This window comes from Thermobia domestica, unplaced genomic scaffold (assembly GCF_964235325.1).
Source record: "Thermobia domestica unplaced genomic scaffold, izTheDome1.hap1.1 HAP1_SCAFFOLD_158, whole genome shotgun sequence".
Taxonomy (NCBI): Eukaryota; Metazoa; Arthropoda; class Insecta; order Zygentoma; family Lepismatidae; genus Thermobia; species Thermobia domestica.
In genome coordinates this window covers 1996-74084 of record NW_027655901.1, presented here as the reverse complement: position 1 = coordinate 74084, position 72089 = coordinate 1996, and the positions used below count along the sequence as shown (strand labels likewise).

The 72089-nt window shown below is 37.8% G+C and overlaps 1 protein-coding gene across 1 annotated transcript; it reads right to left on the bottom strand.

Moving 5' to 3' along the window:
- Nucleotides 1-22252: 22252 nt before the first annotated feature.
- On the bottom strand, nt 22253-61136 carry LOC145676473 (uncharacterized). Its single transcript, XM_081747277.1, has 6 exons — nt 60975-61136; nt 58254-59750; nt 48157-48522; nt 43855-44451; nt 26694-26736; nt 22253-22314 (listed from the first exon to the last, which is right to left on the bottom strand). Exons 1-6 carry the CDS (start codon nt 61134-61136, stop codon nt 22253-22255), a joined length of 2727 nt encoding a protein of 908 aa, XP_081603403.1.
- Nucleotides 61137-72089: the final 10953 nt, after the last annotated feature.

The window sequence follows — 72089 nt, the reverse complement described above, 5'->3', positions numbered from 1 at the left end:
CTTTCACTTGTGGTTAGAATATTTGACCAATACCTCGGAAGTGTACTCTAGTTATATCTTCATCCATCTTGACTCTGGAACTATCACTTAAATACGACTATTTTTCTGACCAGAGTATACACCTATTTATTAAAATTAAAATAAGTATATACTCTGCTCAGAAAAGTATTAATTATTTATGTAGTTACATACTGTAATTTATATATAAATAATGTGTTTTAACTTACGAAACTCACCATCATCCTTTTATAAATATCTACACAGTATAGGCGTAGCAGGAGGAGGACAAGGTTTCTCCACCACCAATGTTGGGTCCCTAGAACAGTAGTTTTCAACCTTTTTTGACTTACGACATATTTTACTGGACCTCGAGGACATCGTGACATACTTGTTTGATATTTTAATTTTAACAATACCACTACTACTACTACTTATACTACTACTACTACTACTACTACTACTACTACTACTACTAATAATAATAATAATAATAATAATAATAATAATAATAATAATAATAATAATATATCACAATAGTGAATTCTATTAGTTTTTACAATGACTCTAAATAGCACTGAGCATTATTGATAATGCTGGAGGTGTTGACTGGTGCAATCTCTCCATTTTAACTAATTACTATTAAATTCTTCATGATTTTTAAGTTCTAAAATTTCGCAGAAACACCTTAGGAGACTGCGTGACACACCAGTGTGTTGCGCGCGACAGATCGGTTGAGAACCACTGCCCTAGAACACAATTGAACCATAGATAAGGGTCTTCCAGTTCTCAGAAGTAAGGGCTGTGCTTTCCCTCCCAACAGAATATTTTAGTTGCGTTAATGTTGCAGAGAGATTAATCTGATTATTTATTGGGGTAGATTGTAACGATATTTTCAACTATCTTAAGAGTCTTCACCCTGGCGAAATTAAAATACCGCTAATTTTACAGTAATTATGTGATATCTTCAAATAGATAAAAGATAATCGAAATGTGGAGCAAGAGCGCCCTAGACAATATTATTTTACATGAGTAACCGTTATCACGACTCACTTATCTGCTTTCGATTTCTAGCCATTTTGAAAATCGGCATTTCTTTTCACGTTTCTAAATAGCTGAAAACGGAAAGCCACTAGGTGACTTGTGATAACGGTACCTCACGCAAAATAATATTGTCTAGAGCGCTCTTGTTCCATATTTCAATTATCTTTTATCTATTTGAAGATATCTCATAATTACAGTAAAATTAGCGGTATTTCAATTTCGCCGGGATGAAGACTCTTAAAAAGTTTGTTACTGAATTCTCTACGTCTCTCTCTCTCTCTTTCTCTCTCTCTCTTTGTATGTGTGTCTGTTATTTGGGAATTTTTCAATTTTGAGTCCTTCATTCGATACAGCATCAAATATTATCTCAAAGAAGTGATGGAATTTATCGCGTCACTTTTACCATTCCCCGGATATTGACCAAAAATGACCGGATTTCGGGAGATTTAAGAAAGTCATAGCTTGGGAACCGTAAGTCATAGAGAGATAATATTTTGCGAATTTTTCAATTTTGAGTCCTCCATTTTGGGCATGTCTCTTTGTAAAACAACATATCGTAGAGCATTTTAACAGAACTCGTAAACAAAACATATTGTAAGGGTCATTGCGATATGAAAAATATTTAGCACTGAAGGAAATTATAAGGATTTAGGATTTAGATTTCTGGGCTTTCGGCATCTAAGATCATTTAGCCCTTCACGTCTTTTAGGGATGACGTCCCTCGGCGAGCACACAATCCGGGGAAAGGGAAGGAAGAAAGGATTGGGGAAGGAAGGAAAGGTCCTGGGACCTATAAGTTAGGTACCACCTAGCATTTGCCTGGTATGAATGAGGAAAACCCAGGAAAACCTCATTCAGCGTGGCTGGTCTGAAAAAGCGTGTTACACTTTTTCGACCGAGTGCCTCCACCGGAAATCGAACTCGGGACCGCTCTCACAGAAGGTGAGAAAGGAAATTATAAATGTATAGATATATTACAAGAATTGTTTAATGAGTATAATAATAAAGTACATAGAACAATTGGTATAAAGCCTTTAGAAGTTAATAAGAAAAATTAATTCTTTTTAAGTTCGTTCTGGCAATGCTCTTGGAGCATTCTCAACTGGCTTTTATACTATAAATGGATAGATATATTACAAGAATTGTTTAATGAGTATAATAATAAAGTACATTGAACAATTGGTATAAAACCTGTAGAAGTTAATAAGAAAAATTAATTCTTTTTAAGTTCGTTCTGGTAATGCTCCTGGAGCATTCTCAACTGGCTTTTATACTATAAATGGATAGATATATTACAAGAATTGTTTAATGAGTATAATAATAAAGTACATAGAACAATTGGTATAAAGCCTGTAGAAGTTAATAAGAAAAATTAATTCTTTAGAAGTTCGTTCTAGCAATGCTCTTGGAGTATTCTCAACTGGCTTTTATACTATAAATGGATAGATATATTACAAGAATTGTTTAATGAGTATAATAATAAAGTACATAGAACAATTGGTATAAAGCCTGTAGAAGTTAATAAGAAAAATTAATTCTTTTTAAGTTTGTTCTGGCAATGCTCTTGGAGCATTCTCAACTGGCTTTTATACTATAAATGGATAGATATATTACAAGAATTGTTTAATGAGTATAATAATAAAGTACATAGAACAATTGGTATAAAGCCTGTAGAAGTTAATAAGAAAAAATAATTCTTTTTACGTTCGTTCTGGCAATGCTCTTGGAGCATTCTCAACTGGCTTTTATACTATAAATGGATAGATATATTACAAGAATTGTTGAGTGAGTATAATAATAAAGTACATTGAACAATTGGTATAAAACCTGTAGAAGTTAATAAGAAAAATTAATTCTTTTTAAGTTCGTTCTGGTAATGCTCCTGGAGCATTCTCAACTGGCTTTTATACTATAAATGGATAGATATATTACAAGAATTGTTTAATGAGTATAATAATAAAGTACATAGAACAATTGGTATAAAGCCTGTAGAAGTTAATAAGAAAAATTAATTCTTTAGAAGTTCGTTCTAGCAATGCTCTTGGAGTATTCTCAACTGGCTTTTATACTATAAATGGATAGATATATTACAAGAATTGTTTAATGAGTATAATAATAAAGTACATAGAACAATTGGTATAAAGCATGTAGAAGTTAATAAGAAAAATTAATTCTTTTTAAGTTTGTTCTGGCAATGCTCTTGGAGCATTCTCAACTGGCTTTTATACTATAAATGGATAGATATATTACAAGAATTGTTTAATGAGTATAATAATAAAGTACATAGAACAATTGGTATTAAGCCTGTAGAAGTTAATGAGAAAAATTAATTCTTTTTAAGTTCGCTCTGGCAATGCTATTGGAGCATTCTCAACTGGCTTTTATATTATAAATGGATAGATATATTACAAGAATTGTTTAATGAGTATAATAATAAAGTACATAGAACAATTGGTATAAAGCCTGTAGAAGTTAATAAGAAAAAATAATTCTTTTTACGTTCGTTCTGGCAATGCTCTTGGAGCATTCTCAACTGGCTTTTATACTATAAATGGATAGATATATTACAAGAATTGTTGAGTGAGTATAATAATAAAGTACATTGAACAATTGGTATAAAACCTGTAGAAGTTAATAAGAAAAATTAATTCTTTTTAAGTTCGTTCTGGTAATGCTCCTGGAGCATTCTCAACTGGCTTTTATACTATAAATGGATAGATATATTACAAGAATTGTTTAATGAGTATAATAATAAAGTACATAGAACAATTGGTATAAAGCCTGTAGAAGTTAATAAGAAAAATTAATTCTTTTTAAGTTTGTTCTGGCAATGCTCTTGGAGCATTCTCAACTGGCTTTTATACTATAAATGGATAGATATATTACAAGAATTGTTTAATGAGTATAATAATAAAGTACATAGAACAATTGGTATAAAGCCTGTAGAAGTTAATAAGAAAAAATAATTCTTTTTACGTTCGTTCTGGCAATGCTCTTGGAGCATTCTCAACTGGCTTTTATACTATAAATGGATAGATATATTACAAGAATTGTTGAGTGAGTATAATAATAAAGTACATTGAACAATTGGTATAAAACCTGTAGAAGTTAATAAGAAAAATTAATTCTTTTTAAGTTCGTTCTGGTAATGCTCCTGGAGCATTCTCAACTGGCTTTTATACTATAAATGGATAGATATATTACAAGAATTGTTTAATGAGTATAATAATAAAGTACATAGAACAATTGGTATAAAGCCTGTAGAAGTTAATAAGAAAAATTAATTCTTTAGAAGTTCGTTCTAGCAATGCTCTTGGAGTATTCTCAACTGGCTTTTATACTATAAATGGATAGATATATTACAAGAATTGTTTAATGAGTATAATAATAAAGTACATAGAACAATTGGTATAAAGCATGTAGAAGTTAATAAGAAAAATTAATTCTTTTTAAGTTTGTTCTGGCAATGCTCTTGGAGCATTCTCAACTGGCTTTTATACTATAAATGGATAGATATATTACAAGAATTGTTTAATGAGTATAATAATAAAGTACATAGAACAATTGGTATAAAGCCTGTAGAAGTTAATAAGAAAAAATAATTCTTTTTACGTTCGTTCTGGCAATGCTCTTGGAGCATTCTCAACTGGCTTTTATACTATAAATGGATAGATATATTACAAGAATTGTTGAGTGAGTATAATAATAAAGTACATTGAACAATTGGTATAAAACCTGTAGAAGTTAATAAGAAAAATTAATTCTTTTTAAGTTCGTTCTGGTAATGCTCCTGGAGCATTCTCAACTGGCTTTTATACTATAAATGGATAGATATATTACAAGAATTGTTTAATGAGTATAATAATAAAGTACATAGAACAATTGGTATAAAGCCTGTAGAAGTTAATAAGAAAAATTAATTCTTTTTAAGTTTGTTCTGGCAATGCTCTTGGAGCATTCTCAACTGGCTTTTATACTATAAATGGATAGATATATTACAAGAATTGTTTAATGAGTATAATAATAAAGTACATAGAACAATTGGTATAAAGCCTGTAGAAGTTAATAAGAAAAAATAATTCTTTTTAAGTTCGTTCTAGCAATGCTCTTGGAGCATTCTCAACTGGCTTTTATACTATAAATGGATAGATATATTACAAGAATTGTTTAATGAGTATAATAATAAAGTACATAGAACAATTGGTATAAAGCCTGTAGAAGTTAATAAGAAAAATTAATTCTTTTTAAGTTTGTTCTGGCAATGCTCTTGGAGCATTCTCAACTGGCTTTTATACTATAAATGGATAGATATATTACAAGAATTGTTTAATGAGTATAATAATAAAGTACATAGAACAATTGGTATAAAGCCTGTAGAAGTTAATAAGAAAAAATAATTCTTTTTAAGTTCGTTCTAGCAATGCTCTTGGAGTATTCTCAACTGGCTTTTATACTATAAATGGATAGATATATTACAAGAATTGTTTAATGAGTATAATAATAAAGTACATAGAACAATTGGTATAAAGCCTGTAGAAGTTAATAAGAAAAATTAATTCTTTTTAAGTTCGTTCTGGCAATGCTCTTGGAGCATTCTCAACTGGCTTTTATACTATAAATGGATAGATATATTACAAGAATTGTTTAATGAGTATAATAATAAAGTACATAGAACAATTGGTATAAAGCCTGTAGAAGTTAATAAGAAAAAATAATTCTTTTTACGTTCGTTCTGGCAATGCTCTTGGAGCATTCTCAACTGGCTTTTATACTATAAATGGATAGATATATTACAAGAATTGTTGAGTGAGTATAATAATAAAGTACATTGAACAATTGGTATAAAACCTGTAGAAGTTAATAAGAAAAATTAATTCTTTTTAAGTTCGTTCTGGTAATGCTCCTGGAGCATTCTCAACTGGCTTTTATACTATAAATGGATAGATATATTACAAGAATTGTTTAATGAGTATAATAATAAAGTACATAGAACAATTGGTATAAAGCCTGTAGAAGTTAATAAGAAAAATTAATTCTTTTTAAGTTTGTTCTGGCAATGCTCTTGGAGCATTCTCAACTGGCTTTTATACTATAAATGGATAGATATATTACAAGAATTGTTTAATGAGTATAATAATAAAGTACATAGAACAATTGGTATAAAGCCTGTAGAAGTTAATAAGAAAAATTAATTCTTTTTAAGTTCGTTCTGGCAATGCTCTTGGAGCATTCTCAACTGGCTTTTATACTATAAATGGATAGATATATTACAAGAATTGTTGAGTGAGTATAATAATAAAGTACATTGAACAATTGGTATAAAACCTGTAGAAGTTAATAAGAAAAATTAATTCTTTTTAAGTTCGTTCTGGTAATGCTCCTGGAGCATTCTCAACTGGCTTTTATACTATAAATGGATAGATATATTACAAGAATTGTTTAATGAGTATAATAATAAAGTACATAGAACAATTGGTATAAAGCCTGTAGAAGTTAATAAGAAAAATTAATTATTTTTAAGTTCGTTCTGGCAATGCTCTTGGAGCATTCTCAACTGGCTTTTATACTATAAATGGATAGATATATGACAAGAATTGTTGAGTGAGTATAATAATAAAGTACATTGAACAATTGGTATAAAACCTGTAGAAGTTAATAAGAAAAATTAATTCTTTTTAAGTTCGTTCTGGTAATGCTCTTGGAGCATTCTCAACTGGCTTTTATACTATAAATGGATAGATATATTACAAGAATTGTTTAATGAGTATAATAATAAAGTACATTGAACAATTGGTATAAAGCCTGTAGAAGTTAATAAGAAAAATTAATTCTTTTTAAGTTTGTTCTGGCAATGCTCTTGGAGCATTCTCAACTGGCTTTTATACTATAAATGGATAGATATATTACAAGAATTGTTTAATGAGTATAATAATAAAGTACATAGAACAATTGGTATAAAGCCTTTAGAAGTTAATAAGAAAAAATAATTCTTTTTAAGTTCGTTCTGGCAATGCTTTTGGAGCATTCTCAACTGGCTTTTATACTATAAATGGATAGATGTATTACAAGAATTGTTTAATGAGTATAATAATAAAGTACATAGAACAATTGGTATAAAGCCTGTAGAAGTTAATAAGAAAAATTAATTCTTTTTAAGTTCGTTCTGGCAATGCTCTTGGAGCATTCTCAACTGGCTTTTATACTATAAATGGATAGATGTATTACAAGAATTGTTTAATGAGTATAATAATAAAGTACATAGAACAATTGGTATAAAGCCTGTAGAAGTTAATAAGAAAAATTAATTCTTTTTAAGTTCGTTCTGGCAATGCTCTTGGAGCATTCTCAACTGGCTTTTATACTATAAATGGATAGATGTATTACAAGAATTGTTTAATGAGTATAATAATAAAGTACATAGAACAATTGGTATAAAGCCTGTAGAAGTTAATAAGAAAAATTAATTCTTTTTAAGCTCGCTCTGGCAATGTTCTTGGAGCATTCTCAACTGGTTTTCTTCTGCGATGAAACGCTCAACTATTACATGCAAAACATACTTCAAGTAAATATATTTTAACGAAATAAGGAAGAAATTGATAATTTATTAGCTTAGTAGTTTTTTTAAGAAAGGGGTTGGCAACAATGTTAAATGGAGTAAATCATGAACCGAAGTGTAGAATTGCAAAGCGAAGAATGGAAAGGAACGAATAAATCTTTACGTGTCTATAAAGAATTAACTTTAAAAAAAAAGAAAAGAAAAACCAAAAAGGAAAATACTGATACACTCAACAAACAGATCGATCGCTTTTTGGATTTGAGGAATAGTAAATTGATAAACAACGTATATAATCTGATAATTTATCCAATTACAATACAATCTCAATCATGGCTGGATTGAAATCAATATGAAAAAAAAAAGCTAATTTTATTTTGTAGACTATATTGATGTTTCATGGCGTACCAACTCCTCAATCTCTAGTCATTGCTGCATATTTTATACAGTAAAAACTGTGTTGACCGTAACTCATTTCCGTTAAGAGCCTAACATACTAAAAATAACACAAAATATACCATATTTCCTTTGCTTGTTTTTCATAAGTGAAAGGAGATAACGAAGTGCAACTTACCACAATCATAGATAATGTCATTCTACAACAGAAAATATGAACCTCAAGGATTTTCAGTGTTTCCATTTATAGAAATTACAGTGTTATCAGAATAACATTTCACCCAAAATCTAAGTTAAGACAGCGACTAGAGGAACGAACTCAATTGCATTTGGTTACATATCATGTTGTTTTGGTATCCTGTGAACTACTTTTTAAGTAATAGTTGTATTTGGATTGTAAAACTTAGTTATTAAAATTAAATAATAATGTTATGTAAAAAGTAGTTCACAGGATAGCAAAACAACATGATATGTAACAAAATGCAGTTGAGTTCGTTCCTCTAGTCTCTGCCTTCACTTAGATTTTGGGGAAAATGTTATTCTGGCAACACTGTAATATCTATAGATGGCAACACTGAAAATTCTTGAGGTTCATATTTTCTGTTGTAGAATGACATTATCTATGATTGTGATAAGTTGTATTTCATTATCTCCTTTCACTTATGAAAAACAAGCAAAAGAAAAATGGTAAATTTTGTATTACTTTTACTTCACTACAGCGAAATTAAACAACCGCTAATTTTAGAGTTTTTCTGTAATATCTTCAAAGCAAATAAAAATATTCGAAAAGCAGAAACGTAGTGAACTAGACAATACGATTTTTCATGTGATACCGTTATCACAACTCATCTATCTGCTTTCGATTTGCAACTGTAGATAGATTTAGTATTTTTTTTGCGGGTTCTGTAAATAGTGGCATACCAAAAGCAGATAGGTGAATTGTGGTTAAGGTATCACACAAAATGCAAAATCCAATTGTCTAGTTCACTACGTTTCTGCTTTTCGAATATTTTTATTTGCTTTGAAGATATTACAGAAAAACTCTCAAATTAGCGGCTGTTTAGTTTCGCTGTAGTGAAGACCCTTAAGAACAGTTTCTTTGTAATATGGACTTATTGAATTTAAACGACATTGTCCCTACTACGCTTAAGCTTGCAACCAGAAGACTAAGACAAGGGGAGAGAAGATAATTTCTGGGAGGGATGAATTGAGTTCACTCTACGTTCGTACGTATATACAATGAAACATCTAAGTACTTCTGGAAGGCTGAGCCCTCCTGACAACCGCATAGCTACGAAGCGGTATTTAAAACTGCAAAATTTTCAGCAATATTTTGAACAACTACAAACATTGCCAATTAAAGTGGCAGAAAGTCAATATTAAATTAATATTAATAAACTTCCTTGTACAGAATTCCCAAAGACTTAAGCAGATCAATTAGCAGAAAATTGGTCATACCTCCCAATTCGTGTTCAAGACTGGTAAATTTTTCCATCCGATTTGATTTTCAGGTTAGTATCCCTTTCAGCAGCGAGGCTGTATAAAATGTGAACCTAGATTTTAACGTAGAATGAGCTCCCGCCAGGAATTGAACCCGGGTCGTCCACGCCAAAACCCCGTTTGCTAACCGCTTAGTCACGAGAGAGTTTTAGTTTTCCACCCGATCAGGGTTCAAAATAGACTCTAATCTCACTAGACAAATATTAAAAATTACCACAGAAACAACGAATAAACTGTGATTTACAGCAGCCCTGGATGACTCTTGAATCATTAACAATTAGCTGAAATGTAATAACAACAATGGAAAAGAACGTGGAAGCGCTAACTAGGGACGATATTTAAAGGCATTATAACGGTAATCGTCTAGTTGAACTGAGGAAATCCACGTGTAAACACCGCAAGATGTCAATCATCTGGTCTGGTAATCCAAAAAATACCTAGGTAGTGCGAGAGTTAATACTGAACTTTTAGTGTATAGAAAAATGTAAAAATAATAATAATAATAAATAAATAAATAAAAATAAAATAAAATAAAATAAAAAATCTCGCAATATTAAACAAAAACACCCTTAACACATCTGAATGTTTCATATGAGTATTTTCTCAATTCTCTGCATATGATGTTATGGAGATTAGTGTGTCAGTAAATTAAACATATCGTTGTATGTGGGAAATGGAATATAAACTTGTTTTTTGTTTCCTCGTAATATGAACATTATTATTTTTGCAGAATTGTTTTAATGTGTTTGCAATTCCCTACCTTATATTCAGAATGAGTTCCTTCGGAGTTACTATTTTCTTTTTCTTTTCTTTTTTCCAAGAATTTCATTCACGAAAGTGCTTTCAGCTACATCATTTTTAAGATGTTTCTCCACTTGAAAAAAAAAAAAAAAAAAAAAAAGCAGCAAAAATCTCGTATTTTCCGTTTTTCGGTACAATATTATTATTTTTTTGATTTAACAGTAGGAAGCATATTTCTTTCAGAGGGAAACTCTTATTTATTCATTTATTTATTTATTTAAAATAATAACATTACAGTGTCCAATTTTATGATAACGTTTCGTTGTTGAAATTTGCTCTTCAAACAACAGCCTATTCGACAAATAAACAAACAAAGAGACTAATGGACCGAGTATCAATTCAACTACTAATTACAGTAAAATGCAATATAAGCTAGGTACACATTCTAACCTAGCCAACGTGTTTAACTTTAGTCACACACCAACAGAATAATGTAAATAAAACTATGCCAAGTTGTCAATCTGTAAATAAAGGACGGCACATTCAAGAGCGGATTAAGAGCGGAGCTAATGGAACCCAGGCTTCGGGGCCCCAAGACTTAGAAGGCCCCTCAAAATCTCTCTCTTTAATACTAAAATATAGCAATTAACTTATTATACAGGGTTATTTTTTAAAAACTCACGGATTTCATTTGGGTCTAGAATTTCTAGCAGAAGTCCGATTTCCATGCGGTTCTTACTTGATCATTTGCCACAAACCACATGAAAATCGGACCTCAGTTAGAAATTCTAAACCCAAATGAAAACCGTGAGTTTTAAAAGAATCACTCTGTATTATAGGCTACAGACCAATGCTAATTTTTTTCTCCGCTCGCTACGCTAGCGGTATCGCTAGAGTTAAATCTTCTTCCACCAGCGTCTTCACGATATTTATTTTGTGAGGGAGTAAGCTATTTTGGGCCTCTATTACAAACCAAATTATTAGCTTTCGGTGACAATTCCTTTGAAATACCAATGCCATTTCAATGTCGTTTAATGGCATAATAGAATCCTTTGCAGAACAAAAATGAAGGAAGAAAACTTTAATAACAATGTAGCCTTGTACAGCTTTACCTATTTGTATATGATTTTTCTTCTTTTACACTATTAGTGTTTTTACAGGGATTGTTGACCATTTGACTTGTATTTGACATTTGTATGTTACACTGCAGTATATGAGCATTTAACTGTTAAAAATGAATGTAATTAAACTAATTATTGTAAACTTGGAGCACATTAAAATATTACAGCATACTTCTCTGTGTTTCGATAAGTCTATGAGGCTGTGGAAGGCAGCAAAGAAAATTTATGTGCTGGAATCATTCGTAACATCGGGCCCCCTTGAAATAGTATGTTCCAGGGCCCGAACAGCCTTAATCCGCCCCTGGGCACATTAGTTCCCTGTATATGACGACGAGCCTCATGCACATTCATATCTGATCGTGTTTAGACATGCCCGAACAGGCTCCGAACTCAATGGATTAATTCTTCAGGAAGTGTCAGAAAACAATGCACATTTGCGTGTGCGCCAAGGCTGGATTAACCCATCTGGAGGCCCGGGGTTAGAAAAAATATGTGGTCCTTGCTCACTTCACCCAATGATTCAGGACATTGTATAATCCAGCACATTTTATAACCCAACACATTCGATAATCCGGCATTCTATGATTCGACACAATCTATAATCCAGCACATTCTATAATCTAGAATTCTATGATTTAGGACAATCTACAATCCGTCATTCTATGATTCGGGACATTCTACAATCCGTCATTCTAAGATTCGGGACATTCTATAATCCGGTACATTCTATAACCCGACACATTCGATAATCCGGTATTCTATGATTCGGCACAATCTATAATCCAGCACATTCTAAAATCTAGAATTCTATGATTTAGGACAATCTACAATCCGTCATTCTATGATTCGGGACATTCTACAATCCGTCATTCTATGATTCGGGACATTCTATAATCCGGCACATTCTATAGCCCGACACATTCGATAATCCGGCATTCTATGATTCGGCACAATCTATAATCCAGCACATTCTATAATCTAGAATTCTATGATTCAGGACAATCTACAATCCGTCATTCTATGATTCGGGACATTCTATAATCCGGTACATTCTACAATCCGGCATTCTATGATTCGTCATATTCTATAATCCGGTATCAATCGAACAGCAAGAAGCAATATTTAATTAAATAAATATTCAACGTTGGAATTTAATTTTGTATTCCACTGAACTGCAAATAAGAATATTTCAAACCCGTAGATGTTAGCATGACGAAATACTTTGCAGAGTAAGATGTTCATATTATTTGCACAAGTTCAGAATGTGCGTAAACACATAAAATACATGTTTTAATCATTCACATTTTTATTAACACTGATCTATTATTCCATTCCCGTTGAAACTATATTGATGTTCGATATAATTCAGCACAATTACTAATCCGGTACGACCATGGTCCCAAGCGTGTCAGATTAAAGAGCGTTTATTTTACTATAAATTCTGTTGCGTAATAATTAATTTTATTTTTCACTTCCGGATTTCGGTTTAGTGACGAGATATATATATTGTTATTTTGCATAGCGTTGTCCATGAGACAAGAGTTGAAGCTGTCTCGTATCGAAAAGACGTGAACATGATGTCTACTCCCGAAAAGTGTATCTGTTTCATTGTTATATTCTACACGTAGACTGGTTTTGAAAATATCAACAAATGTTTTTATTTATAAACAACTCCACGTACTCTTCTACTGCAAGTTACTACAAGAATCATCGCAATCACTTGGTCATGTGATGGAAGAGGAACACTAGCGCCACCGCGGCTCAGAAGAAGGCTCCATGCATCAGTTTCGGCCTATCACATCCCCTCTCCTAACTTGTCTATAGCTCTGAGAGATTTTAACCTAAGCTAAGCCTCCTAGCTTCAATGGAGATTTGAAGCCTCCTCATTGAGCTTGCCTAAAATTTTGTGGAAACTTAATCTCTTTCTTGGTTTCCATAGAGCTCTGAGAGATTCCTACTCGCAACCATCTAGCTTGTATGCAGCTTTATGGTTTTGCTTCCCGCCTAGCTTGCCTGGAGCGCTGAGAACACTTACCTTCTTCCACTAAGCTTGCCTGGAGCTTTGTGGAAACTCAACCCTTCTCTTAGCTTACGTAGAGGTCTAAGAGATTCCTAATTGCATCTACCTAGCATGCGGGAGCTCTATAGTTTTCCTTCCCGCCTAGCTTGTCCCGGGACTCCAACCTCCCTTTGCTTGCATGGAGCATTAAGAATCAGAGCCCACCTCCAGTCACCTTGCCTGGAGCTTTCTTGGAAATGTTTCCTTATCTGCCTGGGCTTTGGGACACCTTTTTACCTCAGCTACTTAGTGGAGTAGTACCACACTTATAATAATTTTGTAATAAAATAGGTTGTGTGAGAAAATCGAATCCCGAGTGTAATTTGCTCTACCTTTTCCATTTAACAAGGTAATTACACACTACTGAAAGATTTCTGTCTCGTCTCATTTCGCGTTACGAAAATTCTGTTTCGTAGCTAACTATAATTTTGGCCATTTGCGCTTTACCAACAACATAAGTCATATACATGTTCTGCGACCTAAAAGTTTTTTTTCTTCTATCCTCAAGACATAAAAGTATTATTTAAAAAAAAAGTCGCATTACGCTAGAAAGAAGAGCTACCATAATTTAGGAAAATAATAGAATGAATTTATTTTGAACCAGTTCCACAATCTTCCCTCCCATTCAACAGAAAAAAAAAAAACAGCCTAGAATGTTGTTACAGAAAATATCTTACAAGAGACCAAACAATTTATTTAGTGTCAGCAGCAAATTGAAAGAAAACACACGCTAGTATCATGGGCGTCCGAAGGGGGGTCAGGGGAGCCCTGATCCCCTGGCTCACGAAAATGTACACGTAATATAGCAAACCACGTATATTCAATACCAGACATAGGGCCGCGGTGGCTCATTGGTAGAGCGTTCACCTCTGGTGCTAGGAGTCTCGGGTTCAAACCCTGCTCCCACCAAGTGAACTTTGTGGTGGACAAACACCGTGTGCGTGGGTTTTCTCGGGGTTCTCCCGTTTCCTCCCACTTTCTTCATTCCACCATTTCATTCATCTCTCATCATCACCGTCTCCTTTAGCCTAACCGGCTTAACCGTGGGACCTAAAACTTACAGATTTCATTTTTCAATACCAGACATAATATAGCAATCATGGAGATGACTTCCCTAAAAAAAAAATCTTCGGGCGCCACTGGCTAGTATGTTTGCTTCATGCAAGATACAAAATAGCCCATATTTCAAGAAAAAGAAAACTACCGAAATTATACATTATTATATGCTGCGTCAATGATTCCACGAAATTTTAATGTTTTCTTAGAGATTCTGTGCGGTACTGATAAGCTCACTTAAAAAAAAAAAAAAGGTACAAGTGAAAAATAATTTACATACACATATTTTAAGCATTTTCGCACACCAAGAGACAATTAAAGTTGTCAGCTCTGTCTTCAGATATCAACATTTTTAGAACTGCAATCGTCAAAAAAAAAAAAAAAAAGTGCTGACGAACATCATTTATTTCTTTTAATTTTCTCCTCCAGTTAGATGCAAAAAAAAAAAAAAGTTTTTTTTTAAAAATGTTAATTGTACTGAGAAGAAAGTTTACAGTACGGACGTATTGTAAAGGATATTAGGAAGTTGTGAGGTCTCCAGCCAAAAACTCAAGAACATAAAAAGATCTTTCTTGGTCTTAGCAGGGTCTAGAAATTCTTAATTTATTAAAAACCTTCAAGTACGTAATTTGCATTTGTTGGTTTAATGGCTCTGAACATCTCGGATCTTTTAAGAGTGTCCTGGGTGTTAGTTCATTTTCCATTTACTTAATTAAATTTTATGTTTTCACTATTAAGGACTGTGTAGAACGTAGCAATAATTACATTTCTCAATAGATGGCAGCATAGTCGTACTAACATTTAAGACCATTTCGGCACGAATAATTCAGAAATCCAGTCCAATAATTAAAATAAGCGAATGTATCTTGCTGTCATTGCGAAGAAATAATTTTTGGTGCTCTTCTCTCCCTTGGTTCGTGTATCTAACATCACCTGCTTTAAACTTATAAATATCACACTTGTAAAAATGAAATGAAATATGTAAGTTTTATGTCCCACGTATATGCCGGCTAGGCTAAAGGAGATAGTGATGATGGGATATGGATGGAATGGTGGAATGAGAGGAAACAGGAGAATCCAGAGAAAACCCACGCACACGGTGTCTGTCCACCACAAAGTTCACTTGGCGCGAGCTGGGATCGAACCAGAAACCCCATACACCAGAGGTGAACGCTCTACCACTGAGCCACCGCAGCCCCCAATATCAGATTTATATTCTCTAAAAATACCACAATACAGTGAAACCTGTCTATGTTGGTCATCGTTCCCATTGGTCAATTTAGGCGGTTATTTTTAAAGGGAATAAGTGTATGAAATAAAATATATATGTAATTGACCCACGGTGACGTGTTCGGTGAGGCATTTACCTATCAACTAGAAATGCAAGACCTCAAAATAAATAAATAAGCGAAGTGTTTTCCACGTTTCCTTTTCGTTGGAAAATTTTGGGCTTTATTTTGAACATTTTAATTTAGTGAAGAAACAACAGTACGCTTCATATTTCTTGTCCCATTATACCACGAGAAAACACTTAATTACTATATTCTAAAGAGAACAAAATATGAGAAGTTGAATAATGAAGGATTTAATCAATTATTCGATAGAAAAGGAAAGGACAAATTAGTGAACGTAGTATGTTTTCTGTGACCCCGTGTAGTCGCTAACGTTCTCGTCTTTGGTGCGAGCAGTGCCGGGTTCGATTCCCGGTGAAGACACTCGGTTGAAAAGTGTAAAGTTTTTTTTTTTTTTCCAGGCAAGTCATCTTAAGTAAGATTGCCCTGGATTTTCCTCATTCAAACCAGGCAATTGCCGGGATGGCACCTAACATAATAGATCTCAGGCCGCTAAATTCATTTCCCTTTCCTCGGATAGTGTGATAGCCGAAGGACGTTCTCCCACATACGTGAAGGGTTAACATAGCCATAGATACCGAAAGCACAGAAATCTAATTCCTAAATTACATCCCGCAATGGGTTTTCTAAAAAAAAATCTTTAAATTTTACGTCCAATGGTTATGCTGGCTAGACTAAAGGAGACGGTGATGATGAGAAATGAATGAAATGGTAGAATGAAGAAAGTGAGAGGAAACGGGGAAACCCCGAGAAAACCCACGCACACGATGTTTGTTCACCACAAAATCCACTTGGTGCGATCTGGGATCGAACCGGAAGCCATATGTTTTCTAATTCGAACGAATTGTTTGTAGAAATAGTAGAGAAACGTTCAGCGATTAAAATGTTTTAGTGAAAATTCAATAACTGTTCTGAAAATGTAGTAGTTAGACTTACTGCAACAATATTATCATTTAGAATTTATGTGTAAAGTAAAGCACTTCAGTTACTGACGCTTTTGGAGTTAAAGACAGATTTTAAGCAGAAACTTACTCGGAACAAACCTTTCTCACATACAACACACAAGACAAAATGTATAACTTTTATGAACTTATTAAGATGGTTAGGCCACCAACATGACTCTTGTGATATGCTGGGTTACATGACTTACACTTTGCTGGCCTCCAATAACCTGCCAATTAGAAAACCAATAAAGATATATCTGAATATAAGACCCATAAGTGGTAAGAGTTGTAAAGGCACTTTTTAATTGTAGAATCCATCAACAATCAAAGGAAAATCAAAGATAGCAATCAGGGCCTACAGTTGAACGGTATTCACCAGGTTATGGCATATGCTGATGATGTAAATTTAATAGGGGATGATAGGAGAACAATAGAAAGAAATGCAAAGATCTTATTAAACGCTTGCAGGGACATGGGTTTAGAAGTAAATGCAGAGAAAACTAAATACATGGAAGTGCGTCGGGACCGGAATACAGCAAATTATGGATGCGTTAAGATATTAAATAATACTTTTGATAAAGTAGATAGTTTCAAATATCTAGGATCAATATTAACAAATGAAAATCATATTCACGGAGAAATTAAATGTCGACTAAAAGCAGGAAATTCGTGTTACTATTCGGTTCAAAATCTCTTGTCGTCGAGGAATTTGAAGCTTAAAATATACAAAACGATAATCATGTCTGTTGTTCTGTATGGCTGCGAAACATAGTCACTTACTCTGAGGGAGGAACATAGACTGAAAGTATTTGAGAACAAGATCCTGAGACGAATATTCGGACCCAAGAGGAACGGGAATGGGGAATGGCGGAAACTTCATAACGAGGAACTACATAATTTATATGTTTTACCCAACATTGTTAGGGTCGTCAAGTCTAGGAGGCTTAGGTGGGCGGGTCATGTAGCTAGAATGGAAGAAAGTAGAGACGCTTTCAAAGTCTTGACTGGAAGACCAATCGGAAAACGACCATTAGGAAGACCTAGGTGCAGATGGGAGAACAATATTAAGATGGATGTCGCAGAGATTGGAATACAGAGTAGAAACTGGATGCAGTTAGCTAAGGATAGAAGTCAGTGGAGAGCTTTTGTGAACGCGGCATTGAACCTCCGGGTTCCATAGGCCATAGAGTGAGTTAGTTAGTTAGAATCATCAACAGGAAAACGAAGGTGATAACTGAACGAGAAAATCATAAAAATAAAAAAGCGAGAACAAAGGTAATAACTGCACAAGAAAATTTGAAAAGATAAAAAAAAGTGAAAACAAAGGTGATAACTGAACAACAACAAATTCAAAATAAATAAATAAATAAATCAGTGAAAACGAAGGTGATAACTGAACAACAAATTCAAAATAAATAAATAAATAAATAAATAAATAAATAAATAAGCGAAAACGAAGGTGGTAACTGAACAAGAAAATCATAAAAAAAATTAAAAGTGAAACCAAAAGGCGATAACTGAACAAGAAAATCATAAAAAAAAAGCAAAAACAAAGATAATAACTGAACAAGAAAATCATAAAAAAATATAGAAAAGCGAAAACAAAGGTAATGACTGAAAAATAAAATCATAAAGAATAAGAAAAACGAAGACAAAGGTGATAACTGAACATGAGATTCATAAAGAAAATTTTAAAAGCGAAAATTTCAGCTTTGTATTTAAATCATATAAGCTCACATCACTTGCCGGACATCACACTCAGTCGACCTCACACATCAATCCGACCTCAAGCTCATGATGATTTAGAGCTCGCATTGACGTCCTTCATTTAAGTTGAGGTCAATTACCGAGTTCTCAAGGTTAGATTTTACTAATTTAGCCACCTATGGTCATGACAACACACCTGTAAGATTCGAACCCGGAGGACTCGATCTGCAAAGTGAGAACTCTATCTGTTCACTTCGTACGCTTAGTCAATCTGCTTTTAATATTGTCAGCCTTTGTTTATTTTGCCGAAATATCTTAAAACGATATTTGTATAAGTAAAGCTGTGAAATGAGGTAAACTGATTTATCCCATGGGGAAACAAATGGGGAAGGCAATTCTCATTCTCTTTTTTTCAAACAGGAACAAAAAAAATCAAAACCGCAAGAAATGGGAAAGAAAAATACAGAAACGAAAAACAGAAAGATTAATGGATTTGCTTCCAGTTGCTATGGAGATTATTCGGTCTCAGTTTTTATGACCTCAAAATGTTCAGTCTTTGTTTTTCTTAAATGAAACCTAAAACCTTTCCTTATCATAGTGGTTGGCTTTCTTCTGCTTCTTTCTTCAAACATAAACGAAAAAAAAAAAAAAAAAAATCGCGGAGAAATGACGAAAATAAAAATGTCCATTTCCGTACACACACACACATATATATATATATATATATATATATATATATATATATATATATATATATATATATATATATATATATATATAATAATAATAATCTTTCAAGGTTTACAAAAGAAGAGGTTATGCAACCCGAAAAATATTAATGAACAGTCAGTTGCATACAGTCTCAGGCGTATAGTAAATTATCCATACCCAAACTGAAAAACTACTTTTAGACACCGTAGGACACTTTATACATTACCAACACTCTTTGAACACTTCCAAATGACACATATTCACCCCTTGTAGATACTGTGTTACCCAAGTATGTCCCAGATATATGTACAAAAAGTGAAAAATGTATGTCATCACTTTATTTTCGAACTGTTTTCCGAGAAGAAGTGTTTTAAATATGTCATACGAGCTATTGTTTTTTTTTTTTTTTTTTTTTTTTTTTAAAGAATTAACGCTTTTGGACACGCGAAACACACTTTATAAACACACACTTAATATACTTCCCCCTCAAGATCTGGACTAAAAGTGTTTAATTGTGCTTTATTTTTTACAATGCATAATTGTGCAAATACTTCATCATATATATCTTCCTCTGCACGTCCGTTCATTCGTCAGTAAGATAAAAAGAATGCAAGAAAATGAAACGAAATCTTAAGTTTTACGCCCCATTATTATGCCGCCTAGACTAAAGGAGACGGTGATGATGAGAAATGAATGAAGAAAGGAGGAGGAAACGGGAGAACCCCGAGAAAACCCATGCACACAGTGTTTGTCCATCGCAAAGATCACTTGACGGGTGCTGGGATCAAACCAAGGAGCCCCTGCACCAGAGGTGAACGCTCTACCACTGAGCCACCGTGGCTCACAAAAGAATTCAAGAATTGCTTGATCAATCACCATAAATTTTGGCCACCATATAGTTAGGGATCGAGTTTATTGGTAAAGGTTGAGTTGATTTTGAGTTTTACGTCCCGTTCAGCAGCGAGGCTATATGAGACGTGGACCTACTGATTAACGTGGAATCCGAACCACATGAGCTCCCACCGGGAATCGAACTATTGGTAAAGGTGATATTGATACCGGAAGTGGTAGAAATGAAACATTTCCAGTTTTAACGTTGCTAATTATAGAGTAAATAGATACTGACAAGTTGTGTCCCGCAATTGATTTTATGCGTCCCAAGAAAGAATACATTCCATCCATAACTTTCTATTAAAGCCGGAAGTGTTAGAAATCCCTACAACTTCCGGTTTCAGTATTGATCTACATCAGTGGTTTCCAATCGAGAGTGTGAGCTACGGTGGCTCAGTAGTAGAGGGTTCACCTTTGATGCATGGGATTCCTGGTTCGATCCCAGATCGCACAAAGTGAGCTTTGTGGTGGACAAACACCGTGTGTGTGGATTTTCTCGGAGGTTCTCCCGTTTGTTCCCACTTTCTTCATTACACCATTCCATTCATTTCTCATTATCACCGTCTTCTCTAACCTATCCAGCATAATTGTGGGACATAAAACTCAAAGATTTAATGTTCAAAGATTTCCAACCTGGGGTGCTTCCCAGGGCGGTCGTAAAGAGTGAATAAGAGGGTGTAAGAAGAAGTTTTTGGGACGAAAAATTCTTTCGGATCATATTTCAGTTCTAGAAATTTCGATTATTCAGCCATCTTCTTTGTCTCCGCCATTTTCCATCCATTTTTTAAATAAAATAGGCGTTTCCGTCTTTGATTCGTGGCCCATGGTAGCTCCGTGGTAAAGCTCTTACCTCTGGTGCGTGCAGTCCCTGGTTCGATCCAAGGGCAAGTAAGTTTGTGGTGGACAACATCGGGGAGTTTTTTCGCGGTACTCCCGTTTCCTCCTACATTCTCATTCCATCAATTATTTTATCATCCTTCACTTGTTTTAATTATCTGCTTCCCTTAATCTAAAGGGCATAATCGTGGGACGTTAAACTAAAAGATTTCGTTTTTATTTTTGTTTGTCTTTAATTGTGTTCCTCTCCTCTCCTCTATCATCGGTGTTTTCTATTCTCTATTCTGTCTTCCTCAGATTATTTTGTATCATTTCATTAACTGAAGCTTTCTCAAATAATGATTGTTCATCTTCAAATTTTCTGCACCGGAACTTATTGATACCCAGGAGCCATCATTTTCTTTTTTTTTTTTTTTACCTGGGGCGACAAAAATGTTGGGAGTTCTACTTCCAGAAGCTATGCATATCATAGTCTGAAATTCTAAAATATAAAATGTTGCATGAATAGAAAATAATAAAACTCTGTATACATTTTAAAAGTTTTTATTTTTTTATTTTTTTGACTTGAATCGAAGGTCCAGTCGCACCGTCTTTATTTCAATCCGTATGCATGAATAAGACAATTTCTAAAACAGTTTTTGTTTTCTTTTTTTTTAAATCAGCAGACCAGAAAAAAAGAACTCTACAAGTTTCAGTGATTTCAACAGAGTTTAACAATAACTTCTAATTAATGATTCCATTTAATTGATGGGGAAACTTAATTAAAGTAACGAACTTTATTTAAAAAAAAAAAGTGTATGGCGTATTAAGTACTACATATGTGATCTGTGACCTTTTACAAGAATAACAACACTTGAGATTTTGGTGGAAAAGCACCTGACATTGTTTGAAACATGTCGATAACGTCACAAAATTGCTGGAAAGTTAGGGGAGGGAGTGAGACAGAGAGAGAGAGAGAGAGAGAGAGAGAGATATGTATGGTTTTAGATAGAAGAAAACACCAATCCAATTAAAAATAATTTCTCTATCCACGAATAGAGAGAAAAGATTTTTTTTAAAAAATTTAAAGAGATTAATCCCACACACATCATATTGTAAATTTGATTGGTTCATAAATTTAAACTAAACTAAATGTGTATGGCCGTAACACTCGCTCTACTTTGTTCCCAGCATTCCACATAAACTTTTAGTTGTAGACCAATCCAATGACAAAGTTATTATCATCTGTAAACCACTAATTAAATTCAGTTTCTATGGAGACGCACATCTTCTCCCCCCCGCCCCTGATCCTTGTGTTTACCTGTTTCAACGAACCGTGACTCATCGTCCACCTCTCACCTCCCTCAAGCACCTGCATTGATTCTATTTTCTTTACCCTCTTGTTTACGCATCGAGAAGTTGTAAACTACAAAACAACAAACACGTATTTACAAACAACTTCAGTTACTCACAACGCATACACAAGGTAATTATTATAAAATCTGATAAACAGCGCTTTACCAAATCCCTTTGTCTAATATTTTTGTCTCTCTGGAAATTCTGTTTCAATAATTTCCAGATTTTCTTCCATTAAGTTCCATTCAACTGTTTTCTTCAGCTTTGCTTTGCATTCCTTTGTACATTTTCATAACAAACAGAGACAGATTAAAATTTCACTGCGATTGAAGGAGGTTTATCCAGTTTCACTATACTCCCGCTGTTGCTACAACTCTTCTGGTCCAACCTACTAGTTTGGGCTGACGTGAAAGCACAACGCAGTGTTGCAATTTAGCGCACAACTCTGAAGTTCCCCAATCAGTTACAGCTGCACGGCTTCTGCTTATCGGCGTGACGTGGCAACAGCCGATTCCTTTCAAGGATATGACGTCATCAGTAATCGCGTTGTGTTCTGCTTAAGATGGATCACCACCCGGAAGTCAGTACATATTTTAGCTCATTGCCTTAACTACTGCGCAATGAAACGTTACATATTATAAACATTGTACTATAACATAGAGTAATATTTCAGCTACAGCACAAGATACTGATTCATTTGGTTGTGTCTCTTAATATCGAAAAATGTAATAAATAAAAGAAAATATTTGATTCGTTTTACAATGAGCACACAAGATGGCACTTACTGTTAGATCTTACTAGAAGTGCTCCGTTTTATGAAATATTTATTTGTATGTTTAAAATATTTTAAAGTAACGATCTTATCACGAAATAGATATATTGTTTGACCGTTTTTTGTGTTTTGTTTCATATTTTACTTAAATATTAATTTACATTTAAGGAAATAGATTTTGAGACGAAATTTGCGCAGAACGCCATAATGCGTTGTTGCCAAATTTGTACGTTTACTGTAGTAGTCACAATAAGAAAATTCCTGGATTCTAGCGTTGCAGTTCGAGAAGTGTAATTGCGGTAAGGGTCGAAAATTAATTTCGCCAGTAAGTATCTAAGCAGAATTCCATGATTACTCCCTTTATTATCTGGCATCAGTAAACGCTCGACACTATCTGGCAACGCCACAATACTCAAGCACCGTTTAGCATGGCACTGGAAATACCTAGAGATCCACCTTAAGACGATAGTGCTACGTGATTGAAGGACGGTTAATGCAGCGACACAACTATAACGATGCAATGATAATGAGATTAGTTTATTTTCATCATAAAAAAAACTAATACTTAGAATGTGCCATGTTAAATTATAGACATCTCATTGAGATGAGTTTAAAGGAGGGCTACTCACCAATAGATGGCACCACGTTTTCCCGATCTTTCCAATTTATTTTGGTAGGCAGCTACAATATTTAAAATAGTTCAATCGAAAACAAAAAGATGGATTCCGAAATCTTCCACAAAAAGCAAATTGAATTCATATCAGATAATAATCCGTGAAGTTTTAATTTTATTTTGTTTCTTTCATTGTTGAGAGCTCAACAATGAATAAAACAAAATTTAAAATTGTATGAACTACCCTCTGAACACACGATGTCCCGTGAGGAAGTGACAATACTTTATCGTTGATTCTAAGCAAAAAAGTCCACATCAGCATCGTTCTTATTCTCAACGGTTTGAAAGCTACAAGTTGTAAACCATTTTTGACATTATTTTTTATTGCTCACCCTGTACTAATTTCACTGAAGTAAAACATAGTGCATTTGAAAGGTATCGAATGGCATTTCCAACGGTATGCAACATACGTCAGCGGTGTCTTTAGAAAGGGAATTATTGAGGAAAATTAGGGGAAAGCTAAGGTTTTGACATTATTTAAGGAAATTGGATGGCAACATCGATTCCCCAAGTTCCCTACAACTATGTATATGTATGTATATGTATGTTCCAGCATAAGTTTGGAACACGGAGCAATTTCAAATAAACTTGGTATAGTATGACTTACAAACTGGAAAGAACACTGTGGGAATCATTCCAAGAGGTGGGTATTAGATGTGGATGGAATAATAAACCAAAACGCTTTAGTGTTTGAAATGAAATGAAATCTTTGAGTTTTACGTCCCACGGTTATGCCGGTTAGGCTAAAGGAGACGGTGATGATGAGAAATGAATGAAAATGGTGGAATGAAGAAAGTGGGAGGAAACGGGAGAACCCCGAGAAAACCCACGCACACGGTGTTTGTCCACCACAAAGTTCACTTGGCGCGAGCAGGGTTTGAACCCGAGACCCCAAGCACCAGAGGTGAACGCTCTACCACTGAGCCACCCATAACGCTTTAGTGTATAATCCATAGGTTTCGGAGACGCTGAAAGGAATAGTGACATTACCAATGCTTTTCAATGAAAAAATAAAATGAAATCTTTCAGTTTAACGTTTCACACTTACTCCCTTTAGGCTAATGGAGACGAATGATTAAGGCAAGTGAATGATAATGGGAAAATTGGTGGAATAAGAAAGTGGGAGGAAACGTTAGTACTCCGAAAAACTCACGGACACGATGTTGTCCACCACAAACTTACTTGGTCGAGGATTGAACCAGAAACCGCACGCACCAGAGGTAAGCATCTCTAACACTGAGCCATCGTGCTCCCCTTCCCCCCGTTTAAATCCAAATTCAGCCGTAATGGCATGGAGGGTGTAAAAGAGGTGAGAAATACAATGTCCAAAATGATTGAACTTAGTGCGGAATTCATAGTTCTCGGAGTCGAAAAACGACCTTTGAAACATTGCATTTTACCTTTTATTTGCATCGAATCCCGCTTAGGACAAGAATATTATATTTTGAGTTCTTGCTATTTACTTCATGACCATCAGTCATTTCTCATTATCTTCTAATCAGGACGCATAACTTAAAAATACAATATATTAAAAGAGAAATTCTATCAGCGATTTGTAGTGGGAACAAAGGCACTTTCAAAATGTAACTTAGCACTTCTCACCTCATTTTTATGCTACAGAAATAGTCCTCAAATATTATTTTTCTCTCCGAAAATTTCGAATATAAAACTAAAACTTGTATTTTAACTCATTTTTGGCCTACTCTTTGCACCTAATGCTAAATTTGGGTTTGAAACACCAAAAGAAAATTTTGAGGATGTCAAGATTAGTAGCTAAATATCGTTTCTCGTCGCTGATAGTATATTACCATTACCATAATTTTCAATTTCTTCTTCCGCTTCACTTCTTTCAACTGTATTTTTCTACTAGTGTTTAATTCACTTTCCAAATCATTTAGTGGTAACTTGGTAATGGCTTTTTCGGCACTGAAATCGTATTTATCGAAATCAATTACAGACCAAAAGATCTGTTGTCGCATCGCACTCCATTTTTCTTACTGCCTCGTAAAAATAAACGTGAAAGAAATGTGTTAAGTTTCCTTCCAAACGGGAGAAAAAGAGCGCCAACGTTACGACTACATTGTAGACACTCTTGCCAGCTCTTAAGGAAATAAAGAACTGTGTGGAGAATAAAAAAAATAGTTCGAAACAAAACAATGACGTGCAATGATGATAAATTCTAGTGTCGGGAGCGACAGGAAACTGCAGTGGACAGGGGAACAGAGTCGGCTCATAGCCGACATAACAGAGTTAAGTTGATTTTGAGTTTAACGTCCCTTTCAGCAGCGAGGCTATATGAGACGTGAACCTACTGATTAACGTGGAATCCGATCCACATGAGCTCCCGCCGGGAATCGAACCCGGGTCTCACGCCAAAAGCGCGTATGCTAACTGCTTAGCCACGGAGGAGCTCACCGACATAATAGAATATAAGACGTGCCGATAGGTAGAAATAAAAATTAAAGAAAAATATAAAAACACAAAAGTTTAATATAACTCTTACAACTTCAGCAGAGATTGCCGAAGCAACAGGATTTTAAAAACAATCTGGCAGAGTGCCTGCGTAATGTTCGTGTTTAGATTCGATAGCGTCTCTGACAATAGTATATCTTGCTGAAAGTTCGATAGTATCTCTGTCGAACAGTAACTTCACCTACAATGTTATACAACCAACAATTCACGTTAGTACTGCAGGTTGCATACTTGTAAAGAATGAAATGTTTATTTAAAAAGTATTTCTTCATACATTGGGGAAAGCAGGGGCGTAAATAAGGTGCCGGAGACCCCGCATTGCATTGCAAATAAAAATCAGAGGGTTCCCAAATCGTGAAGTGGAACGTAGAGAAGGGGACTCACTCCACGCTGTCTTACGCCACTAGGGGAAAGCGACTTCGTGCTCACCATTATAATGCATATGCGATAGAGATAAAAAAAATTGCATACTTTTGCAAAAATTGTCAGATCAATTACATGCTTAAAATAAGTTAAATGAACTATTGCTTACCTGCTAGATGTCGTTCCGAATGTGATCTTGGCTTAACAAAAACCTGTAAAAGTCAAAGAAAAATAAACGAATTTAAGTAAAATATTTATTCAAGTTTTCACATCTTTTAACTGTGATCAAGATAAAACATCCAACATAGTAAACTTATTTTTATTTTTTTTTAAAAAAAAGAAATCATTTGTTTACCACCGTAGCATTTACTTATTATAATTTTCACGGTTCATGATCATGGAAACCACATTCAGTATCATAGTGCGAGGGCCCGGCTTCCATTCTTAGTAGAAGCTCATTGCAAGTCCATGTCTCATATAGTTTGAAACTCTTCTCCGTATTTTTTTTTATCCCTTTTGCACTACTCATAGATCAACATTGAAACCGGAAGTTGTAGAGATTTCTATCACTTCCGGTTTCAGTAGAGAGTTAAGCAGAGTTATGAAATATGTTCTTGGGACCCTTAATCGATTGCAGGAACCGGTACTCGCTATCTATTAACGTTTTTGCTCTACAGTAAACAACGTTAAAACCGGAAATGGTTGAATTCTACCACTTCCGGTTTAAATAACACTTCCATTAACATATCCGATCCCTAACTTTGAACCTCTATACTCTGGTCAAAATTTATGGTAACCAATCAAGTAGGATTTACGCGAACAAATAGCATAAACATATTGCAATATTTTATGTACGAAGCAGGCACGTAGCCAAGGGGTGGGTCCGGGGGGTCCGAACCCCCCCCCTTCCAGACCAGAAATAAAAAGAATTAAGGAAGGATGAAACAAAAAGAAACAAGAAATAGGAAGAATCAGTGTTAAAAATAAAAAAAAAAGCTAAAAATAAAAATAATTTTTCATCATCACTTCTCAGCAGTATCAAACATGTTATTTCGGAAACAGTTTTCCACTGATCCTTTTACTTGTCATTTGGAACAGACAGTAGTTGGCGGAATAATGAAAACAAAACAAAACAAAACAAAACAAAAAAAAATATGTAGAAAGCAAGTCCTGTTAACATTTAATTCAACAAAGAAAGAAACGCAGATATTGTAAAATATTTTACAAAACATTATTGAATATGTAGTTTTTATAATAGTTCAGGTCATAATGAAAGGAAAATTGTTGTATTTGGATGAACAGAAGGAACGTAGATGTTATAAAATCTTTTTTTAAATCTCTCTTTTTTTTGGGGGGGGGGCGCGGTGGCTCAGTGGTAGAGAGTTCACCTCCGGTGCTTTTCCCTGGTTCTATACTAGCTCGCGCCGTGTGGACTTTGTGGTGGACAAACACCGTGCTGGTGGGTTTTCTCGGGGTTTTTCCGTTTCCTCCCACTTTCTTTATTCCACCTTTTCACTCATCTGTCATCATCACCGTCTTCTTTAGCCTAACCGGCATAAACGTGGGACGTAAAACTTGAAGATTTCATTTCATTTTCATTTCAAATCTTTTTTTTAAATATTCTTTTATTCGAGATTTCTTCATAGTTTGTTACTAAAATACTTACTAACATGTCCTAATTTTAAAGTCTTAACAAGCTAATATATATTGCTAGTAAAATAGTTTAAATTGATCAAGCCCCTGGTGTGATAACAAAAATATTTCATGTCAAACTCCCCCCCCCTCATTACGAAATCCTGACTAAACGAATCAATATATGTTACCAGTAAAATAGTATAGAATAATCGAACTCTGGTGTGATAACCACAGTTCTTCATATCTCGGACCCCCCCCCCCTATTACGAAATCCTGGCTACGTGCCTGTACGAAGAGTCAATAATGGGCCGAGAATCTAGTCCTTCACCTATTTATTTGTAAAATACAAAAACAGTCTTTGTGTTTTACAAAGTTAATATATCAGAATCTTCCTTATGACCAAGGGTGAGAGAAGTAACGTTTCATATGGGAACCCCTTCGCTCATGGCAGCTACCGGGGTGTCTTGTAACGACTGCAGGTTATGTTTCTAGGAAACCTCCTCGGGTCATGACAGCCTCGTGAGGTATGGTTTATGTTGACGAATCCCCTTCGCTTCAAAGCAGCCTCTAGGGATGTTAGGATAAGTAGAGCCCCTTAGTCCATGCGACCTCCAGAGCTGTTGTGGGTAGGCGATCAACTGATGCCTCCTTCCTCTGTGGTTCCTCTTTTATAGGCCCTCTTCAAGTGGCTCGTCCTCTTTCGGTTCCCATCGTGTTGATCTTCGTATCTTCCTGTTTAGTGTATCGTCTGCTTGTTTGTAAACGTTAGCACGTGTCATCCATAAACATGTGCTCATATTATGATGTGGGGGATCCTTACAATATAAAGAAGTTTTGGGAAACCAAACATTTTAAACAGTTTACCATGTTCTTTTGCTTCACCCAGTATTTACTGACCCAGGGGCGGATCCAGGACGGACTTCTGGGGGGCGGTGGGTTGTAATACTGCTACTTAGAGTTACTTTTAAGAGCTCCAAACTCTGGGATGGGTTTTATTTATATATAAAATAAGAAAGTTTCCTCTTCTGGGGGACAATCGCCCCGATGGCCTCCCCTGGATCCGCCACTGTACTGACCTAGCTAAATATATATACAAACAAGAAAAAGATCTTTGTGTACGTTTTATTGAAACGTAATATTAACAAAATGTTACAATAGCTTTCTCCAAAAAAAGAAAAAAGAAAAAAGTGATACTCGCAATCTTGTAACGCGCAAATGAAACCTTTTTACGAGGTGTTTATGTGCGGTCGTTTCTGGAGAAAATATCTGATTGTTTCTTCCTCACACAGCATCTAAAGATGGCAAACATCAAATGAGTGTGGTTTGCAGACGCTTTCAACGAAATACAATTTCATTGAGAACAGACGAATCATCTCAGCAATCATACGTAATGAAGTTTATTCAGATGAAATGACGGTCGTTGGTTGGTCGTACATTTTATATTTTCCAGAATCAATTTTTTTTTCTAAAAAAAAAGTGTTATATGCAATGAATGAAAGTTTATACATTTTTTTTCAAAGACAGATGAACACTTCTGTCGAATTATAAAAAAATGACACCTGACCTAGTTGCAAGCAATCAAAGAAAGAATTTGAAGCTACTGGGTAATAAAGATGAACAGATAAAAATGTTCTGCAAATCAGGATTGTTAGATAATAATAAATTAAGAGTCCTTCAACATTCTGCAGAAAAGCTACTGTATCTTTAATTTATTACTTAAAGTAAATATGCACATACCATGGAAGAGCTATAAGGGGCTTGGGGGCCAGGAACCCTTCATTGAATTCCATCCCCTCAGTTGCCCATTATCAGCAGCAGTGTTGGGAAGTAACGTAACGCAAGTAACGCGTTACTTGTAACGCGTTACTTTTTAAGTAACGTTTCCTAGTAACGCGTTACATTTTTTCCAAAGTAACTGTAACGGTAACGCGTTACAAATTTTTAAGTAACGTACCTAGTTTGCGTTACTTTTCTCCCGTTACATTTCGGATGAGTAACTACAATATATGTATATATTTTTTCGGAAACAAATGTTTCTTTCCTGTAAGTGAATCTCTCAGAATAAAACAATCGAGCATGAACTACGTATGTCAGTGACCGACAGTCACAGACACACAGAGAAACAGATAAGTTGGTAGTGTCACTTGCTGTTTTTTGAAGATGAGGACAGCCTTAGGGAAATTACGTGTACTGATTGCAAGCACCTGGAAGATTTTATCGTAGATTTTGACAGCTCCAAATCAATACATTCAGTGAATGAACTAGGAGTGCAATGATACCGGTAGTCTATTTTACTTTGATTGATGTTGTTTTTATAAAGATGGAGAACGAAAATATTTTACTGTTCGAACATTTGAAAGAATACTTTTTTTCTTAAGAGCTGAGGATGATGGGGGACAGAATTTAAAAGTAAAGTGTCTGAAGTGCCCCGGTGGAAAATATTTATCAACAACTAGGGTGACATAATTAACGATTTACAGTAAGGTGTTAATATGAATAAACTGTGTTCTGATGAGCAGGCCTACTTTATTACTAGAAAATAGTTTGCTGATGGTATGTAATATTGGAGTTCTTTCAGATCAGTTTGCTTATCCTAGAGTCCCGTCGATTTTAGAGTAGTGTAATGTTTCTCTATATTCTTTATTTTTAATTTTACATAACAACATTGTTATTATTATATAATTAGTTTAACAGAATAATAATAAGCAACCATTTTTTCTAACGTATACGGATGAGCACGAGTCAAGCTAAAACTCGACTCGACTCGAATGTAAGTCGAGTTTTGAGTCAAGTCAAGGGTAATATCCTCGAGTTCCAGTTTTTCGCGTCAAGTTTCGAGTCCAGTCGAGTTTGATAAATGACTCGTTCGTTTTACGTCGTCTTGAAATCATGACCTGATTACACTGGAAAACGAAAGCAATGAGAAATGTAAGCTAAACAGTAATATGGAATACTTTTAGTGTTGCTCACGAGAGGGAATACGGCTCGCATCTCGTCTCGTCTCGATAGCAAGACCACAAGAGTTTTTTTTATAACAATCTCAGCTCGGCTCGGCTCAACTGAGATGACTCGAGCCGGCTCACTTGCGGTGAACCATCGGCTCGAACTGGCTTGGTAGGGATGAGCCATTTGCTCGGTTCGGCTCAACTGAGCTGAGGGCTCTAGCCGAATCGGTTGGGTGAGCTGTTGGCTAGGCTCACTTCTCGGTTCGGGTCGATAGTGAATGAGCTCTGAGCCGAGCTGCTCGAGTCGTTGACAATTCTAAACCCGGGCCAAGCAGTTTTGAAGATATTTGGCCAGTGCCCTCTAACTTTTAACAATGTTTGGCTCGAGCCCGAATTCTCAACCTAGACCCTCAACCCAAATTCAGAAGTCCTTGACTCCTAGACTTTACGACTACCGAGGTTGGCAATCAACTATTTTTTTAGTATTCAAACACAAACCGCCTATCTTTCTTTTTATATACAGTGTTGTTATAATAATAATAATAATAATAATAATAATAATAATAATAATAATAATAATAATAATAATAATAATAATAATAATAATAATAATAATAATAATAATAATAATAATAATAATAATCACGGTAGTAATAGTAGTACGGAAAATTGAAGTCATAATTTTTTTACATTTTTAAAGTTTCGGACCTAAAAGTAACGCGTTAGTAACGCGTTACTTTCGAAGTAAAGTAACAGTTACTTTTGGGGGGCAAGTAACGCGTTACTAACGCGTTACATTTTAAGAGAAAGTAAAGTAACTTGTAACGTGTTACATTTTTACAAGTAACTTACCCAACACTGATCAGCAGTTGCCACGTTGCTATCAATTAAAATATTGAAAATGAAATCAATGAAATCTTTGAAGTTTTGCGTCCCACGTTTATGCCACATTCACAAAAGCTTTTCATTGACTTCTGTTCTTAGCCAACTCGATCCAGTTTCTACTTTATATTCCTATTCCTGTGAGATCCATCCTAATATTGTCCTCCCATCTGCATCTAGGTTTCCTTAGAGGTCACTTTCCGATTTGAATTCCAGTTAAAACTTTGAAAGCGTTCCTACTTTCTTCCATTTTGGCTACATAACCTTCCCACCTGAGCCTACTTGACTTGATGACCCTAACAATGTTTGGTAAACAATATAAATTTTACAGTTCCTCTTTATTAAGTTCCCGGTACTCCCCATTTCCGTATCTTTTGAATGTGAATATTCACCTCAGAACTTTATTCTTAGATACCTTCAGTGTTCTTCCTTCAAACTAAGAAACCATAATTATCGTTTAATATACAGTCACTATGCAAAACTGATAGGAAAGCAAGTCACTGATTCGCGGTTGGTTACCACGTTTTTTCTTTGCCCCCTGTAGGGCTTCGTGACGTTTGCATTGCAGTTGTATGTGAAACGTGGGAAGTGGCTGTGTGAGTGATTCATGTCAAAGGCAACGTCATCGTAAGTTGACGGCATTCGAACGAGGCATGGTGGTGGATGCCTGACAGCCGATTTCAGAGGTTGTGCGGGACTTCGACTTCCCACATGCAACTCTGTTCAGGGTGTACCGAAATTGGGCGGATGAAGGCCACAATAGACATCATGCCGGGCGTCCTGCCGCCCTCAATGGCGAGACCGGCGACAACTGGGACGAATGGTCAACAAAGAGCAGCAGTGTAACAAATCAGGGTCCAATTCAACGCTCGCCATGCTAGAAACGTCTCTCAATGCACAATCCGTCCTAATCTGCATGCTCTCGGGTATGGGAGTCTGCACGCCCTACACATTTGGCACTGCTAATCCCGCGTCACCGAACACTCCGGCGTGTGTTTGCCACCAATCATCACGGACGGACACTGCAACAGTTGCATAACGTCATATTGGCCGGCAAGTTACAGTATCAACTGCACCTATGAGAGGTAGTGTGTGTGGTGCAGATCGCATCAAGTGATGGATCCTCCATGCTAGTAGGGCGTGGCCCAGGGTGGTGAGGTATCAGTCATGGTATGGGACGCGTTTTCCTGGTATGGAATGCCCCCTCCTGGTTGTTCTGGAAGACACGTTGGCTGCTCTGCGGTATAATCAGCTGCTTGGAGACCATCTCCACCCGTTTGTGGCTTTTCAACATCTTGACAACATTGCAGTCTTTCAACAGGACAATACGCCGCCACGTCGCTCCAATAAATCGTTGGAAGAGCAAGCAGAGAGGTCCAACGACAACTGGCCACCCTGAGGCCCTGATAGGAATCCCATAGAGTGTACCGTTGAACTCAAGCTTCTTGAATCGGATCCTCGACCCACGAACAGGCCGCAACTGACTGCCGCTCTACAGATTGTGTGGTGTCAGTGACCACCGGAAGTATGAAAGAGACTTGCAGACTTACTCTTCACGCCTTATAGCTGCACTCTGTAGATATTAGGAGGGTATCTTATGAGTTTTGGTAAGTCAGTGTATTGTAACTAAGCTTCACAGTATTCGATAAAATTCGCAAAGATAACGATTTTCGTCTGAATAACAACTCAAATTTCCTGCTTTTGAGTCGATATTTATTTCTTCGTGGATATGAGATCCAATGCACTAATGTAGGTAGTTATATTTTATTTTTCTTGAACAAACTTTAAACTACCGTTTTAATTAATTAATGTCGCTTTCGCTCGTCGAAACAATGAGGCGCTGATAGTAAAATTTTAAAATTAGTTCTCTATTCCACTTCCTCCTTTCAATAACCAAGTCGGAACCTTTTCTTTGTTTTCTTTTCCATTTTTCGGGTATTCACGCTGATTCAGTAGAAAAGCACACACTTTTGATGTGTAGGGTCCCTGGTTCGATCAATCCCATTTCCCACGACGTAGCTTTGAGGTGGACAAACAACTTGTGCGTCGGTTTTGTCGGGTTTCTCCACTTCATTCATTATCATCATCATCATCTTCTTTATCCTACACGTCACAATCATGAGACGTTACAGATTTCATTTTCTTCTTCCTCTTTTCTTTGTAGGGGCACGGTGGCTCAGTGGCAAAGCGCTTATCTCTGGTGCGTGGGGTTTCTGGTTCGATCCCCGGCCAGTAAGTTTCTAATGGACAACATCTCGGGGTACCCCAATTTCCTCCCACTCTCTAATTCCTCAATTCTTCCATCATGATTCATTTACCTTAATCAATGTCTCCCTTAGCCTAAAGAGCATAATCGTCGAACGTTACACCGCAAGATTTTTCTTCTTTCTTTAAGTAACAAAATAAGCTGTAAGACTTTAATTTTTCTTCTTTCTTTGTGTAACAAAATAAGCCGTAAAAATTTAATTTTCCTTCTTTCTTTGTGTAACAAAATAAGCTGTAAGAATTTAATTCTCCTTCTTTCTTTGTATAACAAAATAAGCTGTAAGAATTTATTTTTCTTCTTTCTTTGTATAACAAAATAAGCTCTAAGAATTTAATTTTTCTTCTTTCTTTGTATAACAAAATAAGCTGTAAGAATTTAATTTTTCTTCTTTCTTTGTATAACAAAATAAGCTGTAAGAATTTAATTTTTCTTCTTTCTTTGTATAACAAAATAAGCTGTAAGAATTTAATTTTTCTTCTTTCTTTGTATAACAAAATAAGCTGTAAGAATTTAATTTTTCTTCTTTCTTTGTATAACAAAATAAGCTGTAAGAATTTAATTTTTCTTCTATCTTTGTATAACAAAATAAGCTGTAAGAATTTAATTTTTCTTCTTTCTTTGTGTAACAAAATAAGCTGTAAGAATTTAATTTTTCTTCTATCTTTGTATAACAAAATAAGCTGTAAGAATTTAATTTTTCTTCTTTCTTTGTGTAACAAAATAAGCTGTAAGAATTTAATTTTTCTTCTTTCTTTGTGTAACAAAATAAGCTGTAAGAATTTAATTTTTCTTCTTTCTTTGTGTAACAAAATAAGCTGTAAGAATTTAATTTTTCTTCTTTCTTTGTGTAACAAAATAAGCTGTAAGAATTTAATTTTTCTTCTTTCTTTGTGTAACAAAATAAGCTGTAAGAATTTAATTTTTCTTCTTTCTTTGTGTAACAAAATAAGCTGTAAGAATTTGTTAATGTTTTGAGCATGTCTAAACGTGTAACTGAAATCTCTTGAGGGGGGGATTAAAAGGGTTGACAACGGAGGTGCTAAAGTCCCTCCGCCTGACCACCTACTAGCTACGAGCCTAATCTAACTTGTTTATTCTATTGCACAAAAGACGATTACCATCCGTTTAATAATTTTATGTTCCATGCTGACAGTCCCATCTGGTGCTATCGAATAGAATTTTGCTCATCTGCAGGAACGTCACATTTAATTAGAGGGGAAGACGCGGCAGTCTTTTCAGGTAATTGGTTGTGATTCCTTCTAAAGCCTTCTCTCATCCGGTCGTTGATGTAATCACTCGTCCAGCGCAACGTTCAGTTTCCGAAACACTAATTGGTCCTGATTGCAGCAGCCAAACTAACACGATTTCTCCATGAAAAAAAAAGAGAGAGAAAAAAGACTCTAATTTTCGACAACGATTCCTTTGAGTTTTGGCATTGACTTGTTTCTAAAAGCGCGAAAATGAGAATGGAATGTGCGTATGTTGTTGAGCGGATTTCTTAAAAATAAAATTAAATATTTCAGTTTAAAGCCTCACAATTATGCCCTTTAGACTAAGGAAGACGATGTTTAAGGTAAATGAATAACGGTGGAAGAATTGGTGGAATAAGAAAGTGGGAGGAAACGGGAGTATGCCGAGAAAACTCACGAACACGATGTTCCCCAATACAAACTTATTTGGTCGGGATCGAACCATGGACCCCACACACCTGAGGTGAGTTCTCTACCATCAGCCATCGTGCCTCTGTGAAGTTTTTAAAGACTAAATCTTACATGATATGGGTATACGCATGCACAGGGTACCAGGGCTGCGGTGACTCAGTGAAAAAGCGTTCATCTCTTGTGCATGGGGTCCTTGGTTCAATCCTAGCTCGCGCACTTTGTGGTGGATAAACGCTGTGTACATGGATTCATCCCGTTTCATCCCAGTTTCCTCATTTCATTCATTTCTCATCATCACCATCTCCTTTAGCCTAGCCGGCATAACTGTGGGACGTAAAACAAATATTTCATTTCATTTCATGCATAGGGTCCCAAACATCCAGGTTTAGCCAGATTAGTCCCAAATTCACATAATGTCACACTAGAAATCGTACTACGTCCAAATATTTCGGTTTTTCTCCATAACAGAAGTTAATATTGTTCATTCGACATTTTAAAAAATCCTGCTTTAATTAGTCATCGGCACCCAACTAACAGGAATAACCATCTTTCTGTCACTCACTTTTGGTGAGTGTTGTATTATTATTGTTCAAATTCTCATATTAAAAAAAAAAGTATAATTATGAGTATGCAATACGGTGCTTAAATTTTCATTGGGTGTTCCTTTTTTTAGTCTGAAAATCCAGGACCCTTACGCATGCGCATACTTCAGAATTAGGGAAAGGGGACAAAACCCTTATCTCAAATATAAAGCTGAATGTTTGTACATTTGTTTCTTTGAATTCGTCCCCTATGGTGATCTACACTGTCCATTTGAAATTAATTTTGGAAGATGTATAGTTTGTACCTACTCGAGTATTATTTTAAATTATGCAACTTTAATTTAAGTGTGTCATCTACGGGACGGAACGAAGTTTGAGTTTTACGTCACACGGTTATGCAGGTTAGGCTAAAGGAGACAGTGATGATGAGTAATGAATGAAATGCTGGAATGAAGAAAGTGAGAGCAAACGGGAGAACCCTGAGAAAACCCACGCACACGGTGTTTGTCCACTTCAAAGTTCACTTGGCGCGAGCTGGGATCGAACCCGGGACTCCAAGCACCAGAGGTGAACGCTCTACCACTGAGCCACTGAGCCAGCCAAGTAAATTTGTGGTGGACAACATCGTGTTCGTGGGTTTTCTCAGAGTACTCCCATTTCCTCGCACATTTTCATTCTACCAATTCTTGCATCATCATTCACTTGCTTTAATCATCGTCTTCCTTAGTCTAAAGAGCATAATCGTGGGACGTTAAAGTAAAAGATTTCAGTTTCTTTTGTCTTCGTTAATTTTGTCGATGAATTTGGAACTCAAAATGCTATAGATTGATAATTATGGTTATTTAATATATGGTTGCGAAACATGATCGCTTACTTTGAGGGAAGAACGATATGTGAAAGTATTTGAGACTAAAATCCTGAGGCGAATATTCGTACCCAAGAGCGACGGGAATGTGGAATCTTCATAACGAGGAATTTCATAATTTATACCGTTTACCAAACATTGTTAGGATCATCGAGTCTAGGAGGCTCAGGTCGGCGGGTTATGTAACCAGAATGGAAGAAAGTACGAATGCTTTCAAAGTTTTAGCTGGAAATCCAATCAGAAAACGACCATTAGGAAGACTTAGGTACATATGGACAAGGACGCCGATCCTAGGGAAGCAAAGTGGCCCCGGGCCCCCCAAAGCTCATGTGGGCCCCCTCGCATTGTATTTATGAATATATAATATTTGGTATAATTTGAATGCAATTTGTGTTTAAATCCCTATATATGCCTTCTGCATCTGGTAGTCCCCCCCCCCAAAAAAAAAAATTTACAGAGAAATCGGCGCCCTTGCATATGGGAGGACAATATTAAGGTGCATCTGGCAGAAATAGGAATACAAAGTACAAACTGGATCCAGTTGGTTAAGGACAGAAGCCAATGGAAAGCTTATACAAATGAGGCATCGAAACTCAGGGTTCTATTAGTGTAGACCATATGGTTCTACTAAACTATTTTATTAAGTCTATGGTACTATAGACCACAGAGTTATTAGTTTAGTAGAATAACCAAACACTAGATGGGAGATTTCCTTTGTCTTTCCCACTCCGTAGGTGATCGTATCTTAGGGAGCTACAACATTTCCCTCCTTCTTTCTGAATTTTTGTGAATATATAGTAACAACGAAGAATTACCATTTTCAGAAGTAGGTCACTTGATAATTCCGAAACTTTATTATATAACTTTGTACTCCCTTTTAAGACGATTGATATAGTACGGAAATATGAGTCATAATTTCATCCCACAATTTCCAATTTAGCTAGGTGATGATCAATGCTGTTTATGAATTCTCTTTTATTTACTTTTGATTTTGTGTACGTTAGGTGAGCCATTAGTAAAATAAAGCCAAATCACTTGGAGTTGCTCCAACGCCATCTGTTACCGACCCATCGAAGCAAGTTCAGTTTAGCGACGGACGCGTGGTCAATGAGCTGCGTCGCTCTGTCTCTAACAGGCTTTTAAGGAGCTTTTTAGACCTAACGGCAGTCACGTCCTTTATTCACGTGATTCCCCAGTTCGCCTCACGACGCTGGGTTTACGTCGAAAATTGCGTAGCACCGGTCGCGGACGTGAGTCCAACGCTGTAACCACTAGACCACACTGTTCCCATCTATCCATAGCACATGAAAGTGAATAGTGACTATGCTTTGCTATTGTTAGGAAATGAAACAACAATGCACAACAATCTGCTAGTTATCAGTGTATTTTGGTACATATGGAGTACGTAAATATACAGAAATTTATTCCAAGAAAATAAAAATTATTCATTATTATCGGCAACGATCGAGATAACTTTTATGGACCAAAAGTTAATATTTTTTGATTTTGTCGAAGACTACGCATGATAACCTAGCTTTAAGAGTCTTCTTCCCGGCGAAATTAAAATACCGCTAATTTTACAACAATTATGTGATATCTTGAAATAGATAAAAGATAATTGAAATATGGAACAAGAGCGCCCTAGACATTATTATTTTGCGTGAGGTACCGTTATCACAAGTCACCTAGTGGCTTTCCGTTTTCAGCTGTTTAGAACCGCGAAAATAAATGCCGATTTTCAAAATGGCTTGAAATCAAAAGCAGATAAGTGAGTCGTGATAACGGTTTCTCATGTAAAATAATATTGTCTAGGGAGCTCTTGTTTCACAATTCGATTATCTTTTATCTATTTGAAGATATCACATAATTAATGTAAAATTAGCGGTATTTTAATTTTGTCGGGATGAAGACTCTTAAGTGTTATTTTATTCAGCTGGGTGTGACCTATCAACTGATATATTTCTTATCTTTGGACAATATTCGAGGCATAGTGGCTGTGACAGAACGCTTACCTCTGGTACGTGGAGCCCCAGGTTCGATTCCCGACCAAGTAAGTTTGTGGTGGACAACATCGTACCCGTGGGTTTTCTCGGGGTACTCCCGTTTCCTCCCACTTTTCATTCCACCAATCCTTCCATTATCATTCACTTGCCTTAATCATTATCTGCATTAGCCTAAAGGACATAATCGTTTAACGTTAAACTGAAAGATTTCATTTCACTTCATTTTTGGACAATATTTTAGTTAAAGAAAAATTTAACTTAAAAGTCTTCATCCCGGCGAAATTAAAATACCGCTAATTTTACAGTAATTATGTGATATCTTCAAATAGATAAAAGATAATCGAAATGTGGAACAAGAGCACCCTAGACAATATTATTTTACATGAGAAACCGTTATCACGACTCACTTATCTGCTTTCGATTTCAAGCCATTTTGAAAATCTGCATTTATTTTCGCGTTTCTAAACAGCTGAAAGCGGAAAGCCACTAGGTGACTTGTGATAACGGTACCTCACGCAAAAGAAATATTGTCTAGGACGCTCTTGTTCCATATTTCAATTATCTTTTATCTATTTGAAGATATCCCATAATTACTGTAAAATTAGCGGTATTTTAATTTCGCCGGGATGAAGACTCTTAAGAGTTAAAAACATTTTTCAGCCTATCTCGTTAACTTTTTTGAGACTTCCAAAATTTTAGATAAATTTTAAACTTTCATTCAAGCAGCTGTTGCGTCAAAACTATTTATTGTAGGATCATGATTGATACCTCGTTTTGTTCGGAATGAAGCAGTGTTTCCATCTGTACCAGTCAAATTTCCCTATTATGTACCTAAGGCGGGAAATTCTCGCCCAAAGTGGGAAAAACGGAAATGAAAAAAAAATGTCCTCATTATCGCGAATATTTCCCCTCAGTTACACGACACGAACATCCGAATGGTACCAAAAAGGGCTTCATTGTGAAGAGAATGATGTACGAAGAATGATCCGAAGAAAAATAGTCTTGATGCTCTAGCCGATTTACCAATTTTTCCGGGATAATATATTTTCAGTCAATTTTTATTCAATCAGCTACAGCATAAAGACTATTCATTGTAGGAACATGAATCGTACCTCGTCTTTTCCGGAATGAATCCGCCTTTCGAATGGTACTACTCGCATGTCGGTACCGTGTACCTGAAAAACGAAAATTTCCTAAAATTGGATTTTTAAAAAAATCCCTTTTTTAAAATTTGGAACTTTCTGAGCGCCAGGTGTGTTAACCTAAAAGGTACTACATAGTGTATGTAATATCTGTGTAAAATATCAATCTCATATCTTGAAAACTGAGGGCTGGAAAAATTATTTACCCATATGGAAAGAATATCCCACCCTATCCTACATTATAAAATACAACACGATGTTATATAAAAATTATCTGACACACCGCTTTTTATCCGAGGGTCATGAATCGTACCTCGTTTCCTTTGGAATAAGGCACTATGTAGTATGTTTTAGGTGATTTTGAGATACGAGCGTTAACACATAGAGCCCACAGGAAAATAGTGATTTTTTCTTTTAAAAAATCCACTTTGGAGGTAATTTTCTTTCCTCAGGTATACGATACCGATATGGGAATGGCACCGTTGTAAAGGGTCATTCATTCCAAAGGGAACGAGGTACGATCCATGATTTTAGAATAAATAGTGATAATATTGTAGATACTTTACTACACTAATTGTCTAAAAATGAGTAAATAGGGGAAACATTCAGAAATTCGAAATTTTTTTGAGACAACCCTATTTATCCTAAAATCATGAATCTTACCTCGTTCTCTTCGGAATGACTAGGTTTTCAAGTGGTATCACTCGCATGTCCCCTATCTTGTACCTGAGGGGAGAAATTCCCAAAACGGGAAGTTTTTCCTGAAAAAATCCATTATCTCAATTTGGATACGATTTTCCTGCTTCTGGTACAAAATAGGGAAAAATTTGAATAGTACTGTTGGAAACCTTGCTTCATTACGAACATTACGACATTACAAACCGTGATCTCAGGATAAATAGGGAAGTGTCAGGAATTCTTTTTAAAAAGGCTCTAAGATTTACCATTTTTTCTTTATTTAATGTTTGTGACGTCACTACCCCCAGGCATCAGACGCGTGACTTCAAAATGCCCACGAAACATGTTCTTTGATGCTTGCAAGCTTGAATGACTAAAAAAGAACCGGTGTGAAAACTTTTAGGGTCTACTAGAGCTCTCCGAAGGTCGACGCCATGGTACAGATCTGTGCCAAAAGTCCCCAAAGCATTAACCGTTCTATGTTCTATTGTCTTGATCATGTCATAATGAGGATCAGGAGAGTATATTTCAACATCAGTTTTGCCTCAATAAGTAGCATAGTTCTTGTACAGTATAGTTTTTTAGGTTTTTAAAGCGGTTTGTATATTTTTCGATTTTGTCGAAAACGACGCATGAAATTTTACACTCACATCCATATCATTTTGTTCAGCTCAAACAAATTTATCGATTGGAATCTCATTTCTGGACAAACATTGTCTTCCGATAAATGCTAATAATTTTGAAATATTTTGAAATTAACAATCAGTTTCGTTTCAAAGCCTGGAACTACGATAGATTTCCAAACTACACGAATTCAGTAATAAGACCGGAAGTTGAAGATCCATCATTTTCGGTTTCAATCTATTATATAAAATTGAAAGTCACTATGTATGTGACTTCGTACCTCTTGAAGCTCCAGACCGATCTCAATCAAATTTTTAACGTAGATAAGGTTCGGGCCTGGGATGCTTTTTATCATTTCACTTGGACAGTGCAACTTAGGGGAGGATGATATATAAAAATGATCGAAAATAACCGATATCAGTGTTGAACCCATAGTTTTCGGGGTTGCTTAGATGAACAGTGACACTTCCAATGCGTTTAAATCCAAATTCAGCCTCACAACTTGGGAGAGGGGAACGGGGGATATATATATGATCGATATTAGTGTCTAATCCACAGTTTTCGAGGTCGCTAAGATGAACATTGACCCTTCCGATGCCGTTTTAAAAAATCCAGATTCAGCCCCAATTTGTACTTGATATACAAAATGAAACGTATCCTCCCCGTACGAAGAACGGGCAATCTGCTAGTAGTATAAGGTCAAAAAGATAGAACTTATTCCTCGGAAGATGAATTCACATTAAAAAGCAGTTTCTCGATATGATCCTACATTTAGAGAACGCATATCTAAAGAAAGTATGGACAATGAAATGATTAACAGTGTTCAGGGAGGTACGCAAGGAGTGAGTCCTGGAAGTCCGGACCCGCCACAAAATCCCCGACTGTTTTGTAAATTTAGTTTTGTAATTTTAGGGATGATCCTCATATTGAACTTAGACTCCCCGAAAATCTTTGAACTCCCCAGAATTAAATTCCTGAGTACGTGACTGACAGTGGACCAGTCATGTCCATTGGTTCCAGTCACCATAGACAGAATATAGAGCCACAGTTAAAAAGTGTCCGTTCGTTAGTGCATTATGGATATATGGATAGAGTCGAATGTGCCTCGTTGTCCAATGCAGCAGCATTTCCAATAGGTTTCTGGCTTTGGTTGCTGGAAACTGTAACATATTTCTGGTGTGAATTATTCTTCCACTTCACTGATACGAACATGGAGCAGGAAGAGAATACACAACGACGCGCTTCAACCTATATATAATATACTGAACTGAATGACATTTATCAACAAAGGCAAATTTTTAGTATCAACTTTCTTATGTTTATGACTATTCATATATTAAAAAAAAATCCTTTTTGGATCAAAAGATTCGATATATTTGAGGCAAAAATTTTCTTGTAGGCCTTGTATCTAGAGAACTACATATAGTGTTGCCAAACGCAAAGTATTACTTAACTCAGTATGATGTGCTCATTCCATTAAAAAAAAAAAAAAAAAAAAAACGAAAAATCGATTTAGGGGCCGTTCAAAAATTTTGCGACCCCTGATCTAAAAAACTAATTATTGGTCAAGATCGCAATGTTTCGATGCACTTTTTATATCATTTCCGAAATTCTTGGCCAAGACCGCAATCTTTTGATCCATTGTTTTAAAAATCATTCCTAAAATTCTTGCTCTAGATTCATTCAAAGAATCAGTCACCGTTTGGTCACAAACCGGATTTTTTTCTTCGTTCTGAAATGTTATGATTCTGTTAAAGTTGGTCGCTACACGAACAAAACTTGCCTTGGTCGCAAACTGGAGTGATCATAAACTACACAGAATCGACCAACATATTTATAAGTTACCTGTGACGTCATACGTTTATTTTTTCTAAAAGAACAGTTAATTTTAAATTGTGGCTTTTGTAAATAGTAACAAAAAATGTAAATCTTTAATATATTTTACTTTTTCAATGGTATTATGAAAATATGAAAACACGCTTTTAAATTCAATGCTCCCAAAGTTATTACATAAAAAGTTGTTAATCCTGAGTTATTTATAACCCATAATCACAGAAAACATGTTTTATGGAGATTAAAAAACTCACCTTCTTGTTATCCACAGGATCGTCAGGCGATAACTTCCCATTTTCACCGCTAGATGGTACTGGGTTCTTGAGAAGTGGTGCTGATGACGATTTAGTTCCGAGATCGCCCACTAGAGGACTCGTGGGGATTTTTAGTGATGCTGTCGATGGGCTTGGGAGGGATGGGATTTGTTCCTCGCTGGGGGTAGTTTCGAAATTGCTTGATGTAGATCCCGCGGGACTCGATTCTTGTAATAACAACGGTTTCACTTTCGGTTTCGGTAAAGAAGACATTCGCGGTCGCGAAGCCGGTTTCGGTACTGTGTTACTTCCAGGCAGATCTTTGATTGTGTTGTTTGGTGATGCACTGTGAGGTGTGAGGTCACGCGTTCGACGCTGCTGCTGGGGCTGTTTCTGATGTCTATCTATTTCGTCAGCCCCACTCGATGAATCTTCCTTGGTTGGGGAACTGGGACTTCCAGGCATGAATCCATCCTCATTTGTCTGCGTTTCCACGTTTTCACGGCGAACCCAAACATCGGGATTTTTCCTAAAACTGGAAGAGCGTTTTGCAGAATGCCTTCGACGTAGCTTTTCCCAGGTCTCCTTTCGTCGAACCTACAAAAAGAAAAAAAAATCAAATTAATAATCAATAACTAATTAATACAAGGTTTGCAGAATTTCAAACAATAGATTCCGGAAAATGAAATTTTCTAAGGGAAGATTCTGTGACAGAAAAAATAGAGTAGATACTATTATTTTTAAGCAGCTGGTGACATTTCCACTTTAACCCTAAAGAAGGGAATATGGTAGCTTAGTGGAAGAGTGCACAGGTCTGGTATGATGGATCCTTGGTTTGATCTTCTATGTGAATGTGTGCTGTAGAGCATCTTTGGGTTCTCCAACCTTCTCCCACATCGGGCCTCGGTGGCTAAGTGGTAGAGCATTCATCTCTGGTCCCTGGTTCGATCCCAGCTCGCGCCAAGTGAATTTTATGCTGGACAAACACCGTGTGCGTGAGTTTCCTCGGGGTTCTCCCGCTTCCTCCCACTTTGTTCATTCATTTCTCATTATCGCCGTCTCCTTTAGCCTAGCCAGCATAATCGTGGGACGTAAAACTTAAAGATTTTATTATTCTCCTCCCACATTCTCATCCTACCGATTCTTTCACAAACATTCACTTTATTAAGTGGCCTCATCCCGGCGAAATTAAAATACCGCTAATTTTACAGTAATTATGTGATATCTTCAAATAGATAAAAGATAATTGAAATGTGGAACAAGAGCGCCCTAGACAATATCATTTTACATGAGATACCGTTATCACGACTCACTTATCTGCTTTTGATTTCTAGCCATTTTGAAAATCGGCATTTATTTTCGCGTTTATAAACGGCTGGAAACGGAAAGCCACTAGATGAGTTGTGATAACGGTACCTCAATCAAAATCATATTGTCTAGGGCGCTCTTGTTCCATATTTCAATTATCTTTTATCTATTTAAAGATATCACACAATTACTATAAAATTAGCGGTATTTTAATTTCGCCGGGATGAGGCCTCTTAATCATCCGGCTCCTTTCGCCTACACAGCGTATTACGAGAAAGTAGACATTTCATTTCCACCTTAAAGCAGTGGCGGATTTAGTTCAGGGCCAAGAGACCTAGTCGCCCCAGTTTTTTGAGTTACGAAAATAATTTACGCTATTATTTATACTTTTTGGAACTTTACAGTAAACTCATGATATATACCTATCACAGCCTGGTTCACAGCCTGCCCGCCAGTTTTTAACTTCTAGATCCGCCACTGCCTGAAACGTTTCAGAATTCCATTGGACGTTTATATAGTACATACCAGTAACGGGCTATATTTTCTTACAGACTCTTTCCCGCAAATCAAAATATCGAGCACAGTACTATACAAGAATTTCCATCGGGATTCATTAGTCCCGAAGATGCCAAAAAACTTGTATTCGTGAAAAATCTGAGAACCTTCAAATTGAGAGCGATGTACAAAAATTTAAATTTAAATTTTCATACTCAGTGTCTCCACAGAGCAACATTCCCCTTAAAACACTTAAATAATAATGTAAGTCACAGTGGCGTATTTAAGGGGGGCTTCCGGGCTAGCATGGGTGCTTCATAGTTCATTCACCCGATGAGGTGAAAGGATAGGTAGAAAGGATAGGTAGAAAGAAAGACATAATTCATTGCGTTTGTACTCTCATAATGTAAGTTTATTGTGGTTAAACCAGGATACTTGTGCTCTACATTAATTAGTCACATGTGATTAACTTGGTCAACTACTACGTGCTAATCAGAGATTCTGAATACACTTCTGATAACCATGCGTTAGTCAAACCCTTAGTATGGCACTATTCATACATCAAAACGACTCTGCATAAGGCCCAATATGTTTGAAATAAAAGCAATTGGAGATAGTGAATAAAAACTTGGGGATATACTATACATCGGCCTGTTCTCACATAAAATGTATGTTCAGGCTATAAAATATGCTAGCCTAAACTGAACATTTCATTTATGCATAAATTACAAATAATAATTTCATGAAAGAAAATAATTAAATTTTCAGTATAATTATTGACAACACTATTAAACTTCTTACTGAACTTTTTTTTTGGGGGGGTGGGGGGGCATGGAACGTTAACAACTCTACAAGCAATTAGGTGAAATAACAGAATGGACTCCGTCCATAAATTTACTCTTTCCGTTTCGTATTATTTTCGAATTTGTTTCATGTTTCTTTCCTTCAGAATACAGGGTTTCTCCATAAAATAATGAGATTGGGTGCCGCGCGGCGCTCCAGTCACCAGTAGCGCGCTCCTCAGCGGGTTATTTGTTGTGGGGAGTCTAAGCCAGTGTTGCCACACTTGGTACAATTGTACCAAATTCAGCCCTTTTTGTCATTCATTGGCCCGTTGGTACCACGCTGGCATTTTCAGCCCCTTTTGTGAAAAAGTTGGTACAATTCTACCCAATTCAGCACCGTTTAACAAATACTTGTTACATTTTCAAAAGTGTCAGTAAGACTTTTCTTACATCTCACGTTACCCATACTGCGTGTTGTACTCTTAAAAAATGCTGTTGAACATTCATTCTGTGACGTTGCACCGCATAACGCTACGAACTTTTTGTGGAATATTCGTAATTCAAACTACACTGGGAAACAAATGACGCTAGATGGGCTCATCCGCGCCGCGTATGAAGACGAGAAAGAAGCAGTGTGGTGGAAATTTTAACTTGAAATTTAAACACACACACACACGTTCAATGTTCTGAAGAAGACCAGTGCGTGCTAAAGTAAGTGTGTAATTTATGTGTCATTACAAAGATTCTACAAGAAAACGGTTCTACACCGGGTCCTCCTATTTGGATGGTTTTAAAAAGTATTTTTTTAAAAAGAATACTTTCTTGATTTGGACTCTTCGAAGAGGGGGAGGAGTATTATAGAACTTTACCCTTTTTAGTTTCATGTTATAGAGTCATGTATTACACTGGTATAAAAAATGATGAATTCAGCCCTTTTTGTTTCAATTTGGTACTATTTTTCAGCCCATTTCAGAGCTAGAACTGTGGCAACACTGGTCTAAGCTAAGCAACGCATCGGGTGGTCGTGGCAGTTGTATCCGAACTGTACGCAGTGAGAATCATGCGTGGCACCGAAAATGCTTTTGAAATTTTGTCACGACAGAGAACATGCGAAACATTCGCTGGAGCAGCGCTATGAGATTAAATTTTGCTTTCACCTGTCTTACAAACACATACCCTGTCAACGACCCGGGTTTTCCGCTGGTTCAGTAAGTTTATTGAAGACATGGAGCGAACGACAATCGGAGTCCAGAAGATTTTTCACTTTGGCCACATTTTTGTTCAAGCTACTCGTTGAAGGACGTCCAGATCGCTCCATGTCTTCAAATTTCTCTCATCTGTTCTTGAACTCATTGAACCACCGGAAAACCTGGGCCCTTGACAAGGTGTAGTCTTTGTAAGCCTTCTTGGGCAAGACAAACGTTTCGGAAGTAGTTTTGCCCAGGTGAAAGCAAAATTTAATGCAAATATTCCATTTGTCACGTTTTCTGCCGAGACAAAAACTCAAAACCGGCTTTTGCCCCACGCATGATCTTCACTGCATCAAATTGGACGCGACTGCTGCCCAGTGCGTTGCTTAGCTTAGACCCCACCGCCGGGGAGCGCCCTGCTGGGGACTGCAGCGCCACGCGGCGGCCACTCTTTACTTTACGGACGAACCCTGTATGTTAATTTAACGCTCTTTGTGCTATAATATTTTGTCGTTATTCATTACCTTATTGCGAGCAGGATCAGGCGACCGGGACGCTCTATCTCTTGGAGAAGCAGTTCCAATCCCAGACTCTGGCCCAGCTTCCAAAGACTCACTGAGTGACTCCCGAGAACTAGCAACGTCCTCAACATGTCCTCCATCTTCCGAATCCTCTGACAGTGGCGAATGTGAAGAGGATCGACGACTGGTGTCGTCCTCAGAGCCACTGAGCACCAGAGAACTGCACTCCGAGACCCACGTGAAGCTTGAACTTCGGGAGAGGTCCAAGGGTGATGTCTGTGTCCCAACGTCCGCTGTGATGTCAGGGGCAGTTGTTGGTGTGATGGTGTCGTGGACTCTTTGGATGAAACTTTGAAGGTCACCTGGACTCTGAAACATAACAAAGACATAATTACAACACGTGAAAAGGAAATCAATCACATAAATTAAGTGTCTAAGAATAATATGCATAAATAATAACAAAATAATCAGGAGTCAGTGACAATAATACAAAAAACATAAGTTTACAGTTTTTGCTGTGGTAATATGTCAAGTAGTGGTCATTCTTTTAATTTCTCTTTGATCAAATTATCACCTGAGACAATTAGCCACAAGATTGTTCATTCGTCTGTCGACATGTATCAGCGCAAAAATAGTAAAAGATAACGAGAAACGGTTTTTTTGGAATTGATCCACCATGCCATCCTTAACCCCCTATTCAAACCGCAAATGGTAAAAATCAACCATTTCCGGTTTTAACATTGCTCACCATAGAACAAAAACGTAAGAGATAGCAAAAAGCATTAAAAAAAAAAAAAAAACGATTCCCCGTTCCAAGAATAGGTTCCACCTGCGCCCTTTTCTTAATACCAAAGCCGGAAGTGGAAGAAATGTACTATCATTTCCGGTTTTAATATTGACCTTCCTAAAGCAAAAAACGATAAAGAGATAACGAGAAATGTGCTTGATTCAATCCACGATTTTCGGCTTCAACACTAATTGCCATAGTCAGGGACGTACGCAGGGGGGGAAGACCTGGGGGTCCGGACCCCCCCCCCGAAATTCCGACTTTTTTTAAAATTTAGCCTAATTTTAGGGGCAATTTTAGGAATTTTAATACAAAATACCTTCATATTTAGTTTGGAACCCCCCCCCCGAAATAAATTCCTGGGTACGCTATTGGCCATAGTGAAAAAAGGGCAGTGTACAGCGAGAAGTCGTTTATATATATATACAGATTCTGTAGCGTAAGAATAAGTTCCACTTCCGGTTTTATTCCTCTATTGCAACATGAAATATCAAAATCCACAGAGTGAATTCAATAATAAGAGACAACAAAAGGTTTTCTGATATGGATCCAGGATTAGTATGGAGCTATTACAAATGAGTTACCGGGTTACATACCCTCTAAGTACCAGATTATTACAAATGATTCAACCAATTTCATAAATTCACTGTAGCTTTATTATTAGATAATTGTCTAAAAAAAAAAATGCAGATTCAAGATGGTGATAGGCGCGGAGAAAGCTTATGTTGTGCTCGAGTCTCATTCATATTAGTCTGTCCGAATAGTACAACGACACTTCCAAACGCAATTCTAGAAAGATCCAGCAATTGCCAAGTCCACTCGGCGATCGTGTGCACAGTTTATAATTTCAGGATACCTCTGAAGGGGTTGAGTTGAGTTGATTTTGAGTTTAACGTCCCTTTTCAGCAGCGAGGCTATATGAGACGTGGACCTACTGATTAACGTGGAATCCGAACCACATGAGCTCCCGCCGGGAATCGAACCCGGGTCTCCCACGCCAAAGGCGCGTACGCTAACCGCTTAGCCACGGAGGAGCTCACCTCTGAAGGGGGAATCAACTGGTGGGCCTACAGTAAGAAACGATTGAGCGCGTGAAAACGAATTTTAGACGAAGCCCACAGAAGTCGACGAACAGAGTAAGCAGAGAGCTGAACATACCACAACCTACTGATTAAAAGATTTTACAGAAACGATTGAAGTAGAAGCTTTACCCCTTGCAATTGTTACAAGCTCTGACGCCTAATGACTCAGTCAGACGCTCTGAGTTTTCGGCACAGTTACAACAGCTTATGGAAGAAGATGTATTTTGTGAGAAACTCCCCAACAGTGATGAAGCAACATATTTTGTGAATGTCACTGAGAAGAACTTTTTGAGATTCTCAATATGTCTGCAAAGTTTTGCTACAATAATGTCCAACAATAAAGTTTCAGTGAATTTATGAAACTGGGTCAATCATTTGTAATAACCCTGTATAATGTTTCAACTTTTATTCCTCTACTAAAACCGAATAGTGAAACTTGCGGTGTCAAAATCAAGGGCGCCGATTTCTCTGTAAATTTAGGGGGAGAGGGCATTCAGATGCTGAAGGCATATATGAGGATTTTAAGACAAATTATGCATTCAAATTATGTCAAATATTGTATATTCATAAATACAATGCGGGGGCCCACATGAGCTTTGGGAGGGCCGGCTCCCTTCCCCCCGGAATCGGCGCTCTTGGTCAACATAGATTCCTTCATAGTAATAATCGTAGAAGAAACTGATTTAATATGGCTTCAACGTCCAAAGCACTGGTTAAATCTCCGACCTTATCCCTTTATTGAAACCGGAAGTTATACATCTACTTCCGGTTTCGGTATTCAATTCGTATAGTTTGGTAGTCTGTAGTTGTCTCACACTATGAAATGAAACCTTGGTATCTTTTTGATCACGGTAGTTCAAATGCGGGACCCTCATTTTTACTGTGAGAAGTCTCTGGTTTAATTTTAGGCCACACGAGATTGTGGTGTACAAAATCATGTCCATGAAGGTTTTATCAAGGTCACAAAGTCTGAACTGGTGACCCGAAGAGATCCAGAAACCCAAAAGCAGCACAAATGTTTACTGCAGAGTTGTATAGTTAATTAGTGATGTTCATTGCTTGAGCTCGCAGGTTCATTTGTTTGATTCTCGGTGTGACTTTTCCCAATCAAGATAACCATGTTTTGAGTATTTCAAATATAATTTCATCTTTATTCGTCTTCCCATACGAGATTTTTGAATATATCATACATACAAAAATATTTAACCTTGATATACCTTGGTCTGATAAACCTTGTAGTTATCTTTCAGTGCAATGCACGACACAGATGCAAAAAGAAAGCAAGAAAGAAAATTATATTTAGCAAAAAGGCAATGAGAGAGACGAGAATCTCGTTTGTCAGAATTGTATTACTAACCTCTCACATATTCTTTGTGTATGACGACATTTGGTCTCCGGGTCCTACCGGGCCACTCCGAATCATGAGTTTCTCCAGCTCACCGTGTCTGACTGACACTAGGCTTTCCGGGTAATAACTCACGAAGTTCATCGTCTATTCCATTACTAGGGAATTGATTTTGCATGCTGTTCTGTGCATAGGACCGGATTCAAATCCTGGTTTAGATTTAGGTTTTGGGTCCACTTTAATAGAGTTTGCTTCTTTCATAATCCCGATGTTCCTTCATAATGTGGATTCAAACTTAGAATGCAGATCGGTAGATAGATACATCAAAATCTAACATGGCATCTAAAAGCAGAGACTTCGGAGGAAAAGGGAGGTGAAGAAGAAAAATGTTTCACCCCTTCCTTTTCTTCCTTCCACGAGAGAGAGAGAGAGAGAGAGAAGAACTGAAAAAGAAACGATAAAGATAGAGAAGAGAGAGAAAAGGTGATAAAAAAGAAGAAAGAGAGAAAGGTGAAAGAAAAGCAAACAGGGCTCTTCCCAAAAATCAACAATGAAAATGAAATCTTTTACCATCATTTCCTTTTTAAATTACTTATATTCTATTGTTGTATTTGTATTATGTTGGTTCGATTAGAAAATGAAAAATGAAATCAAATCTTTGAGTTTAACGTCCCATGATTATGCCCTTTAGGCTAAGAGAGACGATGATTAAAGCAACTGAATGATGATGAAAGAATTGGTGGAATGAAAATGAGGGAGGAAACGCGAATAGCATATTGGAAAAAAATACGGCAGCAAAGATGTCGCCAAACACTAAAATTCTCATGTTGCAATAGTTATCATTGAAAGCTCTGAGCAAAGTGTCTACGGTTTCTCGGCTGTTACTTCCACACACGGGCGCCGATTTTGCAAGGGTCAAGGAGACCCGAACTTTCAAAGTTTTCTTCGACCTTCTTTCACAAATCGGAGTATTTTTTCTGGGATATCTGACAACGGAAGACATATATCGGTACCTGAACGGGCCCCTCCAGAGTTACTCAGAAATCGGCACCACTGCTCCCATCTGACTGGTTACGTAATTAGAAACACAATTGCGACGTATAACAATGAACATAATCAACAATGCTTTTGCATAAAACCTTTTGGAAGCAAGTTGTCGCCACTTGTCGGTATTCCAATGCTAAGAAGAAGAGTCTGGAAGTCGCCTGGCTGTCAGAGATGTAGTAAACACAAAGATTCTTGTTGTTGCTGTTTGGCTGCTAACAAGCGCTCTCGGTGACAGATTTGTGGTTGCACATTCAATCCTCTAACCAGTTGGCTGTTGTATGTGTCGCTTCTTTTGGTCAAAGGAAATGATAATCTACACAATCTGAATACAACTGAATGTCACTTCAAGGACACCGGACACTACAAGACATACGTTCAAGTACGTGGATTAGCTATTTCTCTGACAGGCTTCAGAGACAAAATACAGCCTTGTTTTTAGGGGATAGTTCTCTTGGGAAATTGACCAACCGGTGTATCAAGATACTTTCGTCTCAAGATGTTTTAGCACCAAATACAGAGTGGTTTGATCAATTTCGGGCGTAGGATAGTACTTTGGGTTCTGCCCTCGCATTCGGAAGGCAGCCATCTTGAGTGTTTTCTTTAAAGGGTTTCTTGAATTACACTAGGCGAATACTGGAATTGTATCTTTACAAACAGCCGTGCCCGTCTTACTTCTACTTCGTTTAGCACCATTGTTGATTATCCTAGCAGTGAAGGAAGTCTGCATGCTGACCACTCAACATCGAAATGGAAGCTGTCTGGTCAGTCATAGCTACACTGAGAAAAAAAGGACTAGGATTTCCGTATGGATACATCGTATTTACGCGGGTGCGCTCCTTAAGTAATTTCATGTATAAAAGTACAGCAGGTGGGAACACCATGCCAAGTCTGGAGTTCGGCGTCGAACTAGACTCGCTGTGATTGGATAATTTTATTCACATGATTGATTTCGTGTTAAAAAACTATTACTCTCGTAAGGTAGAAAGTCACAGATTTAGAAAGAACCAAGAGGGGACACTCGTAGGAAGGTAGTAACAACATTATATACCTAAGTTACCACCGTCGGAATGGGTATGGCGTTAATTCTAGATTTGAAATGGTGGTCCCAGAATACAAAATTTTCGCTGGACGGTGGTGTAGATCGTACTACTGATGAAACAACATTACTTAATGTGGTGACACCCGTAACCTGGTAAAAACAGCATTTATATGGCGACTGGATTATGCATTTTTCTCCGTGTAGATCATCATGCGGCGTAACGTTAAAAAAAAGATTTGACTGATGTTCCTAATGTAAATTGCCCTAGCAATTGCATGTAAAATTGTTAAGAAATAAAATAAGAATGATAAACTCCTCTAGCACGAAGCCCCAAACAGTGGTGGATCTAGCCCAGGGCCAGGGGTCTAAACCTCCCAGTTTTTTGAATGACAAAAATAATTTAAGGTATTTTTATATATTTTTTAAAGTTTATAACAAACTCTTGATTTATCTATCATAATCTGGGTTCTGGCTGCCTCCCCCCACTTTTTACCTTCTAGGTCCGCCACTGATCCCAAACGGCTGAAGCCAATCAGTCAACGGGTTTTTAAAGTTGCAGGATGTCTGGCCATCGCCACAGCCGGAGTCCTCTTGCTCTTTCTACAGTAGCTTCCCACCTGTCCTAAACATATCTGTTTTTCCCCAGTGGTCACTCACCTACACACTGACCAAATTCATATGGGTCAAGTTGCCCAGACCATTCTCAAAATTTGTACATCTAAGTCAATCGTTCCTGCTAAAAATCTGCTTAAATTTGAACGTTACTGCTCAGTAAACAACACCGTTATTCACATTTTAAGTGTCCGGGCCAACTGAACTGGAGGTAAGGTTAGCAGGACATAGACCTGAAATTTAAAAATTTCCTGATCTGATTACGTGAATTATTCCCGGAACTTTTGTGCTGAAAACTGCTCGAATTTGAATTTTACTGCTCAGTAAGTAACACAGTTATTCACGTTTTAAGTGTCCCGGCTGATATGACATTCAGTTAGTAGCAGGGCCGTAACTTGTGTGTGGGGGGCAGGGAGCAACTGCCTCCCAGGGAAGCTTCCCGCTGTTCGAGGGGGGGGGGGCCCATTTTAAGACAAAATTTTCTTACTCCATATACAATACGAACATGAAATTATAAATAAAGCATCAAACAGGTTCACTAGATTACAGAAACAAAACAGCACTCAAAAGGTAAATAAAAAACAAAAATGGGTCATGGGCCCAATGCAGTGAAAAAAATGTATACTATTAGGGGCCCTAGAAATAATATTTATTCGCATGGATTTGAAATTTGTCAATATTGTCCCCTTGATTAATTTGTCATGTATGGAACGGGCCCCGGAGATCTTACTATGCGGAAGGCCCACAGGCTCCGGGAGAGGCTGTAAAGAGTAAGAGAAAGATGGAAAGAGCGGGCCCAAGAATTAGAAAAACAACTTTTTCTAGGGGGCCCAAATACGCATATTAATGCTTGCCCCTCCAGAAAAAATCTAAGTTACGGCGCTGGTTAGTAGGTATATAGTTCCAAAATTTCAGAAGTTGCTAATTTTGAATATGTGATGTGATCATTCCTGCTGAAAAATGTTCGAGTGTCGACATTATTTCTTGGAATATAACGCCATTACTCACATTTTGCTTGTCTCGGAAACTTGACAAGTTAGCCTGGACATATAATATTGTCCTAAAATTACAATACTTGTTAATCTGACCTCACGGAAAAATTCCATAGTATTCAATTTTGATAATCTCAGAAGAACCTGTAAACTATTGGCTGTAGCAATTCTTCAAATCGCTCTGTCACAGTCTTTTTACTTTCCCATATATTACCTGTAAATTTTCGCTGTAACAAAGCAAAAAGAAGTTTTCTCGTACCATTGCAGCCACTTTTTATCTTCACCATCAGTCGCAGATGTGGGCATAAAACTCCGTCTAGTGGAAAAAATTCAGCACAAGGTCGACCACTTGGCTTCGTCCAGATTCGCCTGTGTGTGTCCCTTTCTACCTCTTCTGCTCTCACATATGGAAAATCCTGGATCACTCGACCTGTCTGCCATGTGGTCACGAACAAGCTACGTACGTATGGATGTGTTATAGTTGGGTCATTCAGCATCAAAATATGAAAATATGCCACACTGAACTTTTGAAAATGAGCCATTGTTTTAAGGTAGACTTACAGTTGAAATAATGATTCTAGCTTGAGAAGACTGCATTTCTCCAACATATAGACACAAAATAGAAATAATTAAAATAGGACACCTCCACCCATTCAATGTAGCTGCACTCAGACTTTGTATTCGTCTTTCAGTACCGTGGTTCTTAACGTGGGCTTCTCGCTTCCAAAGGGGTGCTGGGGAAGAAAAGGCCGATTGCGGAGCGATAGACAATTTAGGGGACGTTTAATGGAAGGGAAAAGATGGTTAATGTAAGCCAAGTTAGAAACAAAATTTCCTTCCACTTGCTTTGCCTCTGATGAATGGGGTTCTTGGTTTGATCCCAGTTCGCGGCAAGTGAGCTTTGTGGTGGACAAACACCATGTGCTTGGGTTTTCTTGGAGTTCTCCTGTTTGCTCCTACTTTATTCATTCCACCATTTCATTCACTTCTCATCTTCACCGTCTCCTTTAGCCTAGCCGACATAACCATGGGATGTATAACTTAAAGATTTCATTTCAGTTTGCCTTTCGCTTGCGATTGTCACAAAATCTAGTTTTCGGGAGAAGCAAAAAACGAAAGAAAAATATTAACTTTTTACTTGGCATGTGCCTTTTTTACAAGCAACAACTCAAACTAAAATGTAGGCTTAGCGTTGTCAGAGATAGACACATTTGTAGGCCACCTGTACTTAGTATTATGTGGTAAAAAAAAAAAAAAAAAAAAAAGTAAATAGTGCCAAAAATGGGCACTCGCCCATACTGAACTAAGATACGGATATATCTACCAGCCTTGTACTTAGATAAATTACGTGTAAAACGACAACGGGTGCTCAGGACAATCGCGTCCACAAAAGGGGACCCTAGGCTTGAAAAGGTTGAGAACCACGTTCTAATATATGTGTTTGTCACTTGAGTTATCCCTAAAGGCAGATTACAGCTACAATTTTGCTCGCATTTCAACCATCGTACTCTTCTGAACGACTACCTCTTCAAACCGCATACCCAGTGGCGTAGCCATACGGGGGTCCCGGAGTGCAGGCAAGGGCGCCGATCCTGGGGGCCCTGGCCCCCCAAAACTCTTTTGGGACCCCTATTGTATTCATGAATATACAATATTTGGCATAATTTGAATGCAATTTGTCTTAAAATTCTCATATATATACCTTCTGTATCTGAATGCCCCCTCCCCAAATTTACAGAAAAATTGGCGCCCTTGGGTGCAGGTCTCCTACTCGAAATGTTGGCCCTAGTGTTCTGCCTTGTTACTAGTGGCCATGTTCCTACTAACTAAACTACTAAAGAACGTAATATAGGTTCGATTAATACTCCGTGCTATCAAACATTCAAAACTATTTTTTTAATGCAATTGAAACTGCAACTGATCCCTATAGTACCAATCTTTTTGTTGACCACTATAAAGAAAATCGGTTGCTGTAATGTCTGGAGTGTAAAGTTAAAATTAGAATGTGATTCTCTTATTTATATATAAACCATGTATAAGCCGGAAAACTCTAGGAAAACCTCAATCAGTCGGATAACCCTTGGAGTACCAAGATATAAATTTTACTTAAATGCCCAAGATGGGGTTAATTTGGCCCCATAGGTTTTTGTGACTCTAAGGCCAGCAAAGAGATCAAATGATATTCTATTGTTACAATACAAGCAATGAACATTTATTGTAAAGAGGAAAATGTACACTCCGCATAAAAAAATTGCGACAGCTAACGCCGTGCAGCTAGGCCACCCAATATACACCTTCTTATCCCATAATCGTGTCTAGTTAAGAGACCCCTCTCTCTCTCCTCCTTCCTTCTCTCCCATACTAAAATTAGCTAACAACATGAACACAATTCTAATTTCAAACTACACATGTATTAGTATCGACAAAATGAAATAACAAAACCGAGACGAAACAAGATTCATAAGTTGATTTAGGGAGAAACTGAAACACATAATGAAAAATTGAAACCAATAGATGTCTATTACACAGAGGTTCAGAAATGAGGCAGAGAGAGAGAGAGAGAGAGAGAGAAGGCGAGAGAAGTAGAAAAAGAAAAGGGAGAACAGATAAAAATGTGGAATTTTAAACTTAGTAAGAAACGAACCTAACATTATAAAGTACCAGAAATCCAACAGTAATATAGAAATAACGTTTGTTTTTATATTTTTTCAGGACTGTTCGTATATATAGAGGATGCTTGAAACATTCATTAAGTCTCTTTCATAAAGGATAACATACTCAACTTCCAGTAGAACTGTAGATCTCACACAGACACATTTAAGATAATGTCAAAAGTTTAACACACATGCTTTGTTTCCGCGTGGTTCGGTTGTAAATTCGGTAGTGTTCATTGGACGTACTGATGCAAACTGCGCTCAAAATCAATATACCTAACCCTCGCTGAGTACTAGGGGTTTAAAAAAAAAACATGCGTTTCCTCTGCTCCACCCTGTACTATTATGTCATGTATTTATAAGTTAGGAGAGTACTAAAAGATTTAAGGACGTAATAAAAATAGAAAAATATACATAAACGTCATGAATAACTTTCACGGAAACATTTAACTTCTAAGAATATCCAAAACAATCTTAATAAGACGTAAGCCTCAAGAATTAAAGAAGTAATATTTAACAATATTAATAAGCAGTGAACTTACCTTGTTTGTAGCAGCAGGACTTCTAGATGATTCGTCCCACCTACGCAGCTCCTGGCTGGTTTGTTTCTGATGAGAAGTGTCTATATGATTCTCTGGTTCGATTCCAGACCCATTTTGTTCTCTTGAAGCACTCAGAGATGTCGAATGTTTCTCGATACAATTCTCCGAAAGTTTAGGAGAAATTTTGCACATGCTTTTATTGTTATTATCATCGCTAATACTTTTCTTCCCGATTTCTGTATGCACTCCGTTGGTTACTGGTGACGGTAACTTGTTTACCCATTCTGGAAAATTTGGTGCATTTCTGGATCCTCCAGAAAATTTACATTTATCGAACTCTGAATCATCTTGATCCTCTTTGTCCAGCACTGTTCTTTTCACCACTACTGGCACGTAATTTCCAGTAGGTCGTGGTTTTACTGGAGGCCTTCGTTGAATCTTTGCGGAAGGTTTCGTTGGCGGGGAAACCTCATTGACTGGTGATGGGATGTGATTTCTAATTGGTACCACGGGAACCGTTGCCGCCTTATCTGGAATAATTTTGTCTTTTGGAATTCTTTGGGTCTTGAGAGGAAATGTGGCAGGTTCATATCTCTTTGTGTCCCACGAATCACCCATTGCATCTGCAAGACTGGATAATTCTACCCGCTGTTTGATAATACAGCCAAATTTTGGATGTCTACGAACTGAACTCGTCTCTCCCGTTTCATCCAGGGACCTTCTGGTCTGTAGCTGCGGATGATGAGGAATTACTGAACTTTTTGTGGTCTCCTCGCTATCAAGAGACCTCGATCGAGTCAACCGAACTCGTTCTAACTGCGATAACTTCGGGAATTTCGCTGTTCCCGAAGGACTTTCGAACACGTCGTTATCCCCGCCACTTTCATTAGTCAGTGATGATATTGAGTTCTTATCATCTGTAGCTGAAGAACAGTGCTGTTTGCGTGTAGTTGGAGCTCCTCCAAGCTCTCGAAGCTCTGAATCTATTATACTGTTAAACTCTGCAAGAATGCTGTCCGACCACTGGCTCAACTGGTCATTGTCGAGGACCAGCGGTCGCCAGGGGTTGCGGTCCCGTCGCGTCGCTATGGTGTGATATTTCAAGTACTCCGATGGCGACAAACGGTGTGATGAATTAGATTGTTTATTCTTATTAGTTGCTGCAGGGATTGAACCAGTGAACGCCGGACACGACGTCCGTCGACACTTGCGGCCAGAAGATAATTTGGTCCCTTCTTTTCTATGGTCCTTTCCTACAGGTAATTCCGTAAATATATCATCATGTTCCGCCGCGTCTTCATCGCTTGAGTGCTTTGTCTTTTGGTTTCGAATGTCTCCGTTACATAAAGTCTTGTGGTGGCCAATTTCTTTCTTGTTTACGGCATCTCCAGGGCTTTTGTCTCTCGTTAGGCCGTTGTGGTTAATCCTGGAGGAGGACGTTGTGGAAGATTCTGGTTGTTGAGTTTGAAGTTTCTCAAAAACTTCACCGATTTCATCCTGAAACGTAAAAAGAAAAATAGTTTTAGACAAAATTTCTATTATACATTTGTTTTGTTTTTTCATGTACAGAAATTAAAGTTTAGTACAGAAGTAAACATTTTTTACACTTCAAGCTCTCAACGACTTCAAGTATTGATGCCATTTTTTATATGTTGTTTTAGACCAATGATTTATATGAGAAATTATTTTTCCGTTTTTTTTTTTTTAAATTTTAAAAGTACTGGAATTTTAATTATATCATTGTGATTTTACTGATTGCTTCTTCAAGTCTGCTTGTATGTTCCTTAAATATTCATTTTTGCGTTTTTCAAAATGATTTGAACAATAAAAAATCATTCCATAAGTGTCAAAACTCTCTACAGATAATTAAAATTACATATATTAAAGTACTTTTGACTACATTCTAAAGTTTTGGTTGACACGGTCGTAGTAGTTCAAAATTCTTCTGCCAAGTGACAAAGTAACAAGCAATGATGATAACCTCAGGGGCGGATCCAGGGGGGACGATCCCCAGAAGAAGAGACTTTCTTATTTTATATATAAATAAAACCCATCTCAGAGTTTGGAACTCTTAAAAGTAGCTCTAAGTAGCAGTATTACAACCCACTGCCCCCCCAGAAGTCCGTCCTGGATCCGCCCCTGGCATATCCATGGGAAAAATCAAATTTCGTGGATTTTTTGACACTCGAATTGAGATATAGGAAACTTTCGTCGAAATTAACAGCATATATGGGATTTTTTCACGGTATGTAGCTTATAATCCACGCCAATATATATGACTAATTATATATTTGAACTGAAAACTTAAACATTACCAAATATTGAAATATATTCGTAAAATTGAGATTTATTATGATTGTACAATAATGCATGTAATAATCCGGACTTAAAGATTGATTATTTGTAATTTAATTTGAAAATTTACGATGGTCATTTTATAGATAACACACTATGACAACACTGCCGAGTGGATAATGAAATCGAGATAAACATTTTGTCAATTAAAGCTGAGGTCTTGAGACAGCAGGACATGTGCTTGTGCTTTCTCTAGTGAACACAATGTGGCTGTGACAAGTATTGGAATTGGAGGCGGCAGATGTCTCGGATAACGTGTCTATTGAAGATCAGAGGTCGTACATAAAGATTGAAACTGTACATGCAAAAAATTCCACAGAAATTCACAGTGATTTTGTGAAGTTTGTGGTGAGACAACAGTAGTACAGTTTCTCGTTGGGCAACTCGTTTCCGTAGTGGTCGTGTAAGCATAAAGGATGATGCAAGACCAGGAAGGCCGAAATCATCAACCGATGAAAGAAGTGTGTAACTTATGGCAGATGTACTTGAACAAGATGGCCGTGTCACACGTGAGGAACTTTCTGACATCACAGGGACTACATCTGCGTCAGTATACCGAATTCTGACAAGTGATTTACAGAAAAGACAAATTTCAGCCCGATGGGTCACCCACTTCTTGATTGCTGAACAGAAATAAACACGTCTGGACAACGCAATGGTGCTGAAATAAAGATTCAACGTTGAAGATGAGGACTTACTGCGTCGAATTATTGCTATTGATGAAACGTGGATTACAGACTTTAAGCCGGAGTTGAAATAACAACCCACGAGTGGACAGCCCAATCTTCCCCAAGACCAAAAAAATGTAACCGGTCTCAATCCAAGGTTAAACAGATTATGATTTTTGCTTATGATCACGAAGGCATTATCATAACGGACAGAGTTCTAAACGGAAGAGATGCCACAGCAGCGTGTTATTGTGATTTCCTGTTGAAACTGCACAGAAAAATGCACAAAACCGCAGTTGTTCAGGCCGGGTCCACTGATTCTTCACAACAACGCTTGTCCGCACACCCTGATGCTGTGCGTAAAAAGCTTTGCAAATACGGTTGGGAAATGTTACCTCATGCTCTTTATAGTCTGGAGATGAGTCCGCCAGACTACAACCTGCTCCCACAGTTGGAACATTGTATGTGTGGGCGTCGGTTGTCACTGCGTCGGAAGTCGGAAGAGCTTTCTGTAGCCGTTACCCGAACCATTCGACAGCTTCACAAAGATGACGTCCTTGATGGAATACAGAAGTTATCCGGACGTTGGGATTCCGTCACTGCCAAGCAATGAGATTATATTGAAGCTTGTAAATAGATCTTCTCTTCACAATAAACGTGTAAGTCACGAAAAATTAATGTGTATTATTTATGAATGACCCTCGTGTATACAATTAAATGTGCTTAAAGGGAGACCGGAAAGACAAAAGAGAAAAAGAAGGAATCTTCGCTTCAATCTTATGTTGAATAGATGAAATCTCATAAAGTCACAATAATTTAATACAAATACAACACGTAATTTGGGCTTTAGTATTTAAAACAGATATCGAACAATACCAAAAGTAAAAGCTATTATGTAATCTTTAATTTGATTACTATTTAGTTTAATGTTGAATAACATGTTTTTAGCGAGCAGCAGATATCTGCTGCTATATGATTCTTTCCAACTATGTACCTATTTCTTATACAGGGTGTTTCAAAACAATACTGACAACATTTGGGAGGTGATTCCTGACACCAAGATAAGACAAAAAGTATGGACAAACCTGGAGTACAAATGCTTCCTTTCGGAGTTATAGGCTGCCGAAAACATGGAAAAATGAATTTAAAGGTCCATAGCTCCGAAACTGTGGTACCTACCGTATTCGGGTTAAGATTTCTCTTAGGAACTAGTATGTGCCCTATCCAAATATTCAAGTTTCAGAATCCTGTGATACTTCCGCAATAATTTTTATGGATGTAGTTGGTGAGTACTTCAAATTATATGCCCGTAGACAAACTCCCTCTATAAAAATTGATGCGGAAGTACCACAGGGTTCTGAAACACGGATTTTTGGATAGTACACATATTAGTTCCTAAGTGAAGTCTTGACCTGACTACGGTAGGTCCCATAGTTTTGGAGCTATGGACCTTTCGAGTTCATTTTTTCACGGTTTCGGCAGCCTATAACTCCAAAAGGAAGCATTTGTACACACAGGTTGGTCTATACTTTTTGTCTTATCTTGATGTCAGGAATCACCTCCCAAACGTTGTAGGTGTTGTTTTGAAATACCCTGTATATTTATACTAGTAGCTGACGCAATGTTTTCTTTTAACAATTTTATGTGGGAAGAATACCGATGTTCTCAAGTGTCAAATGAGTGCAATCTAGGTTAATTCGGAAGTTAAATACGGGTTATTAAAAAAAAAAAAAAGATTTAAAATATTCATTTGTAATGAAGATACATACGGATAGAGGCAAGTGTACAATGGCATGTCGTGTTACGAAGTTTTTTTCGGACCTGGTGGACCCCGCCCCTCATGAGTACGCCCCTGACCACACACACTAGCCAAGAAAATAACAGTGTGGAGGAATTAAGATATTACATTTTCACGAAGAAACATGATGTTGACGCGTAGTATCAATGTGACCCTGTAATCTTAAACTGGACAGCCTAAAATAAAACCCAGTATCAAAATGATTTTGTACGACATTATTAAATAAGTTGAACATATTCTTATAGTCTTTCACTGCGCAAAGTATAAATATCAAAACACCTTGTATAGAAAAGTAACTAACTAGAACGTGGAAAAAGGTCATAAAAACGAAGACAAAATGTTTTTTACAGCTCATAAAAAGGCGACAAAGTAGGTGGCAGCGCTTTAACTAGTTGACAATATCTAGAAAAAATAACCTTAGAACGGCTTTTTTTTTTTTAAAAAAAAAAAATAGGACTTCTTTTTCTTTTGAATACAAATAATAAATGAAAACTTGTATTTGTAACGAAGATACCGAGACATTCAACAGGAGCTCTTTCAGAGGAATCAGTCTTCGTCACCGAACGAGCACCGCAGGACGTGATCAGCGTTCATATTTTACAATACCAGGTCCAGCTCACGATGATTTTGCACTCGGCACACGTAATCTTTACAAAAAAGGACACACTTTCAACAGAAGGAATACTGATTGATAAAAAGAATATAACATATGTCTGTGCAAGCCGTTCTAGACTAATACAACAATGTTCGTTAGATGTAAAAACATATACTCATAACAGACACTTTGTGGCTACTGAGAATTAGTTGAATATAACAACTGTTGACACACAGACTCAGAAACGTAGTTTTAAACACCGTGCATTTTTTCCAGAATTTATAGAAGTCAAGGCTCGTAATCAATAACAGAAGAATAGAATTTAACAGATTGTAGCCATCTTCGTAGGTTCAGTGGCGGCTAGTGCATGAGTCTTTGGGCACGGTGCTCATTTCTAGAGCGCTTACTTCTGATCAGGAGAGCACCCAGAATTCTTTTGATTGATTGCTTTTTTTTAAACTTTAGCATCCCTTTCAACAGCGAGGCTATACGAGACGTGGACCTACTGATTAACATGGAATTCGAACCACATGAGCCCCCGCCGGGAATCGAACCTGGGTCTCCCGCGCCAAAGGCGCGTACGCTAACCGCTTAGTTACGATGGAGCTCTCCAGAAATTTTTGTTAGGAAGAGTCCAAGCTTTTGGGGTCCAATACTATAAGCCACTGCGTCTATGTAGTATTGAAAGGGTATTATTCTCCATCAGAAGAGAAATAAAAAAAAAATCCATCTATATTTTCAGGGGGGGAAATGAAGAACTAGATTGTTTTTATACGAAAGAGAGTACAGATGAAGTGCAAGATCTAATTTTGATGCTATATCAATCATTTTCCTCTCAACAAGTATAGTTTTATTGAGAAAGTGTACAGTTCGCAGCAGAAAACCTGCACCTGCAACATGAGCATGTAAGTTTATTGTGAGAGGACGGTCTTTTGCTCCAAAATAAATGTGCAGGGGAGGACGCCGAGGTTTCTCCTGGCGTGATTTGTGCCACTTAGACGTTATGTTGATTCCCTGAGCTGTTAGGCGTAGTTTCACAATAAACTTATATGCTCATGTTGCAGGTTTTTTGCTGCGGACTGTACAAATGCATGTTGAGTTATTAAGTTTTGGGGGGGTTGGAACTAGTGGAACCTCCGTAGATGCACCCTTGCATCTGGCACGTAGGGTCCCGCGTTCGATCCCGGCCGGCCAAATATCGTATCCGTCGGTTTTTTCCGTACTCCAGTTTCCTTCCACATTTTCATTCCACCAGTTCTTCCATCATCATCATCATCATCATCCACTTCCTCTAATCATCTGTCTCCCTTAGCCTAATGGGCATAAGCGTAGGACGTTAAACTGAAAGAAAGTTTGTTTTGTATACGAAATCTGAGATTCGATTCCCATTGGGAAAGCGTCGAACGCGCAACAGTAGTTCAGTTCCCATTTTAAACTAAGATCTCATCCCATCCAGCGTTACCGCAGACAAAATAGCGGGTCGCGGTGGCTCAATGGAAGAACGGTCATCTCCGGTGCATGAGGCCCCGGTCTCGATCCTAGCCCTCACTTTGTGGTAGACAAATACCATGTGATTGGATTTTCTCGAGGTTCTCCCATGTTTTCCTACATCCTTTATTTCACCATTACGTTCATTATCATCACCACCGTATCCCTTAGCCTCGGAGCACAATCGTGGGACGTTAAACAAGATATTTAATTTTTTGCAACATACGTATTACGCGTCTGATATATTTCTGGAGACGTTTTTGCAACATACGTATTCTGAAGATTACGATTTTTTAAAAAAAAGAAATGACGTCAGGCGTATAGTAATTTTGTAGAGGCGCTCCTTTTACGTAAAATTTCATAAGCTTTTCAAGAAAACAAAAATTATAAGTTGAATCTAGCATCGCCACCTTTCCGAAGAAAAATATAGACTTATGCAGCTAATGATGGTGTAGGGAGAAAAATACCAGCAGTCTTCTTTCCATAATAATGTAATATAAGTAGTTCTAGTGAAAAGAGAATCGTATTTACCTATTTGATAAAAGGAAATCGGGACAAATTAAATAACATACGACATATATCACAGAATTTAAAATAACAATAATAAAAAAATATTGCAACTTTAAATAGTATGTAGCCTATATAAACTAGATTGCAACACTGAAAAAGGAAAGTTTGTGCCACTACCAAGCGTCGTACATAGATTGGTCAAACTTGAAGCATACATAGAAAGTACACTATAGAAAATGAAACAGTGTGTAAACACTTTTAAAACAGATTTTGTAGGAAAAAAATATAGGTCAAAAGTATTAAATTATTCTGCTCTTATGCAGAAAGCGTTAATTCTCAAAACAGAGTTGCAGTAGGACGCATTTAAAGCACTTCTTGTCAATCAATTTGAAAACAAAGTTATGGCATATTTTCAAACACATCTAGGACAGAGTTGGAAAACACAGTATAATAACTATATTTTGGCCTGTACAGTACGTGTAGAAATTCAGTGACCAAACTCCGGAAGGGATGTAAAGAAGTCCGCTCAGTTATTCGATTTCGGTGTGCGACAGGCCCGTAGCCAGCCCAAAAATGTAGGGGAGCCGGTCTGAAGTTAGAGGGGGCCCGATCCAACCATATTATAGCACATTTGCAAGCCTACCGTGAAAATTTTAGGGGCGCAAGCAAAAATTTTGCCCCTTCCCCCTGGATACGGGCCTGGTGGGCGAAACATATAATCGCGGCTGAAATTCACCGGCAGCTGGTACAGGTTTGCAGAGAGACTGTGATGTCTCGTCAGCATGTCACAGATTGATGTCGCAAGGTAGAGGAAACGTCACCGACGAGGAGCACAGTGACAAACCCAGCACGGCATCAACAGATCTGAACACATCATTGGCCACCCTCCCTACAGCCCGGACCTCGCTCCAAGTAACTTTCACCTGTTCCAGCACTTGAAGGAGCACCTAAGAGGCCGTCGCTTTGCTTCAGACGAAAAGGTGAAACACTTCGTGACAACATGGCTGAATACGCAAGGACAGGATTTTTACCAGAAGGGAATCTTCAAACTCATCCTACGATGAGACAAGTGCCTCAACCGATATAGAGACTAGGAGACCGTCGCTTCTCTTCAGACGAAGAGGTGAAACACTTCGTGACAATGTGACTGAACACGTAAGGACAGGATTTTTACCAGAAGGGAATCTTCAAACTCATCCTACGATGCGACAAGTGCCTCAACCGATATAGAGACTAGGAGACCGTCGCTTCTCTTCAGACGAAGAGGTGAAACACTTCGTGACAATGTGACTGAACACGTAAGGACAGGATTTTTACCAGAAGGGAATCTTCAAACTCATCCTACGATGAGACAAGTGCCTCAACCGATATAGAGACTAGGAGACCGTCGCTTCTCTTCAGACGAAGAGGTGAAACACTTCGTGACAACGTGGCTGAACACGTAAGGACAGGATTTTTACCAGAAGGGAATCTTCAAACTCATCCTACGATGCGACAAGTGCCTCAACCGATATAGAGACTAGGAGACCGTCGCTTCTCTTCAGACGAAGAGGTGAAACACTTCGTGACAATGTGACTGAACACGTAAGGACAGGATTTTTACCAGAAGGGAATCTTCAAACTCATCCTACGATGAGACAAGTGCCTCAACCGATATAGAGACTAGGAGACCGTCGCTTCTCTTCAGACGAAGAGGTGAAACACTTCGTGACAATGTGACTGAACACGTAAGGACAGGATTTTTACCAGAAGGGAATCTTCAAACTCATCCTACGATGAGACAAGTGCCTCAACCGATATAGAGACTAGGAGACCGTCGCTTCTCTTCAGACGAAGAGGTGAAACACTTCGTGACAACGTGGCTGAACACGTAAGGACAGGATTTTTACCAGAAGGGAATCTTCAAACTCATCCTACGATGCGACAAGTGCCTCAACCGATATAGAGACTAGGAGACCGTCGCTTCTCTTCAGACGAAGAGGTGAAACACTTCGTGACAATGTGACTGAACACGTAAGGACAGGATTTTTACCAGAAGGGAATCTTCAAACTCATCCTACGATGAGACAAGTGCCTCAACCGATATAGAGACTAGGAGACCGTCGCTTCTCTTCAGACGAAGAGGTGAAACACTTCGTGACAATGTGACTGAACACGTAAGGACAGGATTTTTACCAGAAGGGAATCTTCAAACTCATCCTACGATGCGACAAGTGCCTCAACCGATATAGAGACTAGGAGACCGTCGCTTCTCTTCAGACGAAGAGGTGAAACACTTCGTGACAATGTGACTGAACACGTAAGGACAGGATTTTTACCAGAAGGGAATCTTCAAACTCATCCTACGATGCGACAAGTGCCTCAACCGATATAGAGACTAGGAGACCGTCGCTTCTCTTCAGACGAGGAGGTGAAACACTTCGTGACAACGTGGCTGAACACGTAAGGACAGGATTTTTACCAGAAGGGAATCTTCAAACTCATCCCAATATGCGACAAGTGCCTCAACCGATATAGAGACTAGGAGACCGTCGCTTCTCTTCAGACGAGGAGGTGAAACACTTCGTGACAATGTGGCTGAACACGTAAGGACAGGATTTTTACCAGAAGGGAATCTTCAAACTCATCCCACGATGCGACAAGTGCTTCAACCGATATGGAGACTAGGAGACCGTCGCTTCTCTTCAGACGAAGAGGTGAAACACTTCGTGACAATGTGACTGAACACGTAAGGACAGGATTTTTACCAGAAGGGAATCTTCAAACTCATCCTACGATGCGACAAGTGCCTCAACCGATATAGAGACTAGGAGACCGTCGCTTCTCTTCAGACGAAGAGGTGAAACACTTCGTGACAACGTGGCTGAACACGTAAGGACAGGATTTTTACCAGAAGGGAATCTTCAAACTCATCCCAATATGCGACAAGTGCCTCAACCGATATAGAGACTAGGAGACCGTCGCTTCTCTTCAGACGAGGAGGTGAAACACTTCGTGACAACGTGGCTGAACACGTAAGGACAGGATTTTTACCAGAAGGGAATCTTCAAACTCATCCTACGATGCGACAAGTGCCTCAACCGATATAGAGACTAGGAGACCGTCGCTTCTCTTCAGACGAGGAGGTGAAACACTTCGTGACAATGTGGCTGAACACGTAAGGACAGGATTTTTACCAGAAGGGAATCTTCAAACTCATCCCAATATGCGACAAGTGCCTCAACCGATATAGAGACTAGGAGACCGTCGCTTCTCTTCAGACGAGGAGGTGAAACACTTCGTGACAACGTGGCTGAACACGTAAGGACAGGATTTTTACCAGAAGGGAATCTTCAAACTCATCCCAATATGCGACAAGTGCCTCAACCGATATAGAGACTAGGAGGCCGTCGCTTCTCTTCAGACGAGGAGGTGAAACACTTCGTGACAACGTGGCTGAACACGTAAGGACAGGATTTTTACCAGAAGGGAATCTTCAAACTCATCCTACGATGCGACAAGTGCCTCAACCGATATAGAGACTAGGAGACCGTCGCTTCTCTTCAGACGAGGAGGTGAAACACTTCGTGACAACGTGGCTGAACACGTAAGGACAGGATTTTTACCAGAAGGGAATCTTCAAACTCATCCTACGATGCGACAAGTGCCTCAACCGATATAGAGACTAGGAGACCGTCGCTTCTCTTCAGACGAAGAGGTGAAACACTTCGTGACAATGTGACTGAACACGTAAGGACAGGATTTTTACCAGAAGGGAATCTTCAAACTCATCCTACGATGCGACAAGTGCCTCAACCGATATAGAGACTAGGAGACCGTCGCTTCTCTTCAGACGAGGAGGTGAAACACTTCGTGACAATGTGACTGAACACGTAAGGACAGGATTTTTACCAGAAGGGAATCTTCAAACTCATCCTACGATGCGACAAGTGCCTCAACCGATATAGAGACTAGGAGGCCGTCGCTTCTCTTCAGACGAGGAGGTGAAACACTTCGTGACAACGTGGCTGAACACGTAAGGACAGGATTTTTACCAGAAGGGAATCTTCAAACTCATCCTACGATGCGACAAGTGCCTCAACCGATATAGAGACTAGGAGGCCGTCGCTTCTCTTCAGACGAGGAGGTGAAACACTTCGTGACAACGTGGCTGAACACGTAAGGACAGGATTTTTACCAGAAGGGAATCTTCAAACTCATCCTACGATGCGACAAGTGCCTCAACCGATATGGAGACTAGGAGACCGTCGCTTCTCTTCAGACGAGGAGGTGAAACACTTCGTGACAACGTGGCTGAACACGTAAGGACAGGATTTTTACCAGAAGGGAATCTTCAAACTCATCCTACGATGCGACAAGTGCCTCAACCGATATGGAGACTAGGAGACCGTCGCTTCTCTTCAGACGAGGAGGTGAAACACTTCGTGACAACGTGGCTGAACACGTAAGGACAGGATTTTTACCAGAAGGGAATCTTCAAACTCATCCTACGATGCGACAAGTGCCTCAACCGATATAGAGACTAGGAGGCCGTCGCTTCTCTTCAGACGAGGAGGTGAAACACTTCGTGACAACGTGGCTGAACACGTAAGGACAGGATTTTTACCAGAAGGGAATCTTCAAACTCATCCTACGATGCGACAAGTGCCTCAACCGATATAGAGACTAGGAGACCGTCGCTTCTCTTCAGACGAAGAGGTGAAACACTTCGTGACAATGTGACTGAACACGTAAGGACAGGATTTTTACCAGAAGGGAATCTTCAAACTCATCCTACGATGCGACAAGTGCCTCAACCGATATGGAGACTAGGAGACCGTCGCTTCTCTTCAGACGAGGAGGTGAAACACTTCGTGACAACGTGGCTGAACACGTAAGGACAGGATTTTTACCAGAAGGGAATCTTCAAACTCATCCCAATATGCGACAAGTGCCTCAACCGATATAGAGACTAGGAGACCGTCGCTTCTCTTCAGACGAGGAGGTGAAACACTTCGTGACAACGTGGCTGAACACGTAAGGACAGGATTTTTACCAGAAGGGAATCTTCAAACTCATCCCAATATGCGACAAGTGCCTCAACCGATATAGAGACTAGGAGACCGTCGCTTCTCTTCAGACGAGGAGGTGAAACACTTCGTGACAACGTGGCTGAACACGTAAGGACAGGATTTTTACCAGAAGGGAATCTTCAAACTCATCCTACGATGCGACAAGTGCCTCAACCGATATGGAGACTAGGAGACCGTCGCTTCTCTTCAGACGAGGAGGTGAAACACTTCGTGACAACGTGGCTGAACACGTAAGGACAGGATTTTTACCAGAAGGGAATCTTCAAACTCATCCTACGATGCGACAAGTGCCTCAACCGATATGGAGACTAGGAGACCGTCGCTTCTCTTCAGACGAAGAGGTGAAACACTTCGTGACAATGTGACTGAACACGTAAGGACAGGATTTTTACCAGAAGGGAATCTTCAAACTCATCCTACGATGCGACAAGTGCCTCAACCGATATAGAGACTAGGAGACCGTCGCTTCTCTTCAGACGAAGAGGTGAAACACTTCGTGACAACGTGGCTGAACACGTAAGGACAGGATTTTTACCAGAAGGGAATCTTCAAACTCATCCTACGATGCGACAAGTGCCTCAACCGATATAGAGACTAGGAGACCGTCGCTTCTCTTCAGACGAAGAGGTGAAACACTTCGTGACAATGTGACTGAACACGTAAGGACAGGATTTTTACCAGAAGGGAATCTTCAAACTCATCCTACGATGCGACAAGTGCCTCAACCGATATAGAGACTAGGAGACCGTCGCTTCTCTTCAGACGAAGAGGTGAAACACTTCGTGACAACGTGGCTGAACACGCAAGGACAGGATTTTTACCAAGAGGGAATCTTCAAACTCATCCTACGATATGACAGGTGCCTCAACCGATATGGAGACTAGGAGGCCGTCGCTTCTCTTCAGACGAGAAGGTGAAACACTTCGTAACAACGTGGCTGAACACGCAAGGACAGGATTTTTACCAGAAGGGAATCTTCAAACTCATCCTACGATGCGACAAGTGCCTCAACCGATATGGAGACTAGGAGACCGTCGCTTCTCTTCAGACGAGGAGGTGAAACACTTCGTGACAACGTGGCTGAACACGTAAGGACAGGATTTTTACCAGAAGGGAATCTTCAAACTCATCCTACGATGCGACAAGTGCCTCAACCGATATAGAGACTAGGAGACCGTCGCTTCTCTTCAGACGAGGAGGTGAAACACTTCGTGACAACGTGGCTGAACACGTAAGGACAGGATTTTTACCAGAAGGGAATCTTCAAACTCATCCTACGATGCGACAAGTGCCTCAACCGATATAGAGACTAGGAGACCGTCGCTTCTCTTCAGACGAGGAGGTGAAACA

Excerpts from the sequence above, each read along its gene's own strand:
- LOC145676473 (XM_081747277.1), bottom strand. The coding sequence starts at position 61,136 with ATGTCAGAAAGTTCCTCACGTGTGACACGGCCATCTTGTTCAAGTACA. Across the intron at positions 59,751-60,974 it reads GAGTTGCCCAACGAGAAACT|GATGAAATCGGTGAAGTTTT; the intron begins GTACTACTGTTG and ends TTTACGTTTCAG. Across the intron at positions 44,452-48,156 it reads CTGATCCTGCTCGCAATAAG|GTTCGACGAAAGGAGACCTG; the intron begins GTAATGAATAAC and ends TTCTTTTTGTAG.